The following is a 72,089-nucleotide window of genomic DNA, read 5'->3' as shown; positions in this document are numbered from 1 at the left end:
TTGCTCGACGTCCCCTCTCTCTGCAGGTCCAATTTGCGACCTCCTGGTCCCTCCTGGGCCCCAGCAGCGTCCAAAAACGCCAAACGCACGAATTGCGTGTAGCAAGGCTTGTTGGCGTCCATCCGGCGGGAAAACACTTCTTCACGACTCTCCAAGGCGTGGGGGATCCATCCTCCAAAGGGGAAGTCTCTAGCCCTTGTCGTTCCTGCAGTATTCACAGTTCTTCAGCCTAGTAAGAGCTTCTTTGAACCAACCGCTGGCATTTCTTGGGCATCTGCCCATCTCCGAGCTGCTTGTGACTTTTGGACTTGGTCCCCTTGTTCCACAGGTACCCTCAGTCAGGAATCCATCGTTGTTGCATTGCTGATTTGTGTTTTCCTTGCATTTTCCCTCTAACACGACTATTTTGTCCTTAGGGGAACTTTAGTGCACTTTGCACTCACTTTTCAGGGTCTTGGGGAGGGTTATTTTTCTAACTCTCACTATTTTCTAATAGTCCCAGCGACCCTCTACAAGGTCACATAGGTTTGGGGTCCATTCGTGGTTCACATTCCACTTTTGGAGTATATGGTTTGTGTTGCCCCTATCCCTATGTTTCCCCATTGCATCCTATTGTAACTATACATTGTTTGCACTGTTTTCTAAGACTATACTGCATATTTTTGCTATTGTGTATATATATCTTGTGTATATTTCCTATCCTCTCACTGAGGGTACACTCTAAGATACTTTGGCATATTGTCATAAAAATAAAGTACCTTTATTTTTAGTATAACTGTGTATTGTGTTTTCTTATGATATTGTGCATATGACACTAGGTGGTACTGTAGTAGCTTCACACGTCTCCTAGTTCAGCCTAAGCTGCTCTGCTAAGCTACCATTATCTATCAGCCTAAGCTGCTAGACACCCTATACACTAATAAGGGATAACTGGGCCTGGTGCAAGGTGCAAGTACCCCTTGGTACTCACTACAAGCCAGTCCAGCCTCCTACATTGGTTGTGCAGTGGTGGGATAAGTGCTTGAGACTACTTACCACTCTTGTCATTGTACTTTTCATAAGAGAAAAATATACAAAACAAGGTCAGTGTATATACACATAGCCAAAAAGTTTTGCATTTCCTCTTTTCACTCTTTTCTAAGTGCTGAAAAGTACTTCTAAAACTTTCAAAAAGTTCTTAAAAGTTTAAAAAAGTTTTTTCTGTCTTTCCAAAAAGTTCTGAAAACTTTTTTCTCTTTTTCTATCACTTTAACTCTCTCTAAAAAATGTCTGGCACAGGAAAAAATGTTGAACTGTCCAAACTTGCATATGATCACCTTAGCTGGAAAGGAGCAAGGAGTCTCTGCATAGAGAGAGGTTTGAGTGTAGGGAAGAATCCTTCCTTAGAACTGTTAATTAATATGCTTAGAGTACAGGATAAGGCCATAAGTGCCCAATCTGTAGAAAAAGTAGCTAATGGTTCTCAATCTGATCCAGGGACTCCCCCAGGAAAAGGTTCAGGAAAGAAACTTCTCAGCCTGCCCATTACTAGACAGTCTAGCATAGTTGGTACAGAGGTTGAATCACACCATACTAATGGTGTGCTCTCACATTATACTGGTAGCCAAGCTGTTAGGGTGCCCTCTGTAAGGGACAGGTCTCCTTCTGTTCATTCCCATCATACCTCTGTATCTAGAAATGTCCCTCCCACCCACCCTGATGACAGATTGTTAGAAAGGGAGCTCAATAGATTGAGAGTGGAAGAAACCAGACTGAAGCTCAAGAAGCAACAGCTGGATTTGGATAGACAGTCTTTAGAATTAGAGAAGGAAAGACAGAAGTTGGGTGTAGATACCCATGGTGGCAGCAGCAGTATTCCCCATAGTCATCCTGCAAAAGAGCATGATTCCAGGAATCTGCACAAGATAGTTCCCCCTTACAAGGAGGGGGATGACATTAACAAGTGGTTTGCTGCACTTGAGAGGGCCTGTGCTGTACAGGATGTCCCTCAAAGGCAGTGGGCTGCTATCCTATGGCTATCATTCACTGGAAAAGGTAGGGATAGGCTCCTTACTGTAAAAGAAAATGATGCTAATAATTTCCAAGTTCTTAAGAATGCACTCCTGGATGGTTATGGCTTAACCACTGAACAGTACAGGATAAAGTTTAGAGATACCAAAAAGGAGTCTTCACAAGACTGGGTTGATTTCATTGACCAGGCAGTGAAGGCCTTGGAGGGGTGGTTACATGGCAGTAAAGTTACTGATTATGAAAGCCTGTATAACACAATCCTGAGAGAGCATATACTTAATAATTGTGTGTCTGATTTGTTGCACCAGTACCTGGTAGACTCTGATCTGACCTCTCCCCAAGAATTGGGAAAGAAGGCAGACAAATGGGTCAGAACAAGGGTGAACAGAAAAGTTCATACAGGGGGTGACAAAGATGGCAATAAGAAGAAAGATGGTGAAAAATCTCAAGATAAGCATGGGGATAAGGGTAAAACCAAAGATCCCACTTCAAATCTTAAACACTCTTCAGAGGGTGGGGATAAAACAAATTCTTCCTCTTCTTCCCAACCTGCACACATTAAAAAGCCTTGGTGCTTTGTGTGTAAAAATAGAGGCCATAGGCCAGGGGATAAGTCCTGTCCAGGTAAACCCCCTGAGCCTACCACCACTAATACATCAAGCTCTAGTGCCCCTAGCAGTAGTGGTACTAGTGGTGGGACTGCTGGCAACAGTCAAGCAAAGGGTGTAGTTGGGTTCACTTATGGGTCCATAGTGGAAACTGATGTAATCAGTCCCAAGACAGTTTCTGTCACACCTAGTGGCATTGGCCTTGCCACACTGGCTGCTTGTCCCCTTACAATGGATAAGTACAGGCAGACAGTTTCAATAAATGGTGTTGAGGCCTTGGCCTACAGGGACACAGGTGCCAGTTTCACTTTGGTGACAGACAACCTAGTGCACCCTGATCAACACATCATTGGACAACAGTATAAGATTATTGATGTCCATAACTCCACTAAGTTTCTTCCCTTAGCTATAATTCAGTTTAGTTGGGGTGGAGTTACTGGCCCTAAGCAGGTGGGGGTATCACCTAGCTTACCTGTAGACTGTCTCTTAGGTAATGACCTAGAGGCCTCAGGTTGGGCTGATGTAGAGTTTTATGCCCATGCAGCCATGCTGGGCATCCCTGAGGAATTGTTCCCTCTCATTTCAAGTGAAATGAAAAAGCAAAGGAGAGAAGGCCTGAAAATTCAGGATCCCTCTCCATCAACAGGTAAAAAGGGTATCACAGTATCCCCTAACCACCCTACCATTCAGGATACTATTCCTGTGGTAGGAGAAACCTCTCCTGGGGAGGCACCTGTTCCAAGGGAATCATCAGCTGGCAAAGCTGGACTCCCTGAGGTGGAAGTACCTCTCTGTGGGATAACTAACATTGGTGAGAAAAACAGCACCATTTTAGTTAACATGGAGCATCCCTCCAACCCTCCCAGAGAAACTTTAGTGCAGAAACCCTGCACTACCTCACAACACTTAGGACAGCATCCCTGCCCTAGTGTGGAGCTCATAGGACAGCATCCCTGCCCTGCTCCAACTCAAGAGAAACAGCATCCCTGTTCTCTCTTCCAGCCAGATGGACAAAGTTTTTGCCCAGCTATGGCTTTTCTGAGACAGCATCCCTGTCTGGCATTTCCATCACTACAAATAGGTTCAGTGGACAATTCCCACTGCTCTAAACTAAAACTTACTGATAGAAACTCTGAAAATACATCTTCACATTGTTGCTTAGCTAAAAAACTTCAAACAGGGTGGTTTACATCCCCACAGGGAAGTAACCATATAGTGGATGATAAAGGGAGTAACCAGTCTATTGCAGAGCTACTCTCTACTTATCACCACTTAGACAATAAAGTCTCAACTGGCCAAGGTTAGCCTTATTGTCCTTCGTTTGGGGGGGGGGTTGTGTGAGAAGGTAGCCTCTTTCTAGCCTTGTTACCCCCACTTTTGGCCTGTTTGTGAGTGTATGTCAGGGTGTTTGTCACTGTTTTCACTGTCTCACTGGGATCCTGATAGCCAGGCCCCAGTGCTCATAGTGAAAACACTATGTTTTCAGTATGGTTGTTATGTGTCACTGGGATCCTGCTGGTCAGGACCCCAGTGCTCATAGGTTTGTGGCCTATATGTATGTGTCACTGGGACCCTGTCACACAGGGCCCCAGTGCTCATAGGTGTGCATGTACATGTTCCCTGTGTGGTGCCTAACTGTCTCACTGAGGCTCTGCTAACCAGAACCTCAGTGGTTATGCTCTCTCATTACTTTCAAATTGTCACTAACAGGCTAGTGACCAATTTTACCAATTTACATTGGCTTACTGGAACACCCTTATAATTCCCTAGTATATGGTACTGAGGTACCCAGGGTATTGGGGTTCCAGGAGATCCCTATGGGCTGCAGCATTTATTTTGCCACCCATAGGGAGCTCTGACAATTCTTACACAGGCCTGCCACTGCAGCCTGAGTGAAATAACGTCCACGTTATTTCACAGCCATTTTACACTGCACTTAAGTAACTTATAAGTCACCTATATGTCTAACCTTTACCTGGTAAAGGTTAGGTGCAAAGTTACTTAGTGTGAGGGCACCCTGGCACTAGCCAAGGTGCCCCCACATTGTTCAGAGCCAATTCACTGAACTTTGTGAGTGCGGGGACACCATTACACGCGTGCACTACATATAGGTCACTACCTATATGTAGCTTCACCATGGTAACTCCGAATATGGCCATGTAACATGTCTATGATCATGGAATTGCCCCCTCTATGCCATCCTCGCATTGTTGGTACAATTCCATGATCCCAGTGGTCTGTAGCACAGACCCTGGTACTGCCAAACTGCCCTTCCTGGGGTTTCACTGCAGCTGCTGCTGCTGCCAACCCCTCAGACAGGCAGCTGCCCTCCTGGGGTCCAGCCAGGCCTGGCCCAGGATGGCAGAACAAAGAACTTCCTCTGAGAGAGGGTGTGACACCCTCTCCCTTTGGAAAATGGTGTGAAGGCAGGGGAGGAGTAGCCTCCCCCAGCCTCTGGAAATGCTTTGTTGGGCACAGATGTGCCCAATTCTGCATAAGCCAGTCTACACCGGTTCAGGGACCCCTTAGCCCCTGCTCTGGCGCGAAACTGGACAAAGGAAAGGGGAGTGACCACTCCCCTGACCTGCACCTCCCCTGGGAGGTGTCCAGAGCTCCTCCAGTGTGCTCCAGACCTCTGCCATCTTGGAAACAGAGGTGCTGCTGGCACACTGGACTGCTCTGAGTGGCCAGTGCCACCAGGTGACGTCAGAGACTCCTGCTGATAGGCTCCTTCAGGTGTTAGTAGCCTATCCTCTCTCCTAGGTAGCCAAACCCTCTTTTCTGGCTATTTAGGGTCTCTGTCTCTGGGGAAACTTCAGATAACGAATGCATGAGCTCAGCCGAGTTCCTCTGCATCTCCCTCTTCACCTTCTGATAAGGAATCGACCGCTGACCGCGCTGGAAGCCTGCAAACCTGCAACATAGTAGCAAAGACGACTACTGCAACTCTGTAACGCTGATCCTGCCGCCTTCTCGACTGTTTTCCTGCTTGTGCATGCTGTGGGGGTAGTCTGCCTCCTCTCTGCACCAGAAGCTCTGAAGAAATCTCCCGTGGGTCGACGGAATCTTCCCCCTGCAACCGCAGGCACCGAAAAGCTGCATTACCGGTCCCTTGGGTCTCCTCTCAGCACGACGAGCGAGGTCCCTCGAATCCAGCGACACCGTCCAAGTGACCCCCACAGTCCAGTGACTCTTCAGCCCAAGTTTGGTGGAGGTAAGTCCTTGCCTCACCTCGCTGGGCTGCATTGCTGGGGACCGCGACTTTGCAAGCTACTCCGGCCCCTGTGCACTTCCGGCGGAAATCCTTCGTGCACAGCCAAGCCTGGGTCCACGGCACTCTAACCTGCATTGCACGACTTTCTAAGTTGGTCTCCGGCGACGTGGGACTCCTTTGTGCAACTTTGGCGAGCACCGTTTCACGCATCCTTGTAGTGCCTGTTTCTGGCACTTCTCCGGGTGCTACCTGCTTCAGTGAGGGCTCTTTGTCTTGCTCGACATCCCCTCTCTTTGCAGGTCCAATTTGCGACCTCCTGGTCCCTCCTGGGCCCCAGCAGCGTCCAAAAACGCCAAACGCACGAATTGCGTGTAGCAAGGCTTGTTGGCGTCCATCCGGCGGGAAAACACTTCTGCACGACTCTCCAAGGCGTGGGGGATCCATCCTCCAAAGGGGAAGTCTCTAGCCCTTGTCGTTCCTGCAGTATTCACAGTTCTTCAGCCTAGTAAGAGCTTCTTTGCACCAACCGCTGGCATTTCTTGGGCATCTGCCCATCTCCGAGCTGCTTGTGACTTTTGGACTTGGTCCCCTTGTTCCACAGGTACCCTCAGTCAGGAATCCATCGTTGTTGCATTGCTGATTTGTGTTTTCCTTGCATTTTCCCTCTAACACGACTATTTTGTCCTTAGGGGAACTTTAGTGCACTTTGCACTCACTTTTCAGGGTCTTGGGGAGGGTTATTTTTCTAACTCTCACTATTTTCTAATAGTCCCAGCGACCCTCTACAAGGTCACATAGGTTTGGGGTCCATTCGTGGTTCACATTCCACTTTTGGAGTATATGGTTTGTGTTGCCCCTATCCCTATGTTTCCCCATTGCATCCTATTGTAACTATACATTGTTTGCACTGTTTTCTAAGACTATACTGCATATTTTTGCTATTGTGTATATATATCTTGTGTATATTTCCTATCCTCTCACTGAGGGTACACTCTAAGATACTTTGGCATATTGTCATAAAAATAAAGTACCTTTATTTTTAGTATAACTGTGTATTGTGTTTTCTTATGATATTGTGCATATGACACTAGGTGGTACTGTAGTAGCTTCACACGTCTCCTAGTTCAGCCTAAGCTGCTCTGCTAAGCTACCATTATCTATCAGCCTAAGCTGCTAGACACCCTATACACTAATAAGGGATAACTGGGCCTGGTGCAAGGTGCAAGTACCCCTTGGTACTCACTACAAGCCAGTCCAGCCTCCTACACCCAGGACTCCCCATACCGCCAGCCTCTTCCTAGCGGTGCAAACAGCCAGAAACAGGCTGGCGATAGGGGGGTCATAATCCCCAGGGCAGCGCAGCCCTGGCGGATTATCACCGCCGTGGCTAAAACGGCGGGAAACCACCGGCCCCGGCGGTGCGACCGCGGCGCTACCGCCGCAGTCGTAATACTTGTCTCCGTACCGCCAGCCTGTTGGCCGTACGGACGCCACATTACCCCTGGCGGTCGGAGACCGCCTGGGTCGTAATAACCCCCATAGCATCTGCCTCTTTCACTGGACTCACAATGAACGCCGAGGATGTCTTGGGTATCCAGAATGGTGCTATGTATCCCGGCAGTTTGAATAAAGAGATACTGACGTCAATAGGACTTTGCAAAATCAGTTTCCACTTTGTGCTATTTTCTTTTATTGAAGTCTGTCCTTGGTTTCGCCTACACTTGTCTATGTTTTAGAAGTACTTAGAAACTTCTTTAAAGATATGGAAATATATATCTTTTTAAAGAATTTTTCCCTGCCTGAAACTTTTCATTTTTCATTTGACATTTGCCAATGATAAAAAATGATGAGAGAAGAAATCCTATAGTAAGGTGAGAACCAACAAATGACAGTAATTTAGCAGAAAGTGACAGGCGGCATTACCTTTGTTCATGCTTGCTCTTGCAATAAATCTTAGGAAATTAAGAATCATTCCCGGCATACAGATACGTCTACCTCGTTTTCTATTTTCAAGTAATCAAAGCGTGAATCAATGTAAGGAGCTATTTCTTTGTCAGTTTACTTTTTACTCAGGAGCTGGTGGTATTCTCAAATTTATTACATTTCAAACTTAATTTTTGTTAGCAGGAATACTTGCCATTTTTAAGCCTAAAGAGTGTCTCCTTGCTCGGCCTAATAAGGTGACTATTCTAAAAGTACTTATAGCCATATATCTTTTATATCTAAAGCTCGGTAAGATTATCTTGCATTTATTAGAAAACTTCATGTCTCATTTTGAAAATGCTAGCCGTTACTAGAGCGATTATAGTTCATGTACCTATTTTCTAGTTCTTTGTAATTGTTTCTTTTAAAAGTGTGGTGCATAGGTATCGCTTTTAGCTGAAAACGATGCCAAAGTATACCGATTAATATGTCACATTACTTACAAAAAACATGCAGCTCGAATAAACAAAAATATAACAACAAACAATGACACTCAGAGGCCCTCTCCTAATATTTAAAATTTGGAGTGTGCAAAAACATTGCAAGTAAACGCACATCGGCGCATAGCGGGCAAGTCTATTATATATACAGACAAATAGATAAACAGGCACACATCATAGGCACACGATAGAAGGGCCAATTGATATGCCAGTGAATAATGATGTGACAACAATATTATCCAAGGCCGAAGGCAATCTCAAGTAGTTATTGATTGGGAACAGAGGTGGAGTCAGAGGACTGGACAAAGCAGAGTCCCCTACTCCACCCTGGCCAATAACTGTGTGTGAGCACTCCCACCTTTGGATAATATTGCGATTGTAAATCAGACCCTCAACATTTTGAGGTGAAATTCACAAAATTGTTAGGTGGTGGGTTTTTTATGGTACTGTTTAGATGGAACATTAACAGAACCATACCTGTAGGATTTTTTATGCTAATGCTTCTCATTGTTTGCCCCATTTAAATGAACTGCAGAGAATGTCCGGTTTTGGGGATCATAAAAAAGAGCAAATAAAAGGCTGATTGCAGACTTCAGGCATAATTTTAATCTTTTATTGTTGATGCCACACACAGGCGTGATTCATCAAAATGCTAGAGAAAGCGGAAGTTACATTACATACCCTTTGACCCCGATGACATAACAGGATATGACATCATATGACGTTTGACCCTGGAGGCATCACAGGAAGTGGGGCCACATACATTTGTCCCCAATCAAATTATAGGAAGTGCTTTGTCAGCTAAAGAGTAAGGTGATCAAAATAGTAAACTATTACCAAAAAAGTAAGAAAGAAGCATTATTGACTCGAGGACGGCTGTGATATGGTGCAGTTATGGAATGCCATGGGCACAGCAATGATGGGCACCTATGGTATGCTGCAGGTGCACCCTTTGCATGCCCAAATGCAGTCCTCAAATGACCCACGCTCTGCATTCATTTACCTAGCTTCACCAACTGATCTCAGAATCATTTGACTGTGCGAAACCGTATTTTGCCCAGACTTGTATCTCATTTGTCCATGCTATCAATAGCCCTGGCTCAACCATCATTTATCCATGCTCACTCATAACGTGCCCAGGTTCAATTACCTTACACCAATTGTAAACTAATATAAACAGGTCTAAACCTAAGATCACCCTTTGGGTGGTAGTTCTGCTACTATTTCCAGACAACTCAGTGTGTCCATCTAGACTGGATGTCCCAGAGAAATAGTATCTATAATCAAGGTCAGAATGTCTACGCTTTGTGCTCAAAAGGAGGTAAAACACATAAATAATTGCCAAGTTATTTTTGCATGTTACTGTACGTTTATGTGATCTTTGTTTCTAGTAAAGTGAAAATGTAATTTTAAAACACAATGAAGGTGAATACAAAATGTAATATGATCTGCTGCTATTCAAATGCAAACAATTTATCCTTAAAATTATGGATTACATGTTAATGTTTTAACTATTTTGGGAAGTGGTCTGTCATAAATTCATTCAATGTAGCAGGGTGCCTGGAAATCGCTCAGGAGGGTTGTGTGTCCCATCTAAACTCCGCATTCAACTTGACATTTTGCATACAGTTTGAAATAATCATGATATCTCAGCCACCTCCCACGGTTGCGCTTTTGTACGCACACACACACACACAAAAAATGCTACCCGTACATATTGTTAACCTAAGAATGGTCTTTTATGATTTAAAATGTATGCTTATATGACAATGGACTTCAGACAATATGCTATGTTTGCTTAAGTGCAAGTAACAAAGTTACAACCTGCCCAGTCAGAATAAAATTATACATGTTTTAAGTCTTTACTTCATGAAATACCTAAGGAAATAGTATTGCCTCTAGTAAGGTTGGCTTTAAGTTTTAGTGTGGATTTGACTGTTTGCTTTTTCGGACAAAAACATAAAACAACTAGTTTACAAAGTTGAAAACAACTGGCTTACAGTGTTTGAACTGAATAGATTTTCTTTTTCTTTGTGTTAATTTATAGAGGGTCTGGTACCATAATGAGATAGTTTCTGTTTGTGTTGCTACTATTAAAAATATGCCACAACATAGTAAACAATTCAAAACAAAATGGAACATAAACATAGTCGATTGTGCAGCTGTTTTTGAAGACCTGTGCTGAATGCACCAGACATGCTTTCTTGCATTAGTCCCTAGGCCGCTGTGATGCTAGGTGTCACAAGGAAAGTGCCAGGGGTCGGAAAAGACGAACCAGAGGTCGTAGCTGCATTCCCTTATTACCCCTAAATGATGCACACTAGTTTTATAAATTGTCGTGAGTGCTAAGTTGGTATGACCCTGTGAAAAATGCTTATCCTGTGATGGGATTTGATTAATCATTTGAGAGAAAATGGTTTCTATAATGATTTTTCTGATGGAAAATATAATTATTGGTCAGGAAACACAAATGATGACACATTTTTTATAATTCACAAATATCTTTCTCGTCCACTTGAGAAAAAAATCTAACATGCTGAGTGAAACATGTATTTTCAATAGCATCAGGAGCCTGGCAAATAATTCTGGCAAACGATCCTGCAGCATTGTCTTGCAGCGTCATCAGAGTTCTCATGAACAACTAAAATGCTAACATCCCATATCCATGACAAAAATGCAAATGAGGCTCTCTAAAACACCATATTGCTATGGTTAGAGCTGCTTAAATTATTGACGTTCCTACAGAAAAGGCTGGAATAAATAAGCACAGATGGGGTAAATGTAAATATTAAACCAGCTATATAAAATGTGAGGGAATGATTGGGTTATTATCACTTTAGCATTACATATTTTTAAAGAGAAAAACATTGTTAATGAGAGCTATCCCAACTGAAGTCCATACTAAGGTCTAGCATCCTCTTCTACAAATGTGTTAACTTCAACTAACCAGCATCTCTGTCATTTAATACCTCCTAAATGTTAATAGTAACATTTTGATAAGCAGAGAAGGTTGTGTTAGCCTTCCATTTAAATACACGGAAGTTGATGTTTAAGGGTGCAGGAAGATATTTGCAGATTGATGTGGCATTTAAAATTATAGGGTGTTTGCTCCTATGGGTGGCTTGACCCTCCATACAAGTTGGGGCTTGAAGATTTCATTTTTATTTTAATTCTCCCATTTTGTTTTGTCACTAGTTCCATCTGTAATGCTATGTAAATTTGACCACCAACTCCATCCTGACCATTGACTCCATTTTGCGCCCTGCTTCAGTTACCGTCACGGCAGTGAAGGGCTTTTCCACACAAAACTTGTTTTCCACACAGAACGTGTTTTTGACTTCTCATCAGAACAGGGTCATACCGTGCTGGAACATATCATGGGGGATGCGGACGAGATATGAGTGCACAAGGCTGAGAATGTTTTCATCAGAGGAAGGTACAGCTCTGTCTCAGGCATACACATTGGAGCCTGGCCAGTTCTTTTGCATGTTTTCGACGCAGACGAAGTACAGCCAGCGTTTGATTTCATAACTGAGGGGAGGGTGTTGTATAATGCTCCCCTAGCTGGTTTAAGGTAGAATCTTGGAGACTTGGCGCTAAGACAGGAACTCACCTGTGGCGTGGACACGCTGCCCAGGATCAAATTTGTGAACCCAACTGGGGCTTCTGCCTTGACTGTTCAAGGGTCCCCCAGTCCGGTGCTGGCAAAGAGTTAACAATAAAAGGTTAATTTAGCCATTGCTAAAGCAGGGGTAGCCTGGAATCCTGACAAATGGGATGCTAATATTTGGATTCCTCTGAGTTTTCTGACTCTGGGGAAGAGTCTTGTTCATACAGTGGTGGTCAGGGTGAGCCAGAAGAGCAGAAAGGGGTTAGTGCACAGCCCATACAAAGACGAAAGATACAAACTGGCCCACAATACCCTCAGGGGGCCACGGTGAACTCCTTGGAGGATTACACTCAGGAGATCAATAATATCATAGACAGTTTTCAGCAGAGACCTGGGGAAACATTGCTTATATGGATGGTGTGATTATTTGACTCAGGTGCCTCTGGAGTGATGTTAGATGTAGGAGACACACTGAAGTTTTGTATATTTAACACTGACCGCACTGTACAGGAGCAGCTTAAGGGTTATCAGGGCAACAATCAAAATACCCTATTACAGTTAGCAGTTACAGGGTGTAATCATAAATATCCTACAGAGTCAGACTGGCCACAGAATGATAAGCCCTGGTATACATTGAGACATGCCATGCAGAGAATCAAGGAAGAGGGCATGAAAACTCCCATTTTCCTGGGTGATGCTCACCATCTGTTGGATGGACCATTAACAGTATCAGTGTTGAACTAAATAATTCATTTGGATCCCCCAGCCTAGAAACTTGTGATAATGACCCCATTAATCAATCAGACAGGTAATCCCTTAAAGGATGTACTGGAGGCTGTCCATGAGTTAGGAGAGCTGGGAGAATGGATGAAACCTGATAGAGCCTCTCGGTCTGAAGTGCGGACAGATGATAACAGAGTATCTAGGGGAGATATGTTTATGGCATTGTTGAAGGATGGTGTCCAAAAATAAAATATAGATGGAATAGATGCCAAGAGTATGTGGGAGAAAAAAGGAAAAGGAGAAAAATGCTTCCCCAAGGGTGAAGGAGGAGGAAGATTTAAACACTGATTGGTTGACTGAGGAGAACACGGACAAAGAGGAATCCCCTTGCAGGTATGAAAGTATATATCCGGCTTTGACCTGGGCAAAAGCCAACATGTTTAAATCATATTAGGAAATAGGCCAAACTCTGTTACAGGGATGGGCTCATAAGGATAATAGACCCTGTGTTGATTAAGAAATTTATTGGAAAAATAGAAATGTCCAGAAGGTCAAGACCCTCGTGGACACCGGAGAGGAGGCCTCTTTGATATATGGGAATCTAAAAAAGTTCACAGGTCAGCACTACACTATCACGGGGTTAGGTGGAAAGAAAACCCCCGCTGTGCAAACCAAGGTTCAAATGAAAATAGGGAAAATACCAAAAAGAGAATACACAATCTTGATAGACTCCCCTCTTTGAATATATTCTAGGAATGGATATACTGAAGGGAATTACTTTCTATTTCGATGATGGGTCTTATCAATTCAGATTGAAGAGATGCATCTCAGCAGCAGCAGTGAGGGTTGGTCGTTTGCAGGTACCCCCATTAAAGGTTCCCCCAGCCACCAAGGGGGTCACTTGAAGCAGCACAGGATTCCGGGAGGGTATGAGGAGATAAATAAGACCATACAAGATTTAGTAGAAGCAGAGATGGTAGCCCCGGTCACCACTGGGTGGAATAATCCTGTGTGTCCCTTGCACAAACCTGATGAGAGCTGGAGAATGATTGTTGATTATTGAGAAATAAATAAATATACACCCTTTTCGCTGCGGACCCAGACACCGTCACTTTGATTGAAAGAATACAAAAACACAAAGGGGCCTGGTATGCAACAATTGATATTGTCAATGATTATTTTTTCTACCATTTGCCGCTGAGAACCAAGAGCAATTCAGTTTCTCGTGGCTTGGGAGACAATTTATATTCTTAAAATTGCCTATGAGGTATGTACACAGCCCCATCATCTGTCACCAGCTGGTGGCACACCTGGATGAAGTACCTGTCATTCCAGGGGTGCTTCTATCTCATTATATTGATGATGTGATAATTCAGGGAGAAACACAAGAACAGATGCCGACTCAGTTGGACAGGGTTGTGGAACATTTGCAAAGCAAAGGGTGGATGTTTAATCCAGACAAGATGGAAGGACCCTCTCAAAATATGAAGTTTCTAGCACTTCAATGAAATCAGGGAAATAGGGAGGTGTTGCTGCAGGTGAGACAAAAGATGCTGGAATTTGCCACACCCCTTAATAAGCAGGAAACTCAATGATTCATGGGATTGTTTGGCTTTTGGAGACAGCATTTGGCCTCTTTGTCCAAGGTGACTCGAAAGAAACATGAGTTTGAATGGGGAGAGCAGCACCAGTGTGCATTTGAATTGGCAAAGGAGGTGATTCAACATGCTTTTAGACGTGTGGCCAGTGCAGGAAGGAGATATCGAGTTGCATGTGACAGTCCAGGGGAAGTATGTGGCAAAAACAGCGAAGAAAGAGAGTGCCCCTAGGATTTTGGACCAAGAAGTTACCAGATGCTGGCAAGCGTTACACTCCATTTGAAAAGCAGTTACTGGAGTGCTATTGGGCTCTGGGGGATACCGAGCTAATGACAATAGCACATCATCTGATTCTGAGACCCGAGATCCCGATACTGCAGTAGGTGATGAATTCACCCAAAACTCACTGAAAAGGACATGCACAAGAAGCAAGTATCATTAGGTGGAAATGGTACATACAGGACAGGGCTCGAGTGGGACCAGCAGGAACCACAGCCCTTCATATAAAGGAGGCACAGGACACTGTGTGGGATGAAGCAGTGTTACAGGAGGTGCCAGAGACAATAGAGTCACCAGTGAAGTAGGGTGAGCCCTTTAAGTCCTTGTCCCCTGAGGACAGGAAACATGTATGGTTCACCGATAGTTCTGCCAAGTATGTGGGAGCCAAGAGACATTGGAAGGTAGTGTCATACAATTCAACAACTAGGAAGTTGCTTTCTACTACTGGAGAAGACAAGAGTAGTCAGTACCCAGAATTGTATGCTGTATATTAAGCTCTAAAGCAAGAATTACCTGGGAAATGTCACATTTATACTGATTCTTGGTCTACTGCCAATGGGTTGGCCACCTGGCTTCCCATGTGGCATGCACACAACTGGCAAATACATTCTTTTTTTTTAAGTTTCAAAAGTTTTATTAAGAATATATAAGGCGGTACATACAGCATATAAACAAACTGTTTAGCTTTCAAAACATTGTTTTTGTTCTTTTACCACAATTATTTCCATTGTGAGCATATATGCATGTACTGTCAGGCAAGTAAAAATTCCCAGTTGCATAGTTGAATTTTGTACCCTTATTTTGAAGAAAAAAGGAAAACAGGTGGGGGTGGTGGTAAGGGGAGGAGGAGCGAGGATAGGGTTGTGTGGGGGGGGTTGATCTTGGTATAGGGGAGAGACGGAATAGTCATATGAAATGGGCAGGGGGAGAGAAGGGGAAGAAAGAGGAAGAAAGAGGAAGGGTAATCGCGGGGGGATGTAAGATGAAGAGACTCGGGGTAGGCAGGGGGTCTTTGTATCCTGAGACTAGCTTGTTCAGGCCGAAGAGTAAATCGTTCTGTACTTCTCCGTCTGTAGCAAGTTATTATCTAGGGGTAGATAGTATGTATGTTAGATATGGTGAGGTCGGTTAGAGAGTGTCTACGTCTTATATGAGTTGATTTCTCCGTCCTTGTTTGTGTTAGGAAGCGACTTGTATTAATATGTTGGGTAGTTCAGGGTCTCGGGCATATGTCAAAATTAGAGGCCTGTGGATTGATAGAGAGAGAGAAAAAAGAGAGAAAGGGGAGAGGAGAGCGTAGCTAGGGAGAGAGAGAAGGGACAGTAGGAGATTAAATGTGTTTCCGGGGTCTAGGATTCTCAGAGGGTGATTGGTAATTGATATTCCCTAATCATTGATCATTGAACATTGGTCATCCGTTGGTCATCCATTGGTCATCCACCAGCCGCTTCATGGTCTCTTCAAGAATGGGCGCCAGACCTCCGCAAATTGTTCTGCTTGGTCCTGTAGGTTATAAATCACTCGTTCGTGGGTAGCCGTTTGATACATGGCCGTCATCCATTCTATGGGTGTGGGGGCAATGCTAGATCTCCAGTGCCGGAGTATGCATATTTTGGCCGTGGCAAGCGCCGTGTGGATTAATCGTTTAAGTGCCCGCGATAGGGAGGGATACGGGCGAATGTCATGTAGAATGATAAATGCTGGTGGGGTCGGTTTTGGTATCTGTATGAAGTCCGATAAGGCGAGGCGTACCGCGTTCCATAGTGACTGTACCGTTGGGCAGTGGCATAGAATATGGAGTTGGTCACAATATGGCTCTGTGCATCTCCAACAGTTCGCGTGCGGTATCAACCCTGCCCTGAAAAGTTTAACGGGGGTCCAGTACCACCCCTGAAGGATTTTAAATAGGCAAAATTTCAGGCGTGCTTCACGTACGTCCCTGTCGAGGGCTTCTAGTATGTCTGGCCATTCTTCGTCCGTGTAGGTTATCTCTAGTATATCCTGCCACTTTAAGCGTAGTCGTTCAAGTAAAGGCTGAGAGTAAAGGTGGTTAGTTAATTCGGCATATAGGCCAGCCAAGACGCCTTTTTGTCGGCCCCATTTCTGAAGATAGGTGACGATGGGTGAGGTTTTGAGCATCCACGGGGGGTTCCTAATGTTCTCCGCATACAGTGTTTGAGCTGTAGATATCGCCACTCCTGGTTACTTTGGATACCGAATTCTTCCTGGAGGGAGGCGAATGTGCGGAAGCTATCTCCATCTATTATGTGAGATATATTGTGGATACCTGCCTCGGACCATTGGGGCCATCTGAGAATATTCCCTCCTATTTTAATGGTTTTATTCCCTGCTATGGGAGCCTGAGTATGCAGGGAGGGGTGTACTCCTAGTAGTCGATGGGCTCTGCACCATGCTGTGTTTGTAGCCTTGAGGATGGGGTTAGTTAAGGGAACATGGTCGGCGTATGTTCCTCCCATCTCCGTATACTGTCCATATAGGAGTTTCTCTGTGATCACCCATTGCAGTGGATCGGCTATATCCGGAAGTGTATATATTAGCTGTGAGAGTTGTAGGGCCAGAGAGTATTGTTCTACCGAGGGTAGTCCTAATCCTCCGTAGGGCCGTCATGCCAGTATTGTTGCAGGTTTCAGTCTTGGGCGTGAGGAGCCCCAGACGAAGGCCCTTATAGATGCGTCTATTAATCGGAGTGAGGAAAGAGGTATCTGTAGGGGGAGCATGCCTAGCACGTATGTGAAGCGTGGTAAGGTGACCATTCTGACCGCCTGTGTCCTGCCCCACATGGACAGGCCTATTAGGGACCATTTGGCAAAGTCTTGTTTCATTTTAGATATAAGGGGGTCTATGTTGTCCCTGACCATATGTTCTAGACCTCGGTTAATGAACGTTCCTAAATATTTAAGGCGGGTCGGGGTCCATTTGAATTGGAGGCCATGTATCGCTGCCCTCGTCGTTATGCGGGATAATGGTAGTGCCTCACTTTTATCCCAGTTTACCCGATATCCGGATAGGGATGCGAAGTCTTCTATAGTAGAAAGCAGTGCTGGGAGCGAGGTTTCTAGATCGGACATTGTTAACAGAATGTCGTCTGCGTACAGATAGATTTTGGATATGCCCCCGGTGATATGGATCCCTTTTATTTGGTGAGAATTTCGTATGGTGGCAGCTAGGGGTTCCATGGCCAATAGAAATAGAAGTGGCGACAAGGGGCATCCCTGGCGTGTGCCTCTTCCAATAGGGAATGGGTCTGACATGATGCCCCCACAGTTAACCTGTGCTGTGGGGTGGTCATATAATAAACGTACTTTAGAGATAAATTGTTCCCCCAGGCCAAAATGCTTCATGGTTGTGAATAGGTAGGACCGCTCAATGCGGTCGAATGCTTTCTCCGCGTCTAGGGACAGGGCTAGGGCTTCGTCAGGTAATTGTATGGATTCTAACAGTGTATGGCAAAGAGTTCGCATATGATTTCTGGAGGTACGGCCTGGTACAAATCCTACTTGGGTATTGTGAATCAATGATGGTATCACCTTGCGGACACTGGCTAGGAGTTTGACATCCCCATTCAAAAGGGAGATAGGACGGTAACTGCCGCAGAGAAGGGGGTCTCTCCCTGGCTTAGGCAAGATGACAATCGTGGCTTTATTGGATAGAGCGCCCAGGGAGCCTTCTTGACATGCTTCCGTCAGTGCTTCATGTACTGCTGTTATAGCCTCCTCCCCAGCCCATTTATAGAATTCCGCAGGGAATCCGTCCTCTCCTGGAGATTTATGGTAGGGGAGGCTTGTTATAACTTGGGTTATCTCTTCTTTGCTTATGTTACCGTCCAAGAGGGCACTGCCTGCCTCAGACAGACGAGGTAGATTGGCCACGGTAAGGAATATCTCCATTTGTGTTTGATCTGTCGTTGTTTCAGGAGTGTACAAATGTCGGTGGTACTTGGCGAACTCGTTTACAATGTCTTGTGGGCGAGTTAGCACTGCTCCTGAAGAAGATGTTATGGCCACAATGGCAGAGGCTGCCTCTATTTGTCGGAGCTGCGCCGCTAGGAGGCGACCTGCTTTTTCCCCTTGTTCGTAATCGCGGCCTCGTAACTTTTGCAGTGCGTATTCCGCCTGAGATGTATAGAGTTCGTTTGTGTGCCATGCAGGCCTGTTCTAAGGCGTGTCGCAGCCTAGGGGATGGTTGGGCGGTATATTGTTTAGTGAGGTCCTGTATCGTGGTCTCTAAGGTGGTTTGGCGGGCTATTCTGTCTTTGTTGGCCAGTGCTGCGTCTCGCATCATATTCCCTCTTAGGGTTGCTTTTGCTGCCGCCCATAGGATCCTTTTTGAGGATACAGTGCCTGTATTCTCGGCCATGTATGTAGCTACATGAGCTTTTAATTGTTCCTTCCCTTGGGGAGAGCGGTATCTGTGTACAGCCAATCGCCATGGTTTTCGTCCAGAGAAGGAGAGTCCCACCTGGATCCGGATTAGTATTGGGGAGTGATCTGAGAGCCCGCTGTCTAGGATGCAGGTGTCTTGTATATGAGGGATTACGGTGTGTGATACTAAGAAATAATCCAGACGCGATTGGGTGCCATGGACGGTGGATAGGAAAGTATATTCCTTATCTTTCGGGTGTTGTATTCTTCAGCAGTCCACTAGACCGACGTCGGTGGTCAGGTCTGTCAGAAGCGCTCTGTCGTGATTGTTACATATATCAACAGGGCCTGTCCTATCCATTATGGCGTCTTGGACGAGATTCCAGTCTCCCCCGATTATGTATCGAGTAGTTCCGATTTCTGTCAGGAGGCGATTTAGCTGTAGAAGGAATGGGCGTTTTGGGCCGGTTGGTGCGTAAATGGATCCCACGCATAAAACAGTGTCCCCTAGTTTTAGTTTAGCAAATATATACCTTCCTTCCGTATCATTCCAGGTTTTAATGATAGTGACCGGGAGGGATTTACGCACTAGTATCGCCACTCCACATTTGCGGGGCCCGTTACTTCCAGATTCCTGACTCGTTGGACGGCAGCTGAAGGCAACCCTCCCTACCCAATCCCGTTTAAGTTTACTGGATTCCAGGGTGTCAAGGTGAGTCTCTTGAATCAGAGCTATATCTGTTGTTTTGGATTGAAGATAGGACAGTATCTTTTTCCGCTTAACAGCTCGTCATGCCATGTACATTCCAAGAGAGTATACGTAATGGTCGCGTCGCTTGAGGGTGGGACTTCGACATCTTGGATAATTGTGAGTAAGCACCCTCGTTCCGGGGTTAGTGTTGGAGGGGGGGGAGGGAGGGTGGGAGATATTGACTTAGTTGTTAGAGTGGGAGTTGTGTTTCGATATGATACGGTGTTTTATTTTATACGGGGGTTGGCAGCTGGTGGAGGCAAAGGGAGTCCTCTGGAGAAGAAAGAGAAGAGAGAGGAGAGGGTGAAGGAAGAGAGGCAATATAAGTAGGACGAGAGCCAGATAGAGGGGAAATATGAGGGGAAAAGAAGACAAGGAGAAATGAGAGGGAGAAGAAAAGAGGGAGAAGGAGGGGGAAGGGATGGATGCGTGTGCTGAAGTTGAAATTGAGAGTATAGCAAGAGATTGTGCAATTGGGGGAAAGAAGTGGAGAAGGATAGGGATGAGGGAGGTTAGGAGTCCAACCTCCTTCGTTCGTTAGGTCTGTAAACGGCGGGACCGATTTCTCTCGGAGCTCTCGTGCCGTCGGGCGATCTCGATCGGGGGGGGTGAGGGGGTAAACAACAGACAGCCAGTTATCGATATGTCGGTGATAAGGAGGGGTGGGGGGGGGGTACACAGCAATGCTTATGTTTATGTATCGAGAAGTGGGTCTGTTCATCGGTGGTTAGTGGCTAGTGTATTAGTTATATAACTAAAGTGTATATTGGTAGAAGTAATGGTCGGTTAATAACTATAGTACCTGGGAGGCGCTGGAGAGGAGGGGGGGGTGTCGGGTGTTGATGGGGTATGGTGTTTAGGATGTTGTGCCTAGTACTTGATGTTGTATGGTATCGTAGGGTGTTTAGGAGTTCATAAGATAGGGTTGTAAATTAAAGTAGGGACTGGGCAGACAGAAATACCGAGACCGGCTGGCGAGGGGGGGGCAGGGCGAAGGAGGGGGGAAAGAGCTCAAACAGAGTATTACAGTTCTCGCGTATGTAAGGGTACATAAAGATACCAATATACAATATAATATAATACTTCCTGAGCATTTCTTTTCAACTATAACACTGCCTCGTCTCGTCTCGCCTTACACCGTTTCAATGACATATTAGGTTGATCAACATAACATATCCTGGTATCTTATCACATTATCATGTTAGGAGCCATTATGCCAAACGTCTCTCTATTAATCGTAGGATAGGTAATGAGTGTAGCTGAGCCCCGGGTTACGCGAGGATAATGCGTATCTCATCCTATTACAAACTCCTTGCCGTGTATTATTACATCATAATACTGACCTACTAAGGTCTTACTTGGTATGTGCCACCATCATAGTCGTTCTGTTGTAGATGATAGTTTAAGATAGTAATAATGATTAGGATGGGGGTAGGTACGAACATCCAGGGAAAGGAATAGCTAATAGTTTATAATTTACATTGTGATGTTATAATGTGGTGTGGTGTGGTGTGGCAGTGTAGGATGTCATATTATTTCGCTTTGTTATGCGGTATTATGTTGTATTATGTCCTTGTGTTCTATTTTTTTTTCCCCATTTTCTTATTGTAGAATAAAATAAAGTCAAGTAATGGGAGCTTTGATATGTCTCAGGTTATATCGTATTGTGTGTCCCTGTATTGGAATTAATTTATCTTTACGTGGTCTAGTCCCATCACTTGGGGTGATAATGGGGGCTAAACGGTTCTAATGTCAGCGCTGGTCGAGTGTGGTGTGTATTAGGAAGATTTCACATACTTTGTTGTTTACTACCGTGAGATATTTTGTAATGTGTGGAATATAAGGTAAGTTCCATGATAGTTAGTTAGTGTTTATTTTTTGTTATCTGTTTAATGCCCCTGTTACCTTGTTACCTTGTTATAGAGTTATAGGGTCGGGACCGGGCCCTTATTCAACATACAGGGAGTTGGTGGGGTCTGATCCCTGTTCTAGTAATCATCATCTGTCGTATACTGAGGGCAAATAACAATTTACTGGTAGTTTTCCATTATAGGGCCTCGGCTCTAGTCAAAAAGAACATAGATTTTTCATGTATCTGGTTTTAACATTGATACTGGCAGTCTTAGACAATTACAATAGTAATACACATATGGGGGGTCATTCTGACTCCCGCCGGGCGCGGTCACCGCGCGCCCGGCGGGAGCCGCCAAAATACCGTACCGCGGTCGGAAGACCACGGTGGGTATTTTGAGGTTTCCCCTGGGCTGGCGGGCGGCCTCCAAAAGGCCGCCCGCCAGCCCAGGGGAAACCGTCCTTCCCACGATGAAGCCGGCTCGTAAACGAGCCGGCGGAGTGGGAAGGTGCGACGGGTGCTGTTGCACCCGTCGCGTATTTCACTGTCTGCCAAGCAGACAGTGAAATACTCGTAGGGGCCCTCTTACGGGGGCCCCTGCAGTGCCCATGCCAGTGGCATGGGCACTGTAGGGGCCCCCAGGGGCCCGCGACCCCCCCCTACCGCCATCCGGTTCCCGGCGGGCGGACCGACGGGAACTGGATGGCGGTAGGGGGGGTCGGAATCCCCTCGGCGGCGCAGCTAGCTGCGCCGCCTTGGAGGATTCAAAGGGGCGGCGGTACACTGGCGGGAGACCGCCAGTGTTGCCGGTCTGACCGCGGCTTTACCGCCGCGGTCAGAATGCCCTGCGGGGCACCGCCGGCCTGTCGGCGGTGCTCCCGCCGACCCTGGCCCCGGCGGTCTAAGACCGCCGGGGTCAGAATCACCCCCATGATCTGGAAAGGTACTCATCCTTCCGCCGAGTCTATAGTTGTTATTTTCGACTCTCTAGCGATAGTCCCACAAGTCGTCTTGTTGCGTTACCTTCTCAAGAAGATCCAGTTGTAGGCTTTAAAGGGGAGCGGGATTTGTCTCTCTCCGATAGTTGGGTGTGGGTTACTACTGCGTGTAAAATCTGACCCCTGTCATCATATGATCTGGTTAGTCTCTCCATGTCTCTACCTCTATGACTGGCTCCGGTGTCGTGTAGAGCCGTCTTCGCCTTTTCCATTCCCGAGTGGGGGTTTCGGCCCTATCACCGCCTCCTACAATGTCATGCTCACTGTCTGTGTTGAGAGAGTCCATAGGCTGGGATTGGAAAGAGTCAAGGAAGAGTCTCAATTCGTCGGGGTTATAAAAGTCTTTGGATACTCCATTTTTGGTAACCCACATTCTTGCAGGGTCAAAGAGACCGTATTTAATCTCTAGTTTGCGAAGCCGGGGTCGTAGGGCTAGGAAAGCCTTTCTACGTTCGTTGGTTTCCTTGGAGTAATCAGCGGTTATTCGGATCTCGTGCTGGTCTATTCGGAAAGGGCCGTGGTTGCGTGCTACTTGGAGTATTTGTCGGGTTTGATTATGCCGCAGCAAGCATGCGATGATTGGGCGGGGCCTTGAGGAGTTGTCAGAGCGTTTTGGGCCTATCCTGTGTGCCCGTTGGAATTCTAGCGGCGGGTCAAAGTCCAATGAAATCATTTTTGGAAGAGTGGAGGTCAGAAAAGCCTGCATATCCGAGCCTTCTTCGTTTTCCGGGATCCCAAGTACGTGGATATTGTCTCTCCGGCTCCTGTCCTCCATGTCCGTTAGTTTGCTCCTGAGGTAGAGGAAGTCTTGTTCTCGCTCCTGAGACGTGTTGATCTGCGTCTCTAGTGATCCCATGCGTTGCTCTAGCCCTGTCACTCTAGATTGAAAGCCTGCAATGTCAGATCGCATGGATTTGGTTTCTAGTGGCAATGAAGTTATAGAGGCGTCCATCCCCTCTATGCGGCGGCTGACGGTGGTGATCTCTTGTAGTATCCTGTCCATAGTTGTGGGTTGATCTTTATCAGACATCGTGGTGGACTCGTTTAAAGGTGGCGATGTTTGAGGGTTTATCTTTGTGGGGGTTAGGCGTTTGTGTTGTAGCGCTTCTGAGAATAATAGTTGTTGTGCAGGCTTGCTGACAGGTTTATGGTTCGGTTTGTTGCCGGGCATCGCCTCAATTGTCTGCAGAGTCTGGCCACGTGGGGCCCGAGTCTCCCTCTGTGGATTCCGATAAGGATATAGATGTTCTGTGCCAGCCTGGTCTCGAATTTATATTGTCTCTTCTCGTTTTTCTGGGTCTTTGGTTACTGGTGATAGACTTGACTTCCCCCTCTTTCTTTCCCTCCTCCTGTCTACGCGTCCACTTATTTATTGTTCTCCGTATATCTTTTTTGCCCTCATTCTCTTTAGTGTATCCTCCTAGCGTTTTTCGTAAAGGGCAGAGGCCTGTCAATGTCAATGTCTATGTCTATGGGGCAGAGAAGGTTATATTCAAGGAGTTGCCATGGGGTCGTTGTAGAGCCTACATTGGCCCTTATTGTTGGAAAGCTGTGGCTTGTGTCTGCCAAGGTTGATTCTTCAGTGGTTGACGTTGAATAGCTGAGGGGGGGGGGGAAGGGGCTGATTTACTTTCCTCCAGGTCTTTCTGAGCAGGGGTATGTGTGGCTCTTCGGCTGTCCCCGTCAGTAGCCCGCGTTAAGTATAAGTATAAGTATAAGGGGCAATGAAGGCTTTGATTTCTTACACTGGTGCCAGTCCTCTCCCTTCTCCTGTATCTCTGTTCTCTTGGCTCCCTCTGGCTCTCCTTCTCTCCGATGCCCCTCCAGTCGCTCACCCCTCTCGTCTCTTTGCCTCCACGTGCCTCCCGTCGTGCCCCTCTGCCCTCCTCAGTATTAGCTGTCTGGAGGGGGGGGGCGAGGGTTTATTATCCCAGCGGGAGGGTTTTGTTGTCCCTCTGTGATGGAAAAGAGGGGAGAAGTCGTGCCTCTGCCTCCGGCGATGCCGTTCTTATTTTGAAGAGACTTGATCCTACCTCTCTGGCCGGGTTTCTCTCCCGGTTGTCGAAGGGGCCGCACCCCTTTGCTGCGTCTCCCCGTCTTCCTGTGGGGGGTCGAAGGTCCGCGGGTGTTTGTTGGCGTTTTAGGGAGATGAATGCGGGTCGTCACGGCTCCCGCAGTCCCTGCGGCCTGTTCAGCTTGCTCCTTGCCGCTGCGGGCACGCCGTCCCCGGTCTTCCGAAGACGTGACTCCGCCCCTTTTGCCAGGCCTTATCGGCCTGGGGCGAGTCGCGAGTTTCCCGCCTTGCGTCCCGCTCCTACGGGGTCCCCGGACATGATTCCGTGTCGCCGCTGTTGTAGGGGTGGAGGGGCACCGGACCCGGTGTGTTGTACGGCTGTCTTCTCGCCCCCGTCACCCCTCCGGGATCGCCTCAGCACGGAGCTCTCGCTCTAAGCGGCCATCTTGTTTCGTGGCCCGGCCACGCCCCCGGCAAATACATTCTAAGGAGGAGTGGGGCAAAGAGTTGTGGCAGGAAATCTGCAAAATGCCAGAACAAAGTACTGTCACTGTATATCATGTAGATGCCCATTGTCCCACTGACTCACTAGAACAATGGTTTATTTCCCTTGCAGACAAAAAAGCCAAACTTTCAAAGCAGAAGTGGCAACACAGGATTCTGGGTTGGTAGAGATGGCTAAATGGGGCTCACCAAAAATGTGAACACCTGGGAGATAAGGCCACTAACAGATGGGCAGAGATTAGAGGCATGCACATTCCCCTAGATGTGATTAAGACAACCATCATGCACTATCCTATTTGTCAATATACACAATAGAGATCTGTCCACAGACCGTCGGAGGTCAGCTGGGGAAGAGGAAAATTACCAGGGCACATATGGCAGATTGATTACATTATGCCACTGTCGAATAGTCCCGGGTGTCAATACGCCTGCACAGTGGTGGATACTTAGGGGCATATTTATACCACATTTGCGCTGAATTTGTGTCATTTTTTGTATGTAAATTTGGCGCAAAACTAACTCCCTATTTGTATTATGACGTTAGACACATCCAACGTCGAAATATTGGAGTTTGCACCATTTTTTAGATGCGTGAATCTACCTTGTGTCAATGAGATGCAGGGCAGGCGTTCCTATCTAAAAAATGGTTCTAACCCCATAGCCCCATATTCATTCCTGTGCTAAAATGACGCACGGGTGGGAGGAGGGGCTAAATAATGGTGCAAAGCTTGCCTTGCACCATTATTTATTACCTGGGTCAGACCAGGCATTAAAGGACCTGTGGACCCATTTCCATGGTTAAACACCATGGAATGGGTCCACAGGTGGCATCCTCAAGCCCCAGGAATACCTCCACCCACACCAGAGGGACACCAGAGGATGGGGGACCCCATCCCAGGTAAGTATGGTAAGTATAGGTAAGTAGTTTTTTTAAAAGTGCCATCGAGGGCCCAACTTGGGGCCCCCTGCATGGCACAGGGTGCAATGGCCATGCCCAGGGGACACTGGTCCTCTGTGCTGGCCATTGGGGTAGTGGGCATGACTTCTGTCTTTTCTAAGACAGGAGTCGTGGTATGGATGGTTTTGCATCGGAAAATGACACTAGGCTGGTTAGAGTCATCTTTTTTTACTCTAACCAGCCTAATGTAATTTTTTGGTGCAAAACCCCCTTCTCCCATAACGCCAGCCCCACCCGGCTAACTTCATTTTTTTTTTACGCTAGTCCACCCTTTGCACCGGCTTGCACCATTCCATAAATATGGCACCCGGCTGGTGCTCAGGAATAGTGCAAGCCGGTGCTAAACTTTTTGGTGCAAAACAGCGTGCAGTTTGCTCCAAAAAGTATAAATATGCCCCTTATTTTGGCTATTTGAGCGCGTTTCCATGTACACGTGCTACTTAGTTCAATACAATTAAGACACTTGACTTGTTGATGATGTGCTATGGAGTTCTACTCCAGATTCAGTGACAACGGATCACATTTTAGGGATAAGTTGGTGCAAGACTATTGTTCACAGCTTAACATACAGTGGATTCATCATATTGCATATTACCCACAAGCTGCAGGATTGATTGAGAATGAATGGACTGTTGAAATCCCAGTTACTAAAGATGTTAGATGGATCACTGAAAAATTGGAATGATCATTTAAATGAAGCACTTCAAATCCTAAATAATAGACCTTTGACAAATGCAGAAACTCCTTTAATGTGAATGGTGACCCCAGCCTTACAGATTCAACCTCATGTAGCAACTAATACTATTATGTATTGTGAGACAAAAACAGGAGCTTTAGCTCCGTACCGAGCAATACCAGAATCTGCAGGTCTCGATTTGCATGCTTTGAACATGTACAGATATGTATATATATGATGCTTATTGAAACAAGTGTTGGGATACAAATTCCCCCAGAGTATTTTGGATTGATGGCTCCTCGATCTGGGCTGGCACTCAAGGGTATCCAGGTCTTGGGGGAGTGATCAATGCAGACTACCAAGGAGAAATTAAAGTTATTTTGTTGAATAGTGGAGACACTGACTTGATAATACAAACTGGAGACAGAATTTCTCAAATTGCGATTATTCCAGCGTATGGAGGAATAGTCAAAAAGGGGGACTGTCCCAGTACTTCTTACAGTGCGTGGGATGGGAGGCTTTGGCTCCACTGACAAGAATCTTGGTGCTAAAGTGTGGGTAGAATCTCCAAATTGTCTCCCTGAACCAGCAGAAATCATAGCGAAAGGACAGGAAAACATTCTGTTACTTATGAAACCAGGACAAGAAAAATGGGAATATGTACCAGCTGATAAATGTTACTTGCAAAAATGATCAAACATGTTTCTTTTATAGATCATACTATGAGGTGTCTTTGTGCTGACTGCGCTGAGTTGAGCATTTTTGGACGTGTCTGAGTGGGATCGGGAGGGATCGAAAGCCCCCAGCTGTGAAGCAATCAACCGACAGCGCCGATCAACACCCTTGCTGCACCAGTCCAAGAATGTTTGGATACATTTGGCTCAGACCATTCTGAACAGGTCGGACTTCTGCATGACAAATATGAAAAGCACCGTTGATGTCATTTCCACATGCCTACTTGTGGTTCCAATTCCTACTAGTGTTCTGCTGCAAATATTTTACAACACCAACAAGGATGAGGCTGTAGAAGAAAGTGACATACGCAATAATTTCTCACATATGAATATTGTCGGTTTTGCCAAGAGACTACCGACGACAGATGGAATAACCGGACCCAAGAACTCACTTACAATATATTTGATGGTGATGTGTGTCACACTTTAACAGTTGATGCCAACAACATTGGCAAATATGCCCAGATGCGACTCAAAGTGACAACAGTTCCCCCTGAGATTCCATGATAACAAGTGTTACGTCAGACACGAACTGACAAAACCTGCAAAAATGTAAATAATAGCATGTCTTGCAAGAATATAGTGTCTGCTGTCTGTCACATTAAGCATGTCAAATTACCTGTCAGATGGTTATTTTCTTGTGGAAATATCACTTATACATATATACCTGCAAATATAACAGGAGGGCAGTGTTCATTCATGTGGCTTGGACTCATTACACACCTTATTACATACTCGAAACACAAGGGAAACAGTTCGACTAAGTGAAGACTGTGACTCTGAAGTTCAGTTATTATCTAGATCAGAATATATAAGCTTAGGGCTGTCTATAGTAGGAGTTAGAGGATTAGCTGTTTATAATACTCGAGTTATTAACAAAATAACATATTTGATGGTTAAGAATAATAACACATCTATACAAGATAGTAGAAAAGCTGCTTTGCAAAACAGTCAGCCATTGACTATGTACTTCTAAATCATGACCACCACTGCTCAGAAATTAAAGGAATGTGGAATTAACATATCAGATCAATCTATCCATTCTCACATTGGAGCCTTACATGATCTGGTGAAAGGAGGTGAGGCAAGATGTAGATAAAGGGAGGTGGGACTGGTTACTTAACTGGCTGACTGATTTTGGTCAACTTCGTCCTATTTTAGGTGGAATACTTATAGTACTTTGTATTATAATAATGCTATGTTGTTGTGTACAATGCATGCCTAATCAAATGACTTTGCTTAGACAAAGGGTTACTTTCAGACCAGTATGCTATGAGAGTCACTGGTCAAATGGTGGAGTATAATGCTATGTGTATTTAAGCACCAACTCCTGCTTGACCCTGACTCCATTTTGTGCCCTGCTTTAGTTGCCATCACAGCAGTCTAGGGTTTTTCCACACAAAATTGTTTTTCACACAGAACGTGTTTTTGCTCTTCTCACCAAAACAGGATCATACCGTGCTGGAATATATAATGGGGGATGCCAACAAAATATGAGCGCACAAGGCTGAGAATGTTTTCACCAGAGGAAGATACAGCTCTATCTCATGAATGCGCATTGGAGCCTGACCAGTTTTTTTGCTTGTTTTCAACTTAGATGAAGTACAGCCTGTGTTTGATTTCATAACTGAGGGGAGGGTGTTGTATAATACTCCCCTAACTTGCTTAAGGAATAAAATCTGGGAGACTTGGCGCTAAGACAGGAACTTACCTGTGGGGTGGGCACGCTGCTGAGGTTCAAACTTGTGATCCCAATCTGGTCTCCTGCCTTGACTGTTCAAGGGTTCCCCAATCCGGTGCTGGCAAAAATGATGACTCTGATGATGCCTACTCCATTGGTGATGCATTTTAACTTATGATTATTTAGCTTGTACATATTAATGTTTTGTTGATGCATTGCACATTTATTTCCGTGAATGCTTAAATGCTGTGATTATTCTTTATATACACTAGTTTTAATTTACTTGAGTTATATATTCTTACGCTTTTATTTGATATCTGGGAAGTGCCTTAATAAATGCATTACTCAGACTAAGAGTGCCGCGTTCTTTGGCATTGTTTCCTCTTAGTTTAGGCAAAATCAATACACCATCTGATTGCATTAATGCAGAGAGCCATCAAAATCATTTTGGTAGTGCAAAACTCTGAATGAATTATAATTTGGACATTTCATTTAACTTACTTCTACATCTTTCCCTTGTCAGTAGTTAATCTTCTTGCATGACTTTGTCTTCAAAATTATTTTTTATAGTTAAATATTGAAATGACAAAACATGCATAACAGTGTATATTTATTGTCTATAAAAACGTCTTTCTGCATACCTTAGGAACAACTGCACCCAAAGAAAATTTATTAAAACCTATTTTGAAATACCTAATTATCAATCAACAGGAAAACAAGGCAACTATTGTATTTTATATTTTGTAATATTATGTAAGGGAAAAAAGAACCGTTGTATCAGTAAATGCAGTATAAATATTTGATGCACATTTCAGGCTGTATTAAAAATGTCATGGATGTATTAGCATACACATGATCAATAGATAAATAATAGATAAATGGCCTAATAAACAAGTACACAAATGATGGTCTTTTGGTGGCACCGACTGCCAATCTTGTAACATGGTGGTCGGATCGCCACAGCCGCGGTGGTCTGATCTCTACCGCAAATCTGGTGGTCGTTGGACTGCCAGATTCGTAATCAGGCCCTAAATGTAGCGTACCTCATCACAGAGATTCTTGAATTGGATTATCAGTCACTGCAATATTTAGATTATGAAACCAGTAAACTACCTGTGTTTCTAAGTAATCAGGCTTAAACTCATTAAAGATGACATGCACATTTTAGATCCTTTAGTTACTGATGTCCCAAATTAATTTATCAGTAGGACTTTAGCATAATAAACATTTTACACCTACTTGCGCAGAGATAATTACACATTTGTAGACATTTTTGAAGAAACAGTTTTTGGATACTTAAATTCGTCTTGCAGTTGAAAAAAGAAAAGCATTTGCACTTCTTAAAAGACAATATCATAGTAAACAATATTGTTAAACAAAAATGTATTCTGTCAAAAATGTTGCTTACCAAAATATCTCATTCATATACTTATACTGGAAATGACAAAAATATCCCAAAAAGTAATGAGAACAGTAATATCATCCAAAAACATACACAAATGTTGTTTTTGTAACATACACACAGTTTAAAGTAGTAAGTGTTAAATATTATACTATATAAACATACATACAGTTTAAAGTAGTAAGTGTCAAATATTATGATATATATAAACACACACTTCTATATGCCTCCACTGTGATATATGTATATATATATACATATATATATATATATACATATATATATATATATATATATATATATATATATATATATATTACTTAAACATTAGGTAGTTATAGTTAAATTGTTAAGATCTATTATCCATAGAAAAAGAGATTTTTTACTTGGCTATGCGCCTCATTATGAGTTTGGCAGTCTGTGCACTACCATGGCGGCAGTGGCAGTTCCATCGGCTTGGCGGTCGGACCACTGTATTACGAGACATGCAAGCCTATGGAGTAAAGACTGCCACGGTCCCACCGGCACCACCAGACAGCACAGACCGCCTCGGTCACGAAGCAGCACAAACAGGACGGTGGAGCCTGTGTTTCCTCCGGACACATTATAAGGTTGCACACCACCAATGTGACCGTGGCGGTCCAACCACCACGTCCCATCAGGCAGAAACGGAGAGTATAAGGGGAGCAACTCACCTGCACACAGTGTTACACATCCTGTGCCACAATGGAACCCATCACAAATGTCCGGCCGCTGCTCATTGAAGGAGCCCAAAATCCATGCCGCTGTGGATGTAACCGACGGTAAGCTCACACACCAACCTGTGTCATTACGCTAAACAACAGATGGTCGTTCCGTCATCTACATTGTATGGGAGTCATGCTACAGGCACCTAGTACATGTGTCATTGTGTACACAGCCCATGTCATTCACAAAGTACACATTCACAGCCACAAAACACCCCTTTTGGCCAGTTCACTCACACTGCACCACAACACTACACAAAAACACACATCTGCCCATCTGAGGCACAGAGACAGTGAAGTGTACACAACACTGTCTCACAAAACACCAACAACACAGCAACATCACATCTACAAATACAATTGTCGCACTCACATTGCACACATGCCATGGACTTCCATCACATTCAACACACATATAAATGGATGTGTCATGGAACACAAACACCCCTTCTATTAAACAGCCCTGCAAAGGAGATACATATCACCCACATTGCAACATAATAGAAGGACAATGGGATGCACAATAGACAGAGAAACAAATATACAAAGCTCACTATGCAAACAATACATGCACAATAGGAATGGGGGTATCCGGAGCACTCAGGGAAGGATGCTGCACTGGGACACATTTCACTTTGCACATGCCCCTAAAACAACATTTGCATAGGAACTGGCCCTTCAGGTGTCTTTGGGACAAACAATAGTAGAGCCAAGTGACATGTCTATCTGCACAATGTGGAAGTGCAAGTCAAGAAAGCACATACAACTGCATGGGTCAGACATCTAGATGAAGTAGCTGCAAGGTACACACAACAAAATGGATACATGTACAGTCAAATGTTAAGGATCTGGCAAAATTGAAAACCCTCAATGTCTGCACAAACCAAACTCGAGCTCCCACACATGAGGCAAATGTACAGTTCATATCAGGGGGACAAGTCTAACATCATACATGCTCACATTGGACAACACAAGATGAAATACTTACCATACCAAACAGAACACCATGCAGTGACACCACAATTGCATTTACGCCCACATATATATACAGTCAGCATCTACATTTGTCTTGGGTGACACCAATGGTTGGGGCCTACTGGCACTGACAGAGAAGAGGTCATCCAGGCCATTCTACTAGAACAGTACCTAGAGGCCTTACCTTCCAGCACCCGCAACTGGATAAAGCAGCACCCTAATGTTGATACCAACAATGCATTAAATCTGGCATGTGCATACCATCGGTCTACTGACTTCAAAGCCGGCCCATCAAAGGGGGCCAATCCGGTCCATCGTTCTATAGGTCCTTCATATTGCCCGGCCCTTCCCAAGGTTCCCGAAGTAGTTTCTATTCCCAGGCCCCGGGAGAAAAGCCCCAACCAACAACCACAATGTTATAATTGTGGTGAGTGGGGCCATATTGCTCGCAATTGTCCCCATAGGGAAGAAAAGCCTGAACCCATGGAAATCGGGGTTACCCGAGGAAGAGTATTCTATACAGGAATGGAGAATTCCAAGTACCTGAGAAAAATGACCATCAACGGACGAATCATGACCATCTTGATTGACTCAGGGTGCAGCTAATCTGTCATTAGGGCAAATCTGGTAAACCTCACCGCAATAACAACCAGAGACATGGTGTCTATTTGTTGCATCCATGGAGACCTGAAGGAATATCCCCTGGTTTCTGTCTCCGTTGAGTGGGAAGAACGAAGAGACATAATCAAGATGGGAGTTATTGAGCATTTAGTGGAGGAAGTTGTTCTGGTTACTGATTATGTACATTTCCCAGACCTACAGGACCGAGTACAAACCAACACTCAAACGGACCTATGGTGGGAGGTTGCTTCTTTTTCTAGAACACAAATTAGCCCGGGAAAAGATTGGTTCAAACCTAGTAAGAAGGAGAAACGGGAAGAAAGGAGACTACATCAAGAAAAAGAAGAGGTCAAACAAAAGGGGGAAACAAAAAGGATAGCACTGACTTCCCTGTGTTTAAAATCACAGTGTTCATTATGTGCTACCACTTCATGGCATTTACTTGGTGGCTTTAGAGTTGGCAAGACACGTGATTTCTTTCTCGAGTCTAAATTATGTTATTCATGGTGCACAATCATTCCATGGTATTTACAACCTTTGTGAAAATCTGCAATGTGCGCAATTCATGTTCCGGCAATTTTGAGAAAACAAAAATTCTAGAGTTCTAGATGTAATGTTGTATGTACATAATAAGTTTCTCAAACACGATTCATATGATGGTTTAGAAATCATTCAGATTATTTCCTGATCCTCATGCAAAAGATAATACTTGAATTTGAAAGTTGCATTTAACCTTTCTTGATTCAATCACAGGTATCCAGTCATCATGAAACCTAGTTATTTAAGTCTATGCTTAGGTTGTCCATGTTTTCAGAATGACAGTGTTTAGAGTCATATCCTATTACTGATTAACATGATATAATCTTGATATTGTGTGTTTTAACCTTTTTGCTTCCTACAGGTCTCCTTCCCAGCTGTTCCCTTCCTAATCCCCTTTTCCCCACTTGGACTCTCTTAGGCTCTGTGACAATTCTAATCAGAGTATTGGATCTGTCTTGTCATGGAAGTGTTGGGAACATGCACAGACCCCGAGGATCTGGTGACTCTGACAGAGAGGTACAATCTCACCCTAAAGACTCTCTTGAAAAAAACTATCTCTGAGTCGGGGAAATACTGGGATAAAAAACTGCACCCAGTCCTTTATGCTATAAGGACTCATGTCCAATCTTCTACAGGTCATAGTCCTTTTGAACTAGTGTTCAGTCGTCAACCCCGAACCCTCTTAGATATGACCGCGGAAATGTGGGAAGAGGAGGAAGGCGGGGACAAAGCCCTCCTTGAGTTTACCCAACAATTAAAAACCCAGATTCAAACAGTATGGGAAGATGTAAGGGTACATCTCGAGAAAGCTCAGGAGAAACAAAAACACCACTATGATAAAAACGCCAGTCTTCGAGAACTATAACCGGGGGATAAAGTCCTCATATTGTTACCTAGCTCTGACAACAAATTATTGGTGAAATGGCAAGGCCCCTATGAAGTTCTAAATGCTGTGACTCCAGTAACCTATACAATTGAACTCTCAAAGAATCCCCAGAAAACACAGATATACCATATAAACCAATTAAAGAAGTGGGAGGAACCTGAGAACAGTTCGAACCAAGCACAAACCGGATTTCTTGTCAACACGGTAAAAGACTTGGAAATCAGGTTATACCCAACAGATAGTCCTACCGATTCCAAGAGACTCAGCATAAACATCTCCCTCACGTTAGACCAACAACAACAGCTAGGTACTCTACTCTCTAAACATAAACCATTGTTTTCCTCAGTGCCCCGGACGTCTTTGAACACTGTATCAAAATACAACCAGGGAAGATTGTCCGTCTTCGGCCATATAGAATCCCCGAAGCCCGAAAGATATTGGTAGAACAGGAAGTGAGGAAAATGTTACAGATGGGTATCATTGAGCCATCCGTGAGTCCCTGGTGTTCCCCAGTCGTACTGGTACCTAAACCAGATGGGTCCATCCGGTTTTGCATCGACTTCCGCCAATTGAACTCTATTTCACAGTTTGATACATACCCTATACCCCGTGTGGACTAACGACTAGGAAAGGCGCAATAAATGTCCACATTGGACATTACAAAAGGGTATTGGCAGATTCCCTTGTCAACCTGGGATAGAGAAAAAACAGCTTCCTCTACACCCTCGGGTCTCTACCAATTCACTGTCCTACCTTTTGGGTTACACAGGGCTCCATCAAACTTTCAAAGGCTTATGGATAAGTTATTACACCACCACATTACATATGCAGCGCTTACCTTGACGATATAGTGGTATATAGTGAGACATGGGAGGAACACGTAACCCATTTAGAGAAGATATTTACCCTATTACAAAACACAGGACTCACCGCTAATCCCTCCAAATGCAATTTAGCCTCAATGAGATCGCCTACCTTGGCTATTACATAGGTAACGGACAAATCAAACCCCAGTTGAACAAAATAGAGGCTATTCTCAGGGTACCACTTCCGTCCACAAAGAAAGAGGTGCGTTCCTTTCTGGGTCTGGTCGGTTATTATAGGAGGTTTATTCCACACTATTCCACCTTGGCCGCCCCTTTAACTGACCTCCTAAAAAAAGAACAACCCACAAAAATAAAGAGCCTGTCCCCTGCCCAACAAAACAGTCACTCAATCTTGCAAAAGAACCTGACCACAGACCCGGTATTGCGCTGTCCGATTTAAAAAAAAAGTTCTATCTGCAGACAGATGCGTTCGATATAGGGTTAGGGGATGTGTTGTTTCAAAAGGATGAAAATAACAATAGCCATCCAGTAGTGTTTATAAGCCGGAAACTCTTATCTAGGGAACAGCGAAACCCAATAATCGAAAGGGAGTGCCTGGCAATTAAATGGGCCATCGAGAATCTCCAATATTATCTCCTTGGACATCCATTTATATTACATACCGACCATGCACCCCTCACGTGGTTGTCCAAAAATAAGGACACTAACACGCGTATATTGCGTTGGTTTATGGAACTGCAACCCTTTACTTTTCAGGTTCAACATGTACTGGGGAATCAATTATGTACTGCAAACTATTTATCAAGACATCCCATCGGTCAGGATCTCGACCAGTCCTGTTCTATGGGAGGGGTGTGTAACAGGGTCGCGGATACAATGTTCCCAAAACACGACCCCGGACCATCGGACCGATACCCTGGGGGCACTACGGAAAGACAAGAAAACAAGACAAACTCAACAAACCCAGATATCCAGGCAACAAAGAAGACTGAAAAGGGACTCGGTACCCGGATGCAGGTTTGGACAGGAGAATACAGCGGAGATGGTGGACCCAAATCAAGGAGAGACACGGACATCGAGGCAGAAGGAGAGACGGAGATCAAACCAAGAGAAGACAGACGTGGGAGAACGACAGACAACCTACCTGATAACAGCGCCAAGCCGACCAGGGATCCGAAGCATCCAGGAGGAATGGACCCAGCAACGGCCAGCCGGACTTCGGGTGAAAACTCCTGCCACGTCCCTAGAGGGATGTGGCTATCGCAGGTACATACCTGCTTGCGAAAACTAATAATATATTTCAGCAGTAACAGTGGGAGGTGGGTGGTGAGGGATCCACTGTGAAAAGAAAGGAGAAAAAAAAACGTAGGACCGTTAAGAGAGTGAGGCCCTATGTGACTAAAAGCCGACCACTGTCAGAGATATAGCGGTGCTATATTTATTTATATATATATATATATATATATGTTTTTTTTTGTTTCTAACCCTCACAAAGCACACGGCAAGGGACACGAGCACTGTAATAATAACAGGCCGTGAGCCAGAGAGTAGGGAAAGTGTGTGCTCTTCAAAAGACACTGGAACACCGTGGTGAGAATCCGGGTGTCAACCAGTATTTTTTTATTTTATTAGTCGCAATTTTTCCCCATCACTCTGCACCTTCCCTTACAAACCCTGATAAGACGAAGTCAAAACAAACCCACTTACCTTTCTTCATCTTTCTTTTCCGCGGGTTGATGGGCTCCAACTGACGCCTCCTGACACCGACGAGTCTTCAGCCAAAGAGAACATCCTGCAAAGAAAAGAAAAGAAAAGAAACGAATAAGAGTAGAAAGAGACTAAAGAAGAAGAAAAGGAAACAAAGGGGGAAAAGATACAATTCTTTGAGAGACACTTAAACAACCAAATAAGTTCAATTAATAATAAAAGGACCTCATTGCGACCATATTGAGATTCCAGTCACTCATTTATATCTCCCCTCCGATAAAACGGTCCCACAGCCTCTACAGGGGGCTGGGAGGTGGAGGTGCTGGTTGATGTGGGAGTGGTGGATGTTTGTGTGTCTGTAAGGGTGGTGTCTGTGGGTATGCTTGTAATGCTGGATGTGTGTGTGTCTGTTGGGGTGCTATCTGCAGGTATGGTGGATGTCTGCGTGTCTGTTGGGGTGGTGTCTGCGGGTATGTAGGGTGTGGTGAATGGCTGTGTGTCTGTTGTAGTGGTGCCTTTGGGTCTGCTAAGGGTGATGTGTGGGCCAGTTGGGGTGGTGGGCGTGTCTGGTGAAGTGGTAGCTGGTATTGTGTGTGTGGGGTCTGTTGAGTGCTTGCATGCCGGTGTGTTTTGTAGTGTGTGCTGCTTTTGTGTGTTGAGGTGGGTGTGTGAGGATCTGCCTGTGTGCTTGGGATAGGTAGGGGAATGGGGGATTTGGATTGGGAAGAGAGAGGTGGAGGGGGAGCGGATGAGGGAGGTGACTGGTTGCCATCAGTGAGGAGGCCAGAGCCTGAAAATATCTCTGTAGGCCAGACATAGCACTATGAATGCCTTCCAGGAAAGCATTGGTCTGGTTAAGTTGGCAGGCCAATCCCTGCATGGAATTCACAATGGTAGTCTGACCCACAGAGATACTCCTCAGGAGGTCAATAGCCTCCTCCCTCAGCACAGCAGGGGTAACTGGGGCTGGGGCAAAGGTGCATGCGGAAAAGGAGACACCCACCCTCTTGGGTGATTGGGCATGGCCAACTGGATGGGGAACAACAGGGAGGGTGGCAATAAAACTGGGGGCGGCGAACAAGGATGGTACTGGAGTATCTCCCCATGGGTCCGCCACTACCAGGGAGTGGACACTGGAGGAAAAATCTGATTATGAGAATGTAGATCATGTCTCCTCTGTGGCACTCCCCTCACCCTCCGGGTCACTGGGTCCCTCTGTGTCGGTGGTGTCTTGAACCAAGGTCCCGTGGCCAGATGTTTCCCCACTCAGATGTGCCCTGTCTCCTGTCATCACATGTCCATGATCACACTTGAACAGCTGTGATTAGCAAACATTACCATGATGTCAAGTAGGCCACAGCAACGAGCTCCACCTAAGTGGCCCATAAATGTACCATACCATATTCATGCATGCCATATGAACCGTCAACAGTTGCCCACAGGAAGATCAGGATCTCAGACAACTACAATTGCATGGCTGAAGTTGTGCCATCATAGTAATCATTGAACAAGTAGAAGACCACATCACCTTCAATGCTTTGCCTCATGGGCATACCTCAGTTACCTGTTGTCATAAAATTGCCAAATGCATTCCAAGAGATCCAACAAACGGTCATTCAGACATACATTTGTCACATACACAATAACTCAACTATGTGAAATGATGCTCCCAGAGCATGCCATGTTGCTGGCAACAGTACAATAGCCTGTAGAAGGTGACATTTAAATACTCATGTCACATTGGAAACATATCAACAATGCACACTTCACCAAGTGAAATTTGTTGCAATGGAGTCATGTAGGTAGTACCAATGTTGTTCAGATATGCCACACATTTGGCATGGAAATGTACACTGTAGACATCATGTGCAAAATGTCAGGGAGGTACGTCCCTAAAATCCACAACACAATGAATCAATAAGTCCTAGAGAAACCACCAATAATGTCTGGCATCCCTTTCAATTACAGACCCTGATTTCAGCAGTAGACACCATAAGTCCATTGGATGTTGGAGATGCCAAGAGATTTGCAAGTTCTTGCAGAAGGTCCTCAACCTGTTGCCCAAAAGAAGCGACATCACTGTTTCCATTTTGGTCATGCAAACCCAGATGTCTGTGGATGAATGGGTGTACCCAGCCACATGTGATTTCAACATAACTGCAAGTCACTCCATTATGCATGCCAACAGTCAGGTTACAAGCCTTACTCATAACACATGTGCAGTGCACTTTGCTACATGATGCCACATCAATGACATGGAACTGTACATTGTGGCTACAATATATGGTCATACACGTCTTGTCCTTCATTGCTACTACAGTGGTACCTGTCAAATGAAATGCTATGACGGGTGAGGGTATGTGTCAGCCAATATCAATGGTGACACACTCCTATATGTGGCACCACATGAAATGTAGCCCCATTGTAAATGTCCTATTCCACACACAGGTTGGCATGCACATATATGTGAGGGTACACAGAAATTATGCCATTAACACATGTAGACCATGCATGAAACAGCAGCTTACAAATGTTTTCCAAAAGAGAAAGGAACGCATGCTGACATGTAGGCACAAAAAATGTTGGCAACAGTGATGGCACAAAAATCATGTCAATTGACATTCATCCCTAACCAAGGGAAAGTATTGATCTGTAGATGCACCCCAAAAAAAGTATGCTCTGTCACATGTATGATGGCCACCTTCACATTATAGACAGTAGTGAGGCACCAGCACCCATCACACGCTGAAGACAAATAGTCTCTGGGTGGCAGATGCCAATATACTCATTTCACCAGACACACAGCTGAGGACTCCCTTTTTATGGCCTATAAAACTGTGGAGTAGTGGTCTGTTGCATAGAATTTACACCCACTTCAACAACTAACAGTACTTGGTTGATCAATCTACACATCCATATGTTGTCCCTGGAAAGAAAAATGTTTGTGGATTGTAAACAGTTGTGTCCTAGGTCCCTGGGTCCATAGGCAAGGCACATCTGAATGCATCACATGACATGTCTACACAAACAATCACTCATCTACTGTGTTGCGCATGGCTCACCCCAAATATCCCTAATCGTCAGGAGGAGCTGTGAGAAACTAACGCATTCACTTGGCAATGTGACAGGCTAAAATATGCCCTGTACTCAACCCCTTGTGGCTGTTGTGCTGTCCTCAAATGCCCATCAAGCTCTGGGCAGGCCACCACCAGAATGTGGGCCATTTGGGAGTCATGGCCTCACATGTCCACATTGGGAGAACAGCCCTAGCTGGACTGCGTGATCTTCCAGTCCTAGCGTCTCAGATCCTCCCACCTCTTCTGACATGGGACGCACTTCCGGCTGTGGACTCCCAGGATCAGCACCTTCTGGGCGATGGCTTTCCATAGTTCCTTCTTCTGATGGTCCTTAACCTGCATGGATGCAAAAGACAAATCAAGAGATTCCAATCACATGTTTTTACCCAAATGTTTGAGTCACATACATGTCAGAAACACCAAGCTAGAACTTTTCTCTTTGTTAACAAGTGTGAAACACACAAGCCAATAAGTAAACGTATTGCAACTCAGGATCGAGGCTTGGGCCACGAGATGGTAGACACTGTGCTAGGTACACAGGTTGGGGGGTGAATGGTTGCCTATGATGTTGAGGCAACCGGGCTTGGAGGTGTTGATGTGGCCACTGTTGTTGTCTGACCAGGTTGCCCAGATGAGCCAGAACCATCCTCCATGTCCAGATGTCCAGGAATGTCTACTTCACTGAGGGCTTCATCCAGGGGTGTAGTAGCCATCTCTTCTGTGGCCTCTGTGTGCCCAGTGGCAGCTCAACCTGTGGATGTAAAAAGTGCAATGTTACTGGTTTTGTGACATCTAACTGCAACAGTTTATTGTTACAGTAAGCAGAGACCTTGTACAAAGTTAAGTTGCACCTAATCCTATTGTGGCAAGTACCCATGGTATTGGTTGTATTGACATGACATTTGTGAAGCATGCTAATTCCGTTTAAGTCAAGCAGCTGTTGAATAGTGCAGATCATTAGAACTTGGGAGGATGGCCTGAGAATGCCATCTTGCCACCACTGCAGGCAAGACAGTGGCTAGGCAAGATATGGCTTTGGCCATTTTGAGGCCTAGTTGATGGTGATGCAGGCAGACATGGGAGTTTGTTGTATATATTGACTGGAGTGATCATGTGGTCAGTGCAATATGTGTCTGCTGCCCACATTCTGGTTATGCATCTTGAAGCCTTAAGGATAATTTTTCTGCACACTGGGTAAGGTGTCATTTCCATCCTCAAAAATGGCATCTTGGGTTAGCAAGTCAAGATGGATCAATGTTGACAGATACATCTGTGATGTGCGCATAATCTGGGCTTGAACACTCCCAGGTGAGTATATTTCATTTGAGAGTTGACAGACAGATGTATTGTAGCATGTGACCACTGTGCTGGTGGTTGAAGTTGGAGAAACGGTGCCTCCTGGGAGTTGCAGCCAGGTCACTCTCTATGCTACACACACTTGACAAATGTTATCCTCCCAGGTGAGTAAACTTCATTTGAGAGTAAACAAACAGGCATATTTATGCAAGTGACCACTGGGCTGGTGGTTGGAGTTACAGAAACAGGGCCTCCTGGGAGTTGCAGTCAGGTCACTCCCTCTACTTCCCAACACTTGACAAATGGTATACTCCCAGGTGAGTAAACTTCAATTGAGAGTTCACATCTAGATGTATTTGGGCAAGTGAACACTGGGCTGGTGGTTGGGGTGATAGAAACAGGGCCTCCTGGAAGTTGCATTCAGGTCACTCACTCTACACCCCAACACTTGACAAATGGTATACTCCCAGGTGAGTAAACATCAATTGAGAGTTCACTTACAGATGAATTTGGGCAAGTGAACATTAGGCTGGTGGTTGGAGTTACAGAAACAGGGCCTCCTGGGAGTTGCAGTCAGGTCAACTTCCCGACACTTGACACATGGTATACTCCCAGGTGAGTAAACTTCAATTGAGAGTTCACATGTAAAGGAATTTGGGCAAGTGGACACTGGGCTGGTGGTTGGAGCTAGAGAAACAGGGCCTATTGGGCTTTTCAGTGAGGTCACTCCCTCTACATCCCAACACTTGACAAATGGTATACTCCTAGGTGAGTGAACTTCATTTGAGAGTTCACTAACAGATGGATTTGGGCAAGTGAACACTGTGCTGGTGGTTGGAGTTAGAGAAGCAGGGCCTATTGGGCTTCGCATTCAGGTCACTCCCTCTACTTCCCACAACTATACAAATGGTATCCTCCCAGGTGAGTAAACTTATTTTGAGAGTTCACTAACAGATAGATTTGGACAAGTGAACCCTGGTTTGGTGTTTGGAGTTATAGAAACAGTGCCTCCTGGGAGTTGAAGTCATGTCAGTCCCTGTACTACATACACTATACACGTTATCTCCCTAGGTGAGTACACTTCAATTGGGAGTGGTCAAACAGGGGTCTTTGGACAAGTGAACTAGTCTGGTGTTTGTAGGTAGAGCCACAAGGCCTTTGGGAGTTGCAGTCATGTCACTCCCTCTACTACAGACAATACACACATGGTATCCTCCTGGGTGAGTACACTTCAATTGAGAGTTGAGGAACAGAGGTAATTGGACAACAGAGCAATAGGCTGGTGAGTGAAGTTACAGTACTAGAGCCTCTTGGCGTTAGCAGTGATGTCACCACTGTACCACACACACTATACAAATGTTATCCTCCCAGGTGAGTCCACTTCAATTGAGAGTTACCAAATAGATGTATTGGGGTATGTGACCACTGTGCTGGTGGTTGGAGGTACAGTAAACATGGCCTGCTGAGAGTTGCAGTCATGTCACTCCCTGTACTATACACACTATTTAAATGTTATCTCTCCAGATGAGTACACTTCATTTGTGAGTTACCAAACAGGGGTCTTTGGACAAGAGCACACTGGTGTGGTGTTTGGAGTTAGAGAAACAGTGCCTCCTGGGAGTTGCAGCCAGGTCACTCTCTCTACTACACACACTATACAAATGGTATCCTCCCAGGTGAATGCACTTCAAATTGAGAGTTGCCAAAGAGGGTCTTTGGACAAGAGCACACTGGTGTGGTGTTTGGAGTTAAAGAAACAGTGCCTCTTGGGAGTTGCAGTCAGATAACTCACTCTATTACACACACTATACAAATGTTGTGTATTACATATCTGTATGCAGGTTCCATTTAGGTTTGGGCATACATTTAATTAGGATTATGAGTCCTGGGATTATTATTGTATGCTAAAAGATTTATAGGCCCCATTTGGACCAATCACATGTGATAGACCTTAGTAGCTGTGCTGTTGGGTCCAACAATACAGATTGACAGTGTTCACACTCAGATACTCTGGGTATTGAATGTTAGGGGGGTACACGAACAAGACAGTGGCAAAAGGTGAGCTGTGAGCATGCATGACATTGTATTTTGGTGACATGTTTTGTGTTGTGACTTACCAGACTCCACTCCACCAGGTATTCCAGTCAAGCCCTCTGAAAGCAGGATGGCCAAGACCTTCTTCTTCCAGGGAAAGAAATGTAATGGGGCCCTGGGAGGGCCAACGCAAGTCTTCTAGGCCTGAAGCTGGTGCCTGGAGACCAGGGAATGGACCTTGCCCCTAAGGTCATTCCACCTCTTCCTGATGTCCTCCTTTGTGCGCAGGGTGGTGCCTATAGTATTGACTCTGTCGACTATCCTGTCCCATATTTCAAGTTTCCTACTGAGAGGAGTGTGTCTGACTTATGCTCCAAATAATTGTGGCTCTACTCTGATGATTTCACACACAATGACTCTTAACTCATCTTCTGAAAAACAGGGATTTTTTAAACACGACACGGTGGGAAAAAAACTATGGGTGACAGTCAGTCACCAAACAGGGGAAGTGTGAAAGGTTGTGAATGGACAAAAGTGTGTGCAGGGTGTTCTATGGGATGGTGAAAAAAGGTGTACCTAATCTATGGAGTGTTTGTGAAAAAAGTCACTTGGCTTCATGTTTGGTGCTGTAAATGCAAAGGATTTTGGTCGGTGAAGGCATGTGTTTTATAGTGTCCTTTGTAGGCATCTCCACTGTGGCAATGTGTGTCAGCTGTGCTGTTTTCAAATTCATTCAGTGTCAATTATCTATTGCTTTGCTGAATGCAAACCGCCATGGTTTGGACCACCATTGGCTGACCACCATGGGGGACTGACAAGGCTCCAAGACGACTGCGTGCTTGTAATATGCTTGATGGTTGGTCACAGTGCTGTCGGCTTTGGAAGTCGGACCGCCTATTTCCAGGCTACAGTGCCACTGGTGGTCTGCCATTTTAGCTTGGTGGTCCTGCCTGTACAACTCATAATACGGCAGTCTGAAAGACCACCAACATGGCAATCTGGCAGTCCAACTGCCAAACTCGTAATGAGGCCCAATATCTTTGGCACCGTTTGACAGTTTGGGTCTTGTGCATGGAAAGTTTTGGGGTGATCCGTAAAGTAGGGGCCGATAAAAAGGGGGGGACGTTAAAAAAGTGCATTTCTCATGTTAATTACCATAGACTCTTTAGATATGCCTGCAGCCCAAACCACTGGACATCATTACACCAGATTTGGCAGAAAGGTAGCATTTGGTCTTTAGATCATGATTCTGCTATTTGGTGTAAATTTAGACAGATATTTTCGAGATATTAAAGGAAATCGAAATTTGTATATCTAGAAGCGCAAATACTTCACAAGTAGCCCTGCTCGTGTGCTGAGATTTGATTGGTTGCCAATGCTTCAACCAGACATTTTGGGACTCGGCTTCAGCTTAGTCCCAAAAAAAAGCAAAGAGATAGAAAAGGGGGCACGATAGGAACACCCTTACCCCGAGCCGTGGCCCAGAGGTCCCCCAGGGAAACTGTTATGGCAAAAAACAGTTTTTCAAATTCACTGCAACATTTGTGAATATTTGCAAATTTCACAGTGAATTTAAAAAAAAAGCAAGCGCGGTCTCCTGTGCTTGCTTTAAATGTTGCCCCCGGGTGCGCTAGGTCCTAGGGGCATGCTCCCTTATTAAAAAAATGAAGAGCGGATGCATGGGGCCCCCCTCCCTAGGCTCTAAAAAGCCCTGGTTATCACCACCTCCTCAGCTACTTGCGATAAATATGCAGAGGGGTCTGTGGACCCCTCTGGGACCTGGGGACCACCACCTCCCCGGGGCTACATATTAAATTGAATAGGGGGGCCTGGGGACACCCCGAGGCCCTGGGGACTACCACCTGCCCAGGGCTATATTTTATAAATATGCAAGGAAGCTGAGCAGACCCACCTGGGCCTCGGGGACCACCACCTCCCCACTTTACATAATTAAAAAGAATAGGGGGGCCCTGAGGACCTCCTCGGCCCCAAGGACTACCACCTGCCCAAGACTACATTGAATTACTAAGAGGAGGTCAGCCTGCTACAGCGATTTATGGTCATTTATGGTCCTGGGGACCAGCACCCCCCAGGGCTGGCTCCTGCTTCCTTCCAAGGTGACCACCCTCAGAAAGTATCTGTTTGCTTTTGCTTGGCAAGAGGTATGGGGGGTGGCAATCCCCAGGGCCATCAGTGGCTCCATGAGGGGAGCTGCATGCCCCTCCTCCAACATGCACTGGCCTAGGGAGGTAGTGGTCCCTTGGACTTTGGGGGTCCAAAACAGACCCCTTCATTCTTTTTTTTACAGCACCGGGGAGGTGGAGGTCCCTGTGGCTGTGGGGGGCTGCAGGCCCCGCATAATAGTTGTGTAAAGCCCCAGGGAGGTGGTGGTCCCTAGGGCTGCAGGGTGGCCACACGCCTGCATTGTTTTTATTCAATGCCTCGGTTAAGGTGGTCCCCGGGGCAGCGGGGGGGCCACATGGCCCCCCACATAATATCAGTACTAGGCCTCGGGGAGGTGGTGGTATCTGGGGCAGTGGGGGGTGCACAGTCCCCTCACATTTTTTTCTACAATGCCCCAGGGAAGTGGTGATCCCCCGGGCAGTGGGGGGGCCACGCCCTCTGCTATTTGTTGTAAGCCCTGAGGAGGTAGTGGTCCCCCGGGAAACAGTCCCCGCATTAGAATATAAATGCCCCCGGGACTTGGCCCACCGGGTGGCTTCTTAATAACAAAGCGCAGAAGCCTGCGCCTTCTTTTTTATTTTTTTTATTTTCATTGGATCCTATGGGTGTCCCTTTGGTCAGGGTGTCCATACCCAAGAACTTCTTGATTTTTCATTCTTTTTTTGTGGGACTCGGCAGAAGCTGAGCCCCAATCTGTCTGCCAACAATTCCTTGTTGAAGTCTTGGCAGCTAATCAGATCTCAGCACGAGATCGGGAGAGGTCACAAATCTTTCATGTCCCTATATACATATTTCGATTTCTTTTAATTTCTCTAAAACTACTGAACGGATTTACACCAAATAACAAAAGGGTCACTTTCTGGACCAAGAGCTACCTTTCTGCCAAATTTGGCGTAATTCCGTCCAGTGGTTTGGGCGCTATCGCTGTTCAAAATCACTATGGAAAAATGAATGGGGAAAATGTGTTTTGGGACCCACATTTTTCTCTGCCCCCACTTGATGGATCACCCAAAGCCTTCTAGACAGCTGCGGAAGTGAGCGTCAAATTTTCTTGGACAATTTTGTGAAGATTCATCAAATGGCACCAAAGTTATTAGCAAAACAAAATATTCTCTTTCTAAAACTAGGTCCTAACTATAACTGCCTAGTGGTGACTGCTACTAGGTAATATATATATATATATACATTTCCAAGTGCTTTTATTCAGAATAAAATAACAGCTCTCACAAAAGTCCTGATGCGTTTCGGGTAAAAACCCTTGATCACAGATAAGTGGTTTCAGGTATAAAGCCAGTGCTTTTAAATCACGTCATGTTACTAAATATTAGCAGCATCCATCTCCCATAATGCACTGTTTATGTCAACATTCAGTACTGCTGAGTTATTCCCATAATCCCGCTGTAATAGCCTTTAAAAACTACACAGTTCACATTTCCATCAATGATCACAGCTCATCAAGGCCCATATTTATACTTTTTGACGCAAACCAGAAAATGACGCACACTGCTGAATTTTTTACGTGCTCGTGCGTCAAAGTATAAACATGGTGTTAGGTTTGCGCCAAATTTGAGTCAAAAATTTTGACGCAAACTCGGCGCAAACAGAGTATAAATATGCCCCCAAATATCTTCTTGGATTAGCCACATGATCCAATATAATTCATATACTGTTCTGAAAAGATCACTTTCCCGGAGCTGCTGCCATCGTTGTTTCATCAAACACAAGGAATTCTGAAGCTGTTAAAAGAGAGAAGTCACTCTCTTTCATATGCAAAAAATAAAGGAGAACTCTGGGAAGTTCCCCATTTTAGGTGGAGAGCAGCTCTAGTAAGGAGCACCCTACAAAACCAGGGACACTCCAGATTTGCTCACCTCAAATGTCTGTTTATCTAGCAAAGTTTTTAAGCATAGGATCAGCACAGTGCTATCCAAGCCGAGCTAGATAAGAACAAAGTCTTTTGCCATTTGTACAGATAAGTCTTTAAGCATAGGTTTGACACAGTGGCAACCTTGCAGAGCTGTAAAATGACGAAAGCCATTTACCACTATATATATATATATATATATATATATATATATATATATCTGTTACAGAGTTGCGGTAGCCACTCTACAGTTATACTTAGGGTGACAAGATTAAGGGATTTTTTTTTTTATTCTTGCTCCTTCATACCTTTGCACCCGGTTGATGAATGTCTGCAAAAATTTGCAGACCTGCTGCCCCTTTTTAACTTAATGTGACAGTACTGAAAGTGTTGTGGTGCTTGTTCAAGCGGGTGCAAAGAAAAAAGGTGGGTCCGAAAACAGGCTTGAAATCCAATGCATTTTAAATAGACTTTTTGTTCATGTAGCGCGAAAACAGCCCGTTGGATTTTGCTGAAATTTGGCAGTATTAGATATTAGGGCATACAGATAATTCTGTTGGGTACTGCAGGTAAGTAGAGTTAAAAGGTCCTAAGTTATAACATTTTTCTTCTTTGTAATACCTTGTAGTATGATACTCCTAAAAGTAGCCAGGAAGCCCACAAATAAAGTAGACTGCATATGCAAAGTTTCAGATTTACTACAAAAACAGCTGAAAGACATACTTATGGTCATATGCTAATGGAAACCTATAAACAAATTAATAACAAATAGAATACACATTAAGCTACATAAGTTTTCTTTGCATGCTCACAAAATACAACTGGTCCATCGAGCCGAACAAGAAACATCTTTCTTATGCACACCTGTGTAATAAAATGAAAACCTGACCGGTCAGTGAGCTACATAAACTACTATTGGGAGGGCATGATAATTGGCCACTAGGAACAAAAATAATAATCTTAATGTTCATAACAATAAAAATGATTGCCTTTCATTTACTTTGGCATTCTTACACAATCCTACTAAAAGTAGCAAGAAAGTTATAATGATTTTATTTTGATTTTAATAAATTAATAGTACACTGTACACAACTTCACTGTACACTATTGCACTCAACTCCACTCAAGTGTATCGTACTCCATTTGACACCATTTAATTGGACCCCACTCCAATGTACGCCACTCCTCTATATGCTCTCGCGCTCTACCCCACGCCACTGTAATCTACTCCAGTCTATAGCACTCCATTACAATCCACTCCATTAAATGCCACTCCACTGTACGGTACTTCAGCTTCAGTTTAATCAACTTTGGCGAAGTGTTGGACTTCTGAGAGGTTACATTTACTATTCCGACTCCAGGCTAAACAACAGTAGGGAAAGCATTGTGTTTTGGAGGATGTAGATTTACTAATCCCTCTCCAGTCCAATCAACAGTAGAAAAATTGCTGTTCTTTGGAGGAGTTAGATTTGCTATTCCTACTCCAGTTTAAACAACAAGTAGGGAATGTGTTGGACTTTGGAGGGATTAGATTTCCCATTCCCACTCTAGTCTAAGCAACTGTAGGGAAAGTGCTTACATCAAAAGGATTACATGTATGATTACAAGTCCTATTAATTTAGGGCCTCATTTTGACTTTCGCAGTCCCACCACAGGACTGCCAAAGCTGCGGGGAGGATGCCACCTCAATGCCATGCCACGTGCCCCCCCACCCTATTACATTGTTCAATGTACAATGTATTGCAATAGAGCATTCCCGCCGGTCAGACCGGCAGGAAGAGTGCTATGAGATTGCACTTGGCTCCCTTAAAGGAGCCAAGTGCTATCTCGTAGCACAGAGGGGGCCGACCAGCACCATCAGAATGCGCATTGTCTGCAAAGCAGATAGTGCGCATTCTGATGGTGCTGGGTAGGGGACCCTTGGGTAGGTGGGCCCCTGCTCTGCCCATGCCATGGGTATGGGCATTGCGGTGGCCCTGTTGTGGCCCCCAGCACACCATCACAGCAACCCTTTCCATGTCAGTGAAACCACAATGGAAAGGTTGGAGGTGCGGTGAGCTGTAATCAGCAAGGCAGCATTGAGTTCAGTGTCGCCCTGGCTGAGTACAACTCTAACCGCCGTTATACCATCGGGAACCATGTTCCCGGTGGGTACGGCAGTTCCCTGGTGGGTCTGCCAGCCAAGTTTGGAATTGGGAGGTCGGACCGCCCAGAGTGCTACGGTCCAACCGTCAACGCGAGTTTGGTGGTCCTCAGACCGCCTCACTCGTAATGAGGCCCTTAGTAAAAAAAAAAATGAATTCTTAATATAACATTAATAAATTACAGTATACCGAAAAATATATATATATTTTTAACAAAAATAAAAATAAAAATTACCTTATAAATTAACAAAAAAAGAAAGAAAATATACAATTACATATAATAAAAGGAACTACCATAACTACGAAAAATAGCAACATTATGAAATCATTAGTCATTTATTCAATTTCAATTAAGACATGAAAACAAATTAACTTTAAGTAACAAATATCACTACACAAACACAATTTCACAAACACTTACCATTAAGAAATGTACATTTAATAAAGAAAAAAATCAGCATAATTACAAATCAATAAATTACATATACATGTCAATATATAAAATATTATATATTTTTTCCAACCTACTCACCTAAAAAATAACACTGCATTAAAAGAAACATATGTAATAAAAATACAACTAAAATAAATATTAAAAGAAAGAAAATAGTCCAGCAATTACACGTTAATTATTAAATTGAGTAATTTACATTATTAATAATCAAGCAAAATTTACTTATAAAAATAGCATTAAATAAAATACATTTAATGGTAGCTTCCTACTTTATTTCCTACAAACCCAGCAGCATGCAACTAAAATATAACTTAAAAGAACATTAAACTATTTACATATTTAACAATTTAAAAATTAATTAACAAATAAATATTAATTAATTAACAATAATGTTTAAGTATTTCTAACTTAATTAACTTCTCACCTTACACCCCTACAAACCCAACAACCCAGTGATGAAATATAACTTACAATTAATAATAATACAATTGAAATAATAAAACAAATCTCAATTATAAATTACAAATATCACACATAACTAATAATTAATTAAAAAAAAATAACAATAATAAATAAGTTAAATTTAAATTAAAAATATTTCTAATTCAAATAACATCTGAACTTCTCTCCCTACAAACACAGCAAGCTGCTATGACACTGTAAATTACTAATACCATTTGAAAAAATATACTGCATCACTACAAATTACAAACTAAGTTTTATGAAATTAATAATGATTATTCAAACCATTCTAATATCTAAAATTAATAAATTAACTAAAACACATTGAAATCATTACAAATGATATTGTTCTTGAATATATTACTGAAAACAATATTAAAAACAACAATATTCTTGAAAACAATATTATTTACGAAAGCAATGAAATTCTTGACAACAATGTTCTTTACCAGAATCATTTTGTAGCACAATATCTTTTTACAATATTTATATTTTTAATATTTTAAATGCAATATTTTGTGCAAACACCTGAAAGAGTTGTCCCAACTTGTCAGTCCCTGCATTTTTTCATTTATTGATGCCAACATAAATATCTCTGGCAAAGATTGGCAGTTCCACAGTAGAGTATTTTTGTTTATGTGAGGAGGTGAGTTTTAATTGGGATGAATGGTAGTCTACCACAACAACAAAAGTGAAGAACTGGTTAGGTTCAGTCAAAGCAGTGCCAGTTTTAAAGTGGTGAGACCCATGCTGCTGCACTGTTTGCCAAGCTCAGGGGATGCTTCACTTCAAAATATCTTAGGAGATTAAAGGCACATGCTGCAGAGTTCCTTGTGTGACCTGAAATTTTCAGGCAATAATAACAATGAAATGTCAAGTTAACTTGTATGATTATTATACTTGCTGGAGAGATCTGAGTTTTGTCTAGTGGCAGTTTGACTCATTATAAGCAAAGAGGTTTAATGTGCTTGCTTCAAAGCACAACATTTAACATGCTAATCACAGATTTGTATTACATATAGATACCCCAGTGGGATAATGATTTTGCTATTGAGATTCTTCTGTTCATTTCATAAATGACAAGAATGACACAGAGAGCTATTAACTAGCATAAAACAGTTTAGAAACATTGCGCTTTTTTCCACCAAAATCTTTCTACATTTGGTAAAAAGGGTCCCTTTAGGTATGAATACATTTGTTTTAGTGCAGACAGCTCCAATGAATATCTCACACTTTAAATAATGACTCTGTGTTTATACAGGCCAAGCACTCTCAACACGTAGGGGGTCATCATGAGTTTGGTGGACGGAAAAGGCCATCTGCCAAACTCCCATGGTCAGTTGCCGCCAGTGCAGTCACCTTCCCGTGGGCCCCATTATGAATTCCCTGATGGGTAAGAGGGCAGAAACGCACTTTCCGCATGCTGGCCCAGCGGGGAACAGCCTACAACATTGCCCCCAGCTCATAATTGAGTCGGCGGCAATGTTGCAGTGCGTAGGGTACACCAGCACCCGACGTGCTGTTCGCTGTCTGCGATGAAGGCAGTGAACAGCACAACAGGGCTGGCCATGGGGGCCCCGGCACTGCCCGTCCCAAGTGCATGGCCCGAGCAGGGGACCCCTGGGGTCCCCTGAACCCGTCTTCTCCAGCCTTTACATGGTGATGCTACCGCCATGCAAAATTTGGTGGTAAGGGAAGTCGTAATGCCCAGGGCGGTGCTGCTTGCAGCGCTGCCCTGGAGGATTAGGACCACCAGCACCACCAGTCCCTCCTGTGGAGGTAAATTGGTGGTGCTGGTGGTCGGACCGTGGCGCAACCACACAGTCATAATGTGGTGGTCAGACCACTGCCAAAGCGGTTGGATGACCGCTCTAGCGGCGGTCAGACCACCACGGCAACACTGGCGGTATAGAGACCACCAGGGTCGTAATGAGGCCCGTAAAGTGAACCAATGTGGATGATAGCCAACTCATGCACTTTGCAGACCTTCCATCTTAAACACTGATTTACACACTTGTATGAATCATTGTTCTTGTATATGTATGTGTGATGTAAAGCGCTCTGACATCCTACATTAGGAAGAGTAGCTGTTGGTTGACTGGGGTGTGAGCCCTGGTCAAGCAATAGCCACAATCCCTTCCAGAATAAACCAAAAAAAGTTGCTAAATTAACCTGTGCCTAACCCTGGGTAGCTTGGTACAAAAATCAGTCAGGCTTAATTTAGGGGAAATGTGTAAGGAATTCATGCAGCACACAAGCAGTCATAAAGTGAAAACACAACACAAGAAGAATCCCAAACCAATTTGAAAAAACAGAGTAAATTTTAATAAATGACTTAACATCAAAACAACAAGACTCCAGTCAGTGAAACTGGAGTTATACATTTTTTAAGTTTTTAATAAAAACTAGTGCTTAAAAGATCACAGCACCAACCGCTATTATCTGGTCACGCGAGACTGTATCATAGTTGAACAACATGGCTGACTGTAATGGAGCGAGGTTCAGATACAAGAAGTAGATTGGGCCCGGTAAGTGTTTACATTTGTACTCAGAAACATTCTTGAGGAAAATGTAAAGTAAAGTTCAGCAGGGCAAGGCTGCATTCTCGCCGGATGGTCATGGAGCAAAGCTGCTGTGAAGATTTTCACCTTCAGACTTAGTCCCTCAAATGGAAGTTGAAAACCTCCAGTAGGACGAAGCAGAGAGCTGCAGCCAACAACAGCTCCATGAGGTTGGCTGAAAAGGATTTGCTGCTGTGGAGAAGAATTTTATGGGAGAAGCCGCAAAGTCGATCTAACCAGCAATGCACCTCCAGCAGATAGGCGAGCAGGTTGGTCCCCTTCTCCTCCTTGTTCTCAGAACAATTGTCACCATATAAATTTCAAGTCCCCACTCTTGCATGTTGGCTATGTATTGAGGACCTTTAGGACCACTTCTAAGGGTCCAGGACTAGAGGGCATGAAGGGTAAGAACTCACTCAGGCTAGGTCTTGGTGAGGGCCAAAGATGGAGGAAGCCTTTTGTGCCCCTGTGGCTTTGATCAGGGGGCCAGCAAACTAGACCCTTGTGAGTTACTCTGGAGCTCATGGGACAGTTGAAGATCCAGTCCTCGTCCCCAGCTAAAAGGTAGCAGAGAAGCAGGACAACAGAGCACCAGGACAACAGGGCAGTAACCAACCAGTTAGCAGTCCTTCAGAGAAGCAGTGCAGCAGAGTGGTAGTCCTTTCAGCAGCAAAGCAACCCTTCTTCCTGGCAGAGTATCCATAGGTCCAGAAGTGTGCTAAAGAGTTGGTGCCTTGACGTCCTACTTTTATACCCTGATGTCCTGGCTCTAGAATGTGGTAGAAGCTTCTAGACAGTGTCTTAGAAGTGCATGGAATCCTGCCTCCCATGCTCTGGCTCCAATCTGAGTGCAGTGACAATGTGAGGTCATTAGGCCCTTTGTGTGACGATAGAGCACAGGCAGTGGGGCTGTGCTCACCTTTGTCCCCACCCTGCCAGCAGTTGGCCCATTCAGGCACACCTAATCCCTTTATTGTGTGACTGTTTGGGAGAAATTCACAAAGTCTATCTGTCAATTACACAGTCATGTGACCCAGGTTACAGGCGCAAAAGGCCTGAGGGCACAAAAATTCCAACATTTTCAAAAGTTTGATGAAAATTCCAGCTTTACCATTAAATATGAGGTTTTACCACAATTTAAAAAAAAACACCAAACATGACATAGTTACCTGCTCCCAACTGGAACTTACAGCTTACTAAGTGTAATAAGGAATATCCAATATCCCATGGGAGAGGTGGGCCTCACAGTAGTGAAAAACACATTTAGGTGTTATTCACTACCAGGACCTGTAAAACTTAAAATTACATGCCCTAACTTTTACTTACATGGCACCCTGCTCTATCAGCTGCCGAAGGCCTACTTAGGGGTGACATATATCTAATAAAAGGGGAGTTTAAGGCTTGGCAAAGATGTTTAATGCCAAGCTGATGTGGCAGTTTGAAATTGCATTCAGGCTGCTGTGGCAGCATTTGAGTTACAGACCCTGAGTATATGGCATACCACTGTACAAGGGACTTACAGTTAAATTAAATATGCCAATTGGGTATAAGCAAATTTGATGAGCGAGCACAAGAACTTTAGCACTGGTTAGCAAGGCCAACAGAAATTAATTCACCAAAAAGCGGATAACAAAAGGCAAAAGTTTGGGGTGAGTCTGCAGAGAGGGCTAGGTCCATCAGTAGTCCTATAAAACAAAAAAACATTTGAGAGAGGGGCTATGAAGAGAAAAGTGGTACTTTTGGTGGGTTGCGAGGGAAAAAATCCATGGAAAAGGAGGTCATTGTGAGGATGCCAACAGAAATTGCTGCACTGAGCGCCATTAGCACTAAAGACACCCTAGACTCAAAGGTTTCAATAATTTTAACATGAGCTCAGTCACTGGTAACTATGGTGGTCATTACAACATTGGCGGTAAAAGCCGCTTACCGCCGTGCACAAGACCGCCAACACACCGCCGCGGCCGTGGAATTCCGCCACAGCTATTATGACCCACAGCACGGAATCCGCCAATATTCAGACACCCACACAAGTCCGCCACACCAAACGTCAGTGATAAACTGGCGAAAACAAAACCAACGCCGTCACACCAACAGAAATACGCCCACACTATCACGACCCACGAATCCACGCGGTGGTATTTCAACCGCGGTATTCCATTGGCGGTACACACCACCGGGCTCAAAATACACACACATTTACAAAACACTACGACATTGGACAATTCGAAATACACACACCTGATACACATACACACACCACTCCCACACACCCAATACAATATAAAACACACCCCCACATCACCCACAAACCCCTACGACCACAACTGAGAAAGAAGCACAGAGAGAGACACCACCATCAACAATACTAGCATCCACAGGCACACAACACCATCACCCACATAACTTGCACGCACCTCACACAACACCCCACTACATATCAGCACACTTATCACCCCACACACCACCCCACACATCACCCACACCACCCCATGGCACGGCAAAGACACCCCAGGTTCTCGGAGGAGGAGCTCAGGGTCATGGTGGAGGAAATCGTCCGGGTAGAGCCACAGCTATTCAGATCACAGGTGCAGCACACCTCCATTGCAAGGAAGATGGAGCTATGGCGAAGAATAGTGGACAGGGTCAACGCAGTGGGACAGCACCCAAGAAATCGGGATGACATCAGGAAGAGGTGGAACGACCTACGGGGGAAGGTGTGTTCCATGGTCTCAAGATATCACCTTGCGGTTCAGCGGACTGGCGGCGGACCCCCACCTCCTCCCCCACAACTAACAACATGGGAGGAGCAGGTCTTGGCGATTCTGCATCCTGAGGGCCTTGCAGGAGTAGCTGGAGGAATGGACTCTGGTATGTCAAATCTTAAGTATTACATCCCCCACCCTACCTGCATGCCATCACATACCCCCACCCTCACCCCCATCACTCTAACTCCTCACAAATGTCCCAACATCACAAACCACACATCCTAACACCAAGCCCTGCATGCAACAACAAAGCATGGACACCCATCACTAAAGCATGTCCACTGCACATACCCATACACCCCCCTAAACCATCATCACACAACGTCCCACACAGGAATGCAAGCACTGGGGTACACGGTCACCCACCCATTGCACACCATGGCACACACAGATGTAATAAACATCCTTTTATACCCCTGCAGGACCCCTACCCAACATCACCGGACAGGAGGGTCCACACATGTCCACACCGCCAACAGAAGAGACCCACAGTGATGACAGCAGCTCTGTCCAACTGGATCTAGATGACCAGCCCGGCCCATCGGGGACCTCGGGACAGTCGGTTCCCATCACACAGTCACAGCCCACTACAGAGCTTCCCCCTCTGGAAACACCAGCACAGCACCCACCCAGCGGGCCCATACCTCTGTCCCCAGGACACGTCAATCAGCAGTGTGTCCACCACTACAGGGAGCCCAGGCTAACCCAACACCCCAACAACAACAGGGACCTGGGGGCAGTGGGCACACGGTCCAGGGGTCGGAGGCCCACTAACACAGGGGAACTGGGAGGGCTGCTGTGCGACAGGGGGAGGACCGGCCAAGGGAACCCACTCTCCACGAGGTCCTCTCTAACATCATGGGAGCCTACCACCACTCTCAGGAGACGATGGCAACGGTACTGGCCAAGTTTCAGGAGACCCAGCGCCTGCAGGAGGAACAGTATTTGGGCTTCAGGGAGGAACTCAGAGCCATCAATTCCACCCTGGGCACCATCGTAGGGGTGCTGAAGGAAGTACTCAACACCAGGAGGGACACTGTGGCACTACAAGGGGCCCCTGACACTAGCCTGGACGATGAACTGCCCACCACCTCCGCCGGTGCTAGTGGACAGGAGGCACCGCCACAGGGCCACCACACCAGCACCCCACCACCTGCAGAGGGAGAACCACCTCGCAAACGGTCCCTGAGAGCCAGGACAAAGACAGAGAACAATGCCAAGACCCCCGCCAAGAAATGAGACCACTCTGAATGTCATCCTTCTGTCCCACTTTGTCATCCTGTCCATCCTTAAACTGCCCCAGCTCCACTTCCTATGCCCATTTGGGCAATGCACCTGTGAGACTAATAGACTGGACTCTGCCATGGATATTCCTCCGCCATCACCCCTCACCATTTTGCTACCCCCTCCAATATTGAGCACTAAAATAAACACCCTTAAAGCACAAAACAATCTGGAGTCAGTCTGTGATTTCGGAATAGTGTATTAGTAATTACAGTGTCAAAAAGCTCTTTCATTTGTAATGTCAACATACCCATGTCACACAGCTGTAGTCCATGAGGAATCAAAGCAGATGTCACACTGTGGGACCCACATCTGTGAAATCATAAGGGAAAGTGACAACTCAGTGACCATACACTGGGTGAAGACGACAGACAGTAGAGAGGTAGTAGTGTCAAAGTACAAGTAGTAGGCAGGATTGTATTCTTACCTGTGTCTCACTGGAAATATTTCTGGATCACTGAGTCCCTGTTTTCCATGTCTTCTTCTTCTGCTTCCTCGTCTTCACTGTCCACAGGCTCCACAGCTGCAACAACACCACCATCTGGACCATCCTCCTGCAGAAAAGGCACCTGTCATCGCAAAGCTAAGTTGTGAAGCATACAGCAGGCCACGATGATCTGGCACACCTTCTTTGGTGAGTAGAATAGGGAACCACCTGTCATATGGAGGCACCTGAACCTGGCCTTCAGGAGGCCGAAGGTCCGCTCGATTATCCGCCGTGTACGCCCATGGGCCTCATTGTAGCGTTCCTCTGCCCTTGTCCTGGGATTCCTCTCTGGGGTCAGTAGCCATGACAGGTTGGGGTAACCAGAGTCACCTGCAAATGGCGAGGGACAACTGCTAGACACACACTAACCTGTAGGGATATCCCCAGACCCAGACAACCATTCGCACTGTCTTGATTCCAGGTGCTCACCTAATAGCCACACACGGTGCCTCTGGAGTTGACCCATCACATAAGGGATGCTGCTATTCCGCAGGATGTAGGCGTCATGCACTAAGCCAGGGAACTTGCCATTAACATGGGAGATGTACTGGTCTGCCAAACATACCATCTGTACATTCATGGAATGGTAACTCTTCTGGTTACTGTACACTTGTTCACTCCTGCGGGGGGGACCAAAGCCACATGGGTCCCATCAATGGCACCTATGATGTTGGGGATATGTACCAGGCATAGAAATCACCTTTCACTGTAGGCAAATCCTCCACCTGAGGGAAAACGATGTAGCTCCGCATGTGTTTCAGCAGGGCAGACAACACTCTGGACAACACGTTGGAAAACATAGGCTGGGACATCCCTGATGCTATGGCCACAGTTGTTTGAAATGACTAATTTGCAAGGAAATGGAGCACTGACAGCACCTGCACTTGAGGGGGGATTCCTGTGGGATGGCGGATAGCTGACATCAGGTCTGGCTCCAGCTGGGTACACAGTTCCTGGATTGTGGCACTGTCAAGCCTGTAGGTGATGATCACATGTCTTTCCTCCATTGTCAACAGGTCCACCAATGGTCGGTACACCGGAGGATGCCACCATCTCCTCACATGTCCCAGCGGACGGTGCCTGTGAAGGACAACAGCGAGCACAGAGTCAACCAACTCAGAGGTACGTACCCAGAGCTTACACAGAACATGAATCATAATCCAAAAAGTGGCCTCTATGTGTGTTGAGTCTAGGCCTAGGTATGTGTAACGCAGTTAAAAATGAAGCCATGTGGGCCCCTGAAATGGCGGCTGCCTGATCTCTAAAGTGGGACAATGGGATGTGAGGTAAGTGCGCTGGCGTTGTACACTGTCGCGGTAGGCGGTCGAAGACCGCGGCGCAATGCTGCATTGGTTAACATTGGACCCTATGGGTCCCAGGAGCCAATGACGATGTACGCCGGCGGGGACGGTACGCACCGCTGCGGACGTGACTGCCAATTTCTATCTGTTCAATCACTCGATACCTGATCTTCGACAGGAGAGGACCTACACTGCAAGTGCTGCTGTGACCTCGGTCTGGAAGAGACAATGGCTCAAGTGTCTGGGGAAAGGGCCCCTGCCTTCACATCGGAGGAGTTGGAGAAACTCGTGGACGGGGTCCTCCTCCAGTACACGCCACTCTACGGTCCTCCAGACAAACAGGTAAGTACACTGGGAGCATGCTGTATGGGCTATGCCTGTGTGGAGTGGGGTGGATGTAAGAAGGAGGGGGGGGAGATTGCGGCGTGCATTAAACGACGGTGAGTGCATGTGCCACATGGCAAGGGTTGGGATGGGGGCCAATGACTGTGACGGTGCAGTTGGTAATAACTTTTCTTTTCCCCCTGTACAATTCATGTAGGTCAGTGCCCACCAGAAAAAAGATATTTGGCGTGCCATCGCCAAGGACGTCCGGACCCTGGGGGTCTACCACAGACGGAGCACCCACTGCCGGAAAAGATGGGAGGACATTCGCCGCTGGAGCAAGAAGACGGCGGAGGCTCAGCTGGGGATTGCCTCCCAACGTGGGAGGGGTGCCCGTCGCACCATGACCCCCCTGATGTTCAGGATCCTGGCGGTGGCGTACCCGGAGTTGGATGGGCACTTGAGAGCATCACAGCAGCCACAAGGGGGTGAGTACACTCTCATTCTGCTGATTTTGCGCGCAGTGGAGGTGTCTGGGTGGGGGAGGTGGGCTGTGGGTTTCCCTAGGCCAGGGCAAGTTCCGTAGGCAAGGTCCCTCCGTAAGGCAGGCTATGTGGCACCCCACCTCTGTAGAGTGCCAAGTACACCTAGCCATGCCCCTGTGTCATCCATGTGTGCAGATGTCGTCCATAGCCTAGTAGGCCATTTCCCAGGAATTGAACAGTAGAGCCCAAGAGTGCAGCGTAGTGCAGGGGGCTTCTGTGTCTGTTGTGTCCGCCAACGGTAGCGGTAATGCATGCACTGAACATGTCTTTCTTCTGTCCCCCCCCTTTTGTGGTCTCCCTGTTCTTGTGTGCATTAGCATCTTCAGGCGGAGAAGCAGTGGCACCGGAGCATGAGGGGGCTGCATCCCACATGGCCATGGAGGGCCACACTAAGGACTCAGACTTTACCAGTGGGACGGAGGGCGAGTGGAGCTCCACGGCGGGGACAGGAGCTGACACCAGCGACACAGACTCGTCCTCTGATGGGAGCTCCCTTGTGGTGGCGGCAACATCTGTGCCCCCCCATCTACAGGTACAGCCGCCATCCCCCCAACCAGCACCGCCCTCCCAGCAGCCCCTCAGCCTTTGCCCCATGCCCGCTCACCCGGGAGGGTGGGCATCTCCTTCACTCCAGGCACCTCAGGCCCTGCCCCAGTCACCCCTGCTGCCCTCAGTGAGGAGGCCATTGACCTCCTCAGGTCCCTCACTGTTGGGCAGTCTACCATTTTGAATGCCATCCAGGGTGTAGAAAGGCAGTTGCAACAAACCAATGCAATCCTGGAGGGTATTCATTCTGGTCAGGCGGCCCTTCAGCGAGCTTTTCAGACTCTGGCCTCAGCACTGATGGCAGCCATTGTCCCTGTCTCTAGCCTCCCCCCTCCAACTTCCTCCACCCAGACCCAATCACCTGTACCGCAGCCTATCACAAGCACACCTACAGACCAGCATGCACACACGTCAACACACAAGGGAAACTCAGGCAAACATAAGCACCACACATCCCACAGGCACTCACGAAAGCATCAGACACATGCAGACACACCAACATCCACTGCCTCCACATTGTCCTCCTCCTCCTCGTCTACCTCCTCCCTCCCAGTCTCATCTACACTCACACCTGCATGCACTGCATCTACAGCCCTTACTGCCATCACCAGCACACACACCACCACACCCCGCTCACGTGCAGTCACCACCCCCACTACCATTCACACGTCCCCTGTGTCCTCTCCCAGTGTGTCTGTGACGCCACCTCCCAAGATACACAAACGCAGGCACACACCCACCCAACAGCCATCCACCTCACGACAGCCTCCAGCGCATGCACCTTCCCCCAAAGTCAGCAAACGAACACCTCCTACAACCACAACCTCTTCCTCCACTCCCAAACCCCCTCCAGCTACCCGTCCCAGTGTCTCCCAAAAACTTTTCCTGTCCAACCTTGACCTCTTTCCCACACCTCTCCCACCCCGTCCGTCTCCTAGGTCCCGAACTAGCACCTCAGCCACAACATCTCCGGGACCAGTGGTGCCTGTAGTCACCGGAATCTGGAGTGCACCGGCCACCAGGGTAGCCAGTGTGGCACGGAGCCACAGCACGGACAGTCCCCCACCTGTCAAGCATCATAAGTTGGCCAGTGCCCGGCGGGAGAGGGGGAAGACTCCAGCCACCAAAGCCGCTCCCAGGGTTCCCGGTGGGAGTGTGGAGTCAGCTGCGACACCTTCCAAGGTGGGGAAGGGCCACAAGAAACCAGGAAAGTCTGGGAAGAGCAGCACAGCGGGGGAGACCGCCATCATCCCCGCTGCCCAGCAGGCCACAGCCGTCATCCCCGCTGGCCAGCAGGCCACCGCCATCATCCCTGCTGCCCAGGAGGCCACCGCCATCATCCCCGCTGGGCCAGAGAGGACCGCCAGCACAAGCCCTGCTGGGCTAGAGAGGACCGCCAGCACAAGCCCCGCTGGGCTAGAGAGGACCACCAGCACAAGCCCCGCCAGCACAAGCCCCGCTGGGACAGTGAGGACCGCCAGCACAAGCCCCGCTGGGCTAGAGAGGACCGCCAGCACAAGCCCCGCTGGGCTAGAGAGGACCACCAGCACAAGCCCCGCTGGGCCAGAGAGGACCGCCAGCACAAGCCCCGCTGGGCTAGAGAGGACCGCCAGCACAAGCCACGCTGTGCTACAGAGGACCACCAGCACAAGCCCCGCTGGGACAGAGAGGACCACCAGCAGCTGAGTCACTGCAAAGGAGCCCGCTGCTCCAAGCACCGCTGAACAGGGCACCGCCGCCTCAAGCACTGCTGAACAGGGCACCGCCGCTCCAAGCACCGCTGAACAGTGCACCGCCGCCTCAAGCACCGCTGAACAGGGCACCGCCGCTCCAAGCACCACTGAACAGGGCACCGCCGCCACAAGCACCGCTGACCAGGGCACTGCCGCTCCAAGCACCACTGAACAGGGCACCGCCGCCTCAAGCACCGCTGAATAGGGCACCGCCGCTCCAAGCACCGCTGAACAGGGCACCGCCGCCTCAAGCACCGCTGGCCCATGAGCGCCAAGGGCACTGATGCTACTGAGTCCGTCACAAGCAGGATGAAGCACTCTGGGCACCATGCCCCCTCCAGAACCAGTGGAGAGATACATCCACTACCTCTGTCCTTAGCAGGATGAAGCGCTCTGGGCACAATGCCCCCTCCAGAACCAGTGAAGAGATACATCCACTACCTCTGTCCTTAGCAGGATGAAGCACTATGGGCACAGAGCCCCCTCCAGAACCAGTGGAGAAAGGCATCCACTTGAGAGACTGTGGCTTTGCACTCCCCAGGATTGAACAGTGGGCAACCCACCCACTGTAGAGACTTGAGAGACTGTGGCTTTGCACTCCCCAGGATGGAACAGTGGGCAACCCACCCACTGTAGAGACTTGAGAGACTGTGGCTTTGCACTCCCCAGGGTGGAACAGTGGGCAACCCACCCACTGTAGAGACTTGAGAGACTGTGGCTTTACACTCCCCAGGGTGGAACAGTGGGCAACCCACCCACTGTAGCACTGTAGAGACTTGAGAGACTGTGGCTTTGCACTCCCCAGGGTGGAAAAGTGGGCAACCCATCCACTGTAGAGACTTGAGAGACTGTGGCTTTGCACTCCCCAGGATGGAACAGTGGGCAACCCACCCACTTGTGAGACTTGAGAGACTGTGGCTTTGCACTCCCCAGGATTGAACAATGGGCAACCCACCCACTTGTGAGACTTGAGAGACTGTGGCTTTGCACTCCCCAGGATTGAACAGTGGGCAACCCACCCACTGTATAGACTTGAGAGACTGTGGCTTTGCACTCCCAAGGATTAAATAGTGGGCATGTGGCCCTCTCGTGGATTTGGCGTTGTGCACTCAATTGCTGAGGTGCCCCCCCTTTCCCTCCCCCTGAGGTGCCTGTTTTCTTGCTCTCTGATGCCCCTGCAGTGTTCTCTCTGTCATGTTCGGGATCTTGTATGGGCCTCGCCCATACCGTGTGGGCCCAGTGTTCCACTGACTTAATTGGAGCACTACCTGGACTACTAAGCTTGGTGTATATTTTATTTATGGTGTATATATATATATATATATTTGCCTACTTGATTTTAATATATTACAATGGTTACACTCATTTTCTTTTGTCTTTGCATTCTTACGGGGGGTTTGGGGGTGTAACTATCATGTATAAATATGTATTAGTGTGTGTGTTGTAGTGGATGAGGGTGGGGGTGTTGCGTGTGTGTGTCCCTGTTTTTTCCCTCCCCCTTCCCATGTGTCGTAGGTGCAGTACTCACCCTGGTCTTCGCCGCCGGCGTTCGTGCTCCTTGTAGAAGAGCAGGAAGACTACCGCAGGGAGAATTTGGAGTTCGGGCTCCATGGTGTCCTGGTTCCTCGTGGGGTGTGTAGAGGTGAGCGTTTTCCCTTCGAAATCCTGTTTCCGCTGTGTTTTTATCCGCAGTGAATCCGCCCCGGAAAAGGTGGCGGATTGGTAGGTTGTGATACTGTGGGTGGTACTTTGTCTTCCGCCTGTCTGTTGGCGGTGACCGCCAAGCTGTTTGTTTGTACCGCCGTGGCTGTCGGAGTGTTAAAGTGTCTGTCTTTGTTGGCGGTTTCCGCCTCAGTTGTAATTGCAAATTTTTTACCGCCGGCCTGTTGGCGGTCTTACCGCCACTTTAACACCGACCGCCAGGGTTGTAATGACCACCTATGTCACAGAACAGCCAGGCCTCACTAAAAGAGAATATATAAAGCACTTATAAGTACCAAAACAGTTAAAAAGTCAAAGACACAACACAATAAAAAAAAAAAACATCTCCAATTTATAAAAATAGATAAACATTTAATAAGCAAAATGATAACAAAACAACAAAAATCCGAAAAGGGGAACCAGAGATAAGATTTTTTAAAGATTTAATGAAAAACCCACAAGAGAAAATAAAGTGGCAATGATAGTCTATGGTTGTGGTTCTACGCAATTCTAGGCAACCATGCTGAAGCATGGGTTTGATAGACTAAGTAAGTTCACCCCAGTCAGAAAATTTATGTAGGGATTTCATCTCTGAAATGGAAGTCGAAATCCTCTGGTGGGGTGAGATTGCAGGCTGTATCCATTAAGGTTTCCATGATGCTAGATAGTTCCCAGGGACAACTTTGTCTTCTTTTCCCAAAGGAAGCCGGCAACCATTGAGTCTAATTTATTGTACATCTTTATTATATTGCCATGGACAATTCATTTACATGGTATATGATGCAAATTCATCATGCTGCCTCATAAAATAGAGGTTCATGGTTGTTTTCAAACTGAAAAATTAAGATTTGCAGAAATTGAAGCCCCTAAATAAGTGGTCTCAGGCACAACATGTTGATCTTTCATAGGCAATAGGCATTGCTGCCAACTATAAATGATTTGGGTTTTACCTTTGTTTAGTTTATAACCAGAACACTTTCCACATTGTAAAGCCTCTGCTTTAATGGTGGTTGTAGCGAGACAAGCTGCAGGATTAAAATTGACAACATTGCCTATACATGCCATAGTTTGTTTTGTATACCTATTAACAGCCATCAGGACAATTTTGGCAGATGTTATTAAGTGAGCAAGGACAACCCTAATGTGTTCCTCTGGATGGAGCATGAAAGTTTCTCAATCATCAGTATTTCAACTATAGGCACATGCTTTTGACATAACTTGACATAACTTATCACCTGTGTGTAGGAGGCTGGCCTGGCTTGTAGTTGGTACCAAGGGGTACTTACACTCTGTGCCAGGTCCAGTTATCCCTTATTAGTGTAGAAGAGGTGTTTCTAGCAGCTTAGGCTGATAGAAGGTAGCTATAGCAGAGCAGCTTAGGCTGAACTAGGAGACATGCAAAGCTCCTGCTATACCACTGGTGTCGTAGGCACAATATCATAAGAAAACACAATACACAGATATACTAAAAATTAAGGTACTTTATTTTTATGACAATATGCCAAAAGTATCTCAGTGAGTACCCTCAGTATGAGGATGCCAAATATACACAAGATATATGTACACAATACCAAAAATATGCAGTAATAGCAAAAGGAAGTAATGCAAGCAATGTAAAGTTACAGTAGATTGCAATAGGAGCACATAGGTATAGGGGCAACACAAACCATATACTCCAAAAGTGGAATACAAACCACGAATGGACCCCAAACCTATGTGAACTTGTAGAGGGTCGCTGGGACTGTAAGAAAACAGTGAGGGTTAGAAAAATAGCCCACCCCAAGACCCTAAAAAGTAGGTGTAAAGTGCACCTATATTCCCCAGAGAGCACAGAAGTCGTGATAGGGGAATTCTGCAAGGAAGACCAACACCAGCAAAGCAACCAAAGTGGATTTCTGGACGAGAGTACTTGTGGAACAAGGGGACTAAGTCCAAGAGTCGTGACAAAGTCGAGAGTGGGCAGATGCCCAGGAAATGTCAGCTGAGGGTGCAAAGAAGCTGCCACTGGATGGTAGAAGCTGTGGATTCTGCAAGAACGAAGAGGGCTAGAAACTTCCCCTTTGGAGGATGGATGTCCCACGTCGTGAAGAAGCTTGCAGAGGTGTTCCCACGCAGAAAGACTGCAAACAAGCCTTGCTAGCTGCAAGGGTCGCGGTTAGGGTTTTTGGATGCTGCTGTGGCCCAGGAGGGACCAGGATGTCGCCACTTGGATGAGGAGACAGAGGGGACACCCAGCAAGTCAGGGAGCCCTCACAGAAGCAGGCAGCATCCGCAGAAGTACCAGAACAGGCACTTGGAAGAGGAGTGAACCGGAGCTCACCCGAAGACACAAAAGGGAGTCCCACGATGCCGGAGGACAACTCAGGAGGTTGTGCACTGCAGGTTAGAGTGTCAGGGACCCAGGCTTGGCTGTGCACAAAGGAAATCCTGGAAGAGTGCACAGGAGCCGGAGCAGCTGCAAATCACGTGGTACCCAGCAATGCAGTCTAGCGTGGGGAGGCAAGGACTTATCTCCACCAAACTTGGACTGAAGAGTCACTGGACTGTGGGAGTCACTTGGACACAGTTGCTGAGTTCCAGGGACCACGCTCGTCATGCTGAGAGGGGACCCAGAGGACCGGTGATGCAGTTCTTTTCTTGCCTGCGGTTGCAGGGGGAGGATTCCGTTGTCCCACGGGAGATTTCTTCAGAGCTCCTGGTGCAGAAAGGAGGCAGGCTACCCCCAGAGCATGCACCACCAGGAAACAGGCGAGAAAGCGGCAGGATCAGCGATACAAGGTTGCAGTAGTTTGTTGTGGTTTTGCAGGCGTCCTGAGCAGTCAGCAGTCGATCCTTTGGCAGAAGGTGAATAGAGAGATGCAGAGGAACTCTGATGAGCTCTTGCATTCGTTATCTAAAGAATTCCCCAAAGCAGAAACCCTAAATAGCCAGAAAAGGAGGTTTGGCTACTTAGGAAGGAGGATAGGCTAGCAACACAGGTAAGAGCCTATCAGGAGGAGTCTCTGACGTCACCTGCTGGCACTGGCCACTCAGAGCAGTCCAGTGTGCCAGGAGCACCTCTGTTTCCAAGATGGCAGAGGTCTGGAGCACACTGGAGGAGCTCTGGGCACCTCCCCTGGGAGGTGCAGGTCAGGGGAGTGGTCACTCCCCTTTCCTTTGACCAGTTTTGCGCCAGAGCAGGGGTGGGGGATCCCTGAACCGGTGTAGACTGGCTTATGCAGAGATGGGCACCATCTGTGCCCATCAAAGCATTTCCAGAGGCTGGGGGAGGCTACTCCTCCTCAGCCCTGACACCTTTTTCCAAAGGGAGAGGGTGTGACACCCTCTCTCTGAGGAAGTCCTTTGTTCTGCCTTACTGGGCCAAGCCTGGCTGGACCCCAGGAGGGCAGAAACCTGTCTGAGGGGTTGGCAGCAGCAGCAGCTGCAGTGAAACCCCGGGAAAGGTAGTTTGGCAGTACCCGGGTCTGTGCTAGAGACTCGGGGGATCATGGAATTGTCTCCCCAATGCCAGGATGGCATTGGGGTGGCAATTTCATGATCTTAGACATGTTACATGGCCATGTTCGGAGTTACCATTGTGACGCTATACATAGGTAGTGACCTATGTATAGTGCACGCGTGTAATGGTGTCCCCGCACTCACAAAGTCCAGGGAATTTGCCCTGAACGATGTGGGGGCACCTTGGCTAATGCTAGGGTGCCCTCACACTAAGTAACTTGGCACCCAACCTTCACCAGGTGAAGGTTAGACATATAGGTGACTTATAAGTTACTTACGTGCAGTGTAAAATGGCTGTGAAATAATGTGGGCATTATTTCACTCAGGCTGCAGTGGCAGGCCTGTGTAAGAATTGTCGGAGCTCCCTATGGGTTGCAAAAGAAATGCTGCAGCCCATAGGGATCTCCTGGAACCCCAATACCCTGGGTACCTCAGTACCATATACTAGGGAATTATAAGGGTGTTCCAGTATGCCAATGTGAATTGGTGAAATTGGTCACTAGCCTGTTAGTGACAATTTGGAAAGCAAAGAGAGAGCATAACCACTGAGGTTCTGGTTAGCAGAGCCTCAGTGAGACAGTTAGTCATCACACAGGGAACACATACAGGGCACACTTATGAGCACTGGGGCCCTGGCTGGCAGGGTCCCAGTGACACATACACTAAAACAACATATATACAGTGAAATATGGGGGTAACATGCCAGGCAAGATGGTACTTTCCTACACTGTGAACCAAGTCTTATCTTCTCTGTTAGTTTCCAGTGCTAGCATGAGGTGACTCTGTCAAAGGCCTTTTCCTGAAGTAGGCAGGATGATGGTTGAACAGCTCAAACGGTGTGATGGCCCTATTGACATGGATGGTTGTGTCCTTGTTGAGGGCAAAGGTATATTGCTACAATGTTACAATATTAGAAATGGCCCTGCTGATGCAAGAGGTCAGAATTTTAGAATACATTTTGACCGTTATTAATAAAGAGACTGAGGTTATGTAGAAAGAAGAAATAATGAGAAGAAATAAACATTTCTCCTTGTTACACCCCACATGAACAGGTGTAGCATTTTGACAAATTCCCAGGTTTACTAGTCATAGTAAATATGAGAATGTGCCAAAATACATGGGTGGATGCATGGAAATACCCACACTCAATCCATGGAACGCCTTCCCAAAGCAGAGTAACTCAAGGCAGCGACTTGCGCTGCCTTGCATAACTCGAGATTTACTATGCCATACAGAGCCAGGAATCTTTGTGTAGCATTCCAAATCTATCTTAAATCTTATCTTGCCTTGCATCTCCTTGCGTGACACAAGGGCAGCCCAAGCCCTTGATAAATCTGGGCCTCTAACTTCTGCATAGGGGCAGCCCAAGCCCTTGATAAATCTGGGCCTCCGTCTTCTGCATAGTAAATGGGAGGATTGTAAAGTTGTCTTCTCCAACAGTATGTCTCCCACTGCAGGCAAATTTGGTGAGCTTAGTGAACACTCTAGCTATTTATTAAAACTATATGTTCTTCACAGGCAGCTGTTAGGGGGAAAAAGCATAGCAGTATGTTGGCTGATACTGTAATAAACCTTGTCTTTGAATTTTCTGGGAAAATATTGGCTGGCTATGAGCCAATCAAAATGCATCATTTTTTGATTTACAATCTTAGAACTGCCAAACTTGCTGTGGCGGTCCGACCGCCAGTTATGATCCTGGGTGTCGGACCGCCAGGAGACTACTGCCACGGCTAGAATCATGGATCCCGACGGGTTGGCGGCGGTCGAAGTCGTGTCAGCCATGGCGGTTTCCCATGGCGGCACCATTATGCTAATCATGACTTCACTTTCCGCCAGCCTTTCCATTGCGGTTGCACCTCTGTGGAAAGGCTGGTGGAAAGCCGGTGCTGGAGGGCACAAGGGGACCCTACACTGCCCACAACCATGTCTTGGGCAGTGCAGGACCCTCCCAGCCAGCACCCTAGGGTGCTGGTGTGCGATGGCATTGGCCTGACTGGTGGAAACTTTGTAATACAATGTTTCCGCCAGCCTGCCCGGTGGAAACATCATAATCCGACGGGGGTAAGGCCACTGCCTTGACAGCAGCCTCACCTCCGCTGTATTGACGGACTCTGCAGCAATGCCGCAGAGATCATAATCAGACCCTTAGTTTGAACGCTGTTGTTATCCTTTATACATTTTAAATTCTCACTTTAATGCTCCTCTTCTGATATTTTACATATTTTAAATATTTCAAACACCTTTTTCTCATCTTGTTCGCCTAACATGGTGGACTAGGCATATCACTGCTACCCGAGTTGACCTGGTTAATCCCTGGGAGAGGGAGAAAAATATGGACAACATTGCAGACAATGATGCTTTTGAACAATCTGCAGGTAAGTCACCAAAAAGGTTATCTCATGTAATATATGAATAATTTGAAGGCAATATAGTTGGTGGTTCTTTATTTTAGTGTTTTAATATATGTATTTTGGGGGATTCAATCTTTGCCAAAGGACTGCCACAGGCCAGAACCATATTTCAAACATATACATAAGCATTTACAAACAGCATTTTAACCAAGCAAATGTAAAAGATAAATACAAAAGAATAAAACAAATGAAAATAGTTTGATAAGAAACATCCAACTAAACTAGCATGCTTCACCACCAAGAAGAATTTTATAAAGAAATGTTCTCATTTCTCACACATCAGTGAAGGATTTAAACTGGGTGAAACAGGCGACATGTTCCAATACAGGGAAAAAAAAGCCTTTAGCGCGATATATTAGAAAATGTGGAGCTTTTTTTTTTCACCAAACAGAGTTCTTTCTCTGAGTAAACCAATACTTTATGGCCACCACTCTCTTTTAGCCATGTGTTTTGTGGCTTTAAAAAAGAAGAACAAAAACCCAAAAAACCTGTTTACCCGTTCTTCCAACCGCAACCACAAGTACCTTACAATTCTTTTTTAGGAAGAGGCCAGGCCAGGGGCAGAGGCAGAAACAGAGGAAGAGGAAAGAATGCACATTGGGCACAAGAAGAACCACAGATCATAACCAGGAGTCGCAGCGGAGTACCGACAAAGAAACCTTAGTTGTCAATCTGTCAGGTAAATTACTAACTCCCACTGAACTATCAGTTCTAAACAAAGGTTTGGGATTTGTTCCCACACACAAGGAAAATTCTTTCTGACTCAATTGTGAAATGACTGCTCTATTTTGAAAAAATTTGTTTACATTTCTTTTTCAAAGAACGCCCGGCGATGACCTTGACAGGAGACATCCAATTGAGGAATCCATCCACTTTCATGCCCCAACTGACCACGGTACCCATAGAGGTCCTTACCTTTGAGAAAGCAGTACGACATGAAATTGAACAATTACAAACTTTTCCGGCTTTCCAGAATCTATCCAACCTTGAGAGCAGCCATTTGCTCCCTGTCCAAGGATCCAGACATTACTATTAAACCTGCAGATAAGGGGGGAGCCATAGTGGTACTGGATAGCGCATTCTATAAACAAGAATGCCTGAGATTGCTTAGTAACGCAACATACTATGAACATATCTCAGTTAATCCCACCCAAAGATTACAACGTACTATACGAGGGATGATAATGGTAGCAGAAAGTGCCGGTTGGATTTCACATCAAGAAGAAGAATTTCTTGATACTAAAGAGCCTCGGATTCCATATTTTTACTGCCTCCCTAAGATACATAAAGGCACTCCTCCTCCTGGACGTCCGATTGTGTCAGGAATAGGATCTGTATTGGAACCTCTGTCCAAGTTCTGCAACTTTTTTCTACAACCTATAGTCCAACAGACTTCCACCTTTCTGAAAGACACTAAAGACACATTGGTTTTATTAGACCACATAAATGCCATTGGGACTACAGACATACTGATTTGCTTGGACGTAGAGGCACTATACACCAATATACCCCAGAATGCTACCTTGGAGGCAGTAGAGGAGAACCTTACCTCTATGACTTGGACTTATTACACCCCTATAACCTTTGTCTGACAACGTGCCAGTTTAGCTCTGAAAGAAAATTTCTTCCAGTTTGAAGATTGCCTCTCCCACCAGATACAAGGGACATCCATGGGGAGTACCTTTGCTGCGAGTTTAGCATGTCTTTATATGTACACCTTTGAGAAACGCCATCTTGTCACCCTCACAACCTTTTTTCTGTAATATCCGACTGCGTCGTCATTATATAGATGACATATTAGTAGTTTGGAAAGGTGACTCAGATCAGGCAAAGGGTTTTGTTAACTGGATCAATACTTTGGGTCAACACTTACATTTCAGTGCTGCTTTTTCCAACAAGGAAGTTTATTTTCTTGATTTACGGATTATATTGACAGATGGGTTTTTGCACTCCTCCATCTTTCATTAGAAGACTGATAGGAATAGCCTGTTGTTATTTGACAGCCACCACCCTAAATCTTTGAGGATCAATCTACCCTTTGGTCAGTTTTTAACATTGAGGCGCAACTGTACTGACATTGTTGATTTTCATACATAAGATGATACTTTAAGCCAGAAATTGAGGGACCGTCATTACCCCAAAAGGGTTATTGTGCAGGTCAAGAAGAGAGCCCGCAACATACCCAGAGAAGTTCTTTTGAATGACTCTACACGGAATCCACAAACTCGATTAACATGTGTCACCACCTTCACTCCTTTGAGTGACTGTGTCAAAAAGATTATCAATAATTGTTGGCCGATTCTGAATAGTGCTAGGGAATCCCTGGAACGCCCTTTATTTGCGTTCAAAAGGACACAGAATATCAGGGATTATTAGTACACACCAGACCAATACACACCAAGAAGTGCAATACCGCTTTATCTAAATCCTGGCTTGGGGTTGTACGTCATCACCCCTGTGGAGGATGCAATGTCTGTCCTTTGTCCATGAACGCCTCCGAGATTGACTTGGGGGAGACCAAGAAATGGCAGTTAATCAAACACACTAACTGCCGTACAAAAAACTGCATTTATATGATTGTATGCCCTTGTGACCTTCGCTATATTGGAATGACTACAAGAACGGTAAAGATACGGATTAATGAACATCGCAGCACTTTTAGGTGCTGATGATCCTCCACAAAACTGACAAACAATTAC

Source organism: Pleurodeles waltl, chromosome 4_2 (assembly GCF_031143425.1).
Source record: "Pleurodeles waltl isolate 20211129_DDA chromosome 4_2, aPleWal1.hap1.20221129, whole genome shotgun sequence".
NCBI classification, from domain to species: domain Eukaryota; kingdom Metazoa; phylum Chordata; class Amphibia; order Caudata; family Salamandridae; genus Pleurodeles; species Pleurodeles waltl.
The sequence above is the reverse complement of the archived record's forward strand: the minus strand, read 5'-3'. Positions refer to the sequence as shown.